Here is a 60,948-nt window from a genome sequence, read left to right as displayed (position 1 = left end):
ACTCACAGAATTTTTGTTTCTCCTGGCAACTTTGAGCTCTACTGGTTTGGAGGACTTAGTCTCCAAAAGGAGAATGCTTCTACCATTACACACAATGGTTCCATTGAATTAGAAGAGGAGACTGCCACCTGGTCATTTTGGGCTCTATACATCACTGAACCAAGAGGCAAAAAAAAAATGATTACTTGGCTGGCTGGTGTGATATATCCTGATGACCTAAGGGAAGCTGGGATGCTGCTACACAATGGGAGCAAGGAGAGCTACTTCTGGAACCCAGGAGATTCTCTGGGGCGCCACTTAGTACTTCCTTGCCTAAGAGTAAATGTTAACATAGCAACCAAAAAAAAAAAAAAAAAAAAAAGACAGGACAGACCTTGAGTCAGAAATGGAAGTTTGGATCACTCTACCAGGTAAAGAACCCTGACTATCTGAAGTTCTGGCTGAAGACATAGGAAATATGGAATGAGTAGTTGAAGCAGTTCATAGATATTAATTATGGCTTCTTGACCAATTACAGAAATGAGGACTGTGGTAACTTGGCATATTTTCTGTTTGCTTGTTTTAGATATGTATTTGTCTAAGTTAACCATTTTATTCATCTCTCCCTTTCTTCCCATTTTTATGTTAGTATACTAGTTGTTGGAAGTGAACTTCACAATTTAATCTTTAGGTAACAAAAAATTCAGTGGAACTCTGGGTTTAAGGAGTAGCTAATATAGCCAGAGATGGACATGATGACTGGTGGCCTGTTTGAGGAAATGTGAAAAGCTCTGTGTTGTAGTCTGACTTTACCTCCCTTCTCCAACTTCACTCCCACACATAAATATTTGTCCAATTTCTTAGATGTTTTAAGGCAGAGCAGCAAATTCATGTTAAGGGTGGTTGGGCAGGTAAGGAAATGAGAGTAGGGAGAATTCAGGCCCTATCTAGAGGAAAAAAACTATATTCAGTTCAAGATGATTGTTGCCCTGTGACGCTCAAATGTAGCCTTAATTTAAATAAACAAACACACTTCGTGTGGGACGAACAAAAGATGTCTTCCTGGTTATTTCAATCTCTACTTTAAAAAAGTCATGCAGAGCTTCCCTGGTGGCGCAGTGGTTGAGAGTCCGCCTGCCGGTGCAGGGGACACGGGATTGTGCCCCGGTCCGGGAGGATCCCAACATGCCGCGGAGCGGCTGGGCCCGTGAGCCGTGGCCGCTGAGCCTGCGCGTCCGGAGCCTGTGCTCCGCAACGGGAGAGGCCACAACAGTGAGAGGCCCGCGTACCGCAAAAAAAAAAAAAAAAAAGTCATGCAGTTTTCAAATACGTAGGAGAAAAACCATTAGCGTGTTTCAAGGAAGCCAAGAGATAAAGTGTTATCAGAAAGAGGAAGTGGCCATTAATGTTAAATGCTGCTGAAAGGGTGAGGAGGACTGAAAAATGACCATCGAATTTGGCGAAATGGCCATCATTAATGCCCTTGGACAGGAGCAGTTTCAGTAGAGTGATGGGGACAGTGTGTTGAAGGGAGAATGGGAGGTAGGAGATAGTGCCCTACACTTGTTCAAGAAGTTTTGCTATAGAGGGAAGCAGAGAAATGGGACAGTAGTTGAAGATGCGAATAAGGGAGATATTTAATTGTTATGTGTAGGAAGATATTTCATTTGTGTTGTGTTTTTCTCCACAATTACCAAGTGTCTTTTGGTTTCATTTGTAATATATTCTGCCATTAAAGAGGTTCAAGATTTTATGTACTTCCTTTAAGATTTCTGGACTTCCTGTCTTGTTTAAAGGCCTTTTCCATTTGAGGATTAAATGAATATGCTTATTTCCTTCAGATACTTGTATTTTATTTCTTAATATTTAGATTTTATTTTTATATATGGCATGAGATAAAGATCTTACCTTGTTTTCTTCTATACATATGTCAATTGCACCAATACCTTTTGTTAAATAATCCATTAATTTACCACTGAACTAGAATGTTATTTTTATAATAAAATATGTTCCCACACTTATTTGCATTTCTGGGCTCCGTATTCTGGTCTACTGATAAAGACTCTTTAGCTTAGATATTCCCAACTTCATTGAGTTGTGACTCAGTTTCCTCTCCCACCCTGAAAAAGCTATATAGACTCTATTAGCTTCTATTTTCCAATTTAAAAAAATGTGGTAAACTACAATTAACATAAAATTTACCTCTCAACCATTTTTAAATGTATAGTTCAGTGGTATTAAGTACATTCATAATGTTTTGCAACATCACCATTATCCATCTCCGTAACTCTTCATCTTGTAAAACTGAGACTCTGTCCCAATTAAACAATAACTGCCCATTCTCCCATTTCCCCAGTGGCTGGCAACCACCATTCTACATTCTGTCTCTATGATTGTGACTACTCTAAGTACCTCATATAAGTGGAATCAAAGTATTTGTCTTTTTATGCCTGGCTTATTTCACTTAGCGTAATGTTCTCAGTTCATTCATGTTGTAGCATATGTTACAATTTTCTTTCTTTTTACAGCTGAATAATACACCATTGTATGTATAGATATACCACATTTTCTTATCCAGTCATCAATTGTCCAGGGACCTTTGGGTTGCTTCCACATATCAGCTATTGTGAATAATGCTGCTATGAACATGAGTGTACTAATATATTTTCAAGACCCTGATTTTAATTTTTTTGGGATATATTCCCAGAAATGGAACTGCTGTATCATATGGTAATTTTGTATTTAATTTTTTTGAGGAACCTCCATATTTTCCACAGGGGCTGTACCATTTTACATTCCCACCAACAGTGCACAAGGGTTCCAACTTCTCCACACCCTTGTCAACACTTTGTTTTATTTTTGATAGTAGCTATCCTAATGAGTATGAGGTGGTATCTCATTGTAGTTTTCATTTGTATTTACCTAATGGAATCTATTAGCTTTTCTATTAACATGAATTTGGGTTAATTTTTCTTTTCAGAGAAGTGGAAGACAGCCCTTGAAATAAATGGAAGCACTCTGGGTTTTGGCAAAGCTGCTGTTAAAAATCTTATCTTTAATCTCTTAACAAGGTGAAGAATTGACTTGTGAGAATCTTGGGTTTTTTGCTATCAGTAACCGCCAAGGGAAAAAGATATATATGTTTTTCCATAATTATTTAAGGATTCCAGGACATTAATGGTGTACCATTAGCATACCAACAAACCAGCTAATGAGCTATTAATATTATACCTAAAATGCACCAACAAAACAAAGTTGTGTGTGCATGAGTTTGTACGGGTGAATGAGATTAGTGCTAGTTTGTGAAGTGTAATCCTTTAGGCAAGATTGAGAAACATCTTTAAAGGACTGATCCTCAATATCTTAGTTGTATATCAATTTATAGTTTACAAAGGTTTCCATACACAGGATGGAATCTTGTGATTCTTACAAGAATCCTGGGAATTCAGTAGGGCAGGTATCATTATCTCAGTTGTTTACAAATGCAGAAACGGGCTTACCTAAGCCAAGTGAGTAGCCCTGGGTCAGCTTGTGAGTGGCTGGGGTATTTTAAAAATATAGATCTTGGTGAAGAGGGAATCTGTTATAACCCATGTAAACGCAGAGCCTGACACACAGTTTAGCACATAGTACGAACGCTGTGTACTATAGTACAAACTCACTGAATATTTGTTGAATGTATGAATGTGTCTTATGAGCCTATTTCAGAGTTCTTTCCATAATACTATGTAACCCATGCCATGAAATCAAATTCTTAACAACTGAAACCGGTTGGGGAGAAGAAGGAGTTGGGGAGGAGAGGGTTTGGGGAAGGTGGGAGGTTGGGGATGGGATAAGGGGCAGGGATTATTCCCAGAAGAATGAGGAAATTGGAGATGGAGGCAACAGCTTCTGGAAATGTCAGTGTTTATTAAACATTTAAGGAGATTTGGGGGTATGAGAAGAAATATACAGAATGTAGAAAAATCCTAAGAATCCCCTGTGGCTAGGAATGCAGCCTCTTCCCTTTCCCCCCGTTTCCCATTTGTTTTTCCTGCTTTTTCTTTGGTTATTTAAAAGCTATTTCTTAAGGCTCATTTGTCCCCTCCTCAGCCCCCTCACCTATGAAGATCCTTTGTCTCTCCCTCTCCTTTCCTGTGACCTTGAGTCCCAGAACAGTGCTCCAAAGTGGTCAGGGGGCACCATGCCTGTAGCTGAGGTTTGAGGATCGGGGGCCCCTCTGCTTGGGCTGGCTCTCCATTAAGGATTTAATGGGGGGTGGGGAATTGCCAAAGCCACATGACGTCATTGGTACTCAGTCATGGGGGGAGGGTAGAGCATGGGCACAGATCAGATAAACAAACAAACAAGAATGGATTAAAAAATAAAAAATAACTAACAACCTAAATAAAACCTGAAGGAGAATCTGATCTGGGTGACCTGGGTGTTAGCTGGGAGGGCAGAGTCTGCAGCTGGGCCACCTGATGGAGGGGAGGGAGGGTCAGAGAGAAGAGGGTCAGAGGGACAGGCTAGGTGGTACAGGGGATGGGAATATCAGGTGGCCTGGAGTTGAGGCAGGGGGTAGCAAGGTCCCTTTCTTTTCAGCGCCAGAGGAACGGGCACCAAACACACAGTCCCTGGGGCGGGTGAAGTGTAGGATGGAGCCCTGGGCTTCCAGAAAGCCAGGGGGTGAAGGTGGGGGAGAATATGAAGTGCTTGGGGAATGAATTTTGGAATGAAACTTACATCTCAAAGGGAAGTGAGGGCAGGGCAAGGGCTGGGGAGCTAAGGAGGAAAGCACCTAGACGGGGGATAGAGGAGCCTAGGTCCCCCTTTTCTGGCAGGGCCTTGGTGGGGGGAGGGGGTGATCACTTTTCTGAGTCCAGGCCCATCATGTTCTTGAGGGCGTTCTTGAGGCTGGTTCTGCTGGGGGACTTGACAGCAGGCCGGAGCTCCGAGCTCTGCTCATCCTTTCGTAGCTCCATCTCTATGACCACCATCTGAGAGCCTTTGGTAGCCTCCGCCCCTGACCCCTTACCCCCCGCCCGGCCCGCTAACCGCTATTTTTTATCCTTGCGAGACTCCCCCAACCCTTTGGTCTTCTTCTCACTGGCGGCTTTGGTGCTTCTGCTGTGGTCCAGCATGGCATACAGCACTGGCGTCTGTGGGGAGGAGTGCACGCATCAGTCACTGGTCTGGTGGGGCTTGCCTGTTCCCATCCTGCCCCCGACTGCTGCCTGGAGGCACCCCAAGTCCCGCTAACCTGCCGGCCGCGCTTCGACGAGTCCTTCACAGACTTGTGCAATTTCCCCTTCTCCATGGCACTGCAGGGAAAGGGGGTGCTATGGATTTGGCCCTGTTGGAGCCCCTCACGGAGGGGTCAAGGCTTCCTTTTCCCTTTGGCCCTCCCACCCATTGGGTTAGTCTCCGCCCACATGGGGAGTAGTGGGTTGGGGAAGGGGAGTCGGCTCCGCGCCTTACCTGAGTCTCCTCTGCAGGGCCGCCTGCCTGCGTAGCCAGCAGTACCGAATCAGGTAGAAAAGCAGCAGCAGCAATAGAACACCCCCCAAAACACCCCCGATCACGGCTCCCAGAACCACCCCGTACCTAGTAGGCACTAAAAGGGGAAGGAAAAGAAGTGGCGGAATGAGCAGGGACAAGTATCTTTGGTTCCTAGCCCCACACTTACTCCCTGCGGTTTGGGTTGTAAGACATCCCAACCAAGGCTGTCTTCTGCCCACTCTCCCAGAGCCTGAGGGGCATTAGCCCCGGCATTTTGCCCCTTCCCCCAGCCCCTCAGGGAGGCCCGATCCCCTCTCTGAACTCCCTCCCATGCCCACGTCCCACCTCCTCTCACACCTTTTTCAAAGACATAGAGCGTGACCTGAGAGGTCTTGCCCACTATGTCTGGTGGGTTTTTGACGTCACAGGTGAAAGTGCCGTTGTCACTATAGTCCAGGTTGTGTATGACAATGGAGCCATCCTTCCAGAGAGGGTCCCCTACCCACTGAATGCGCTCTTTGAAGGTCCCCACCTCATCGATGTAGGGCTGTCCCTTGGCATAGTGGAAGATCTATGAGGAATGAGGGGAAGCATGTATTTCTAGCTTCAGGGTGAGGGATTCTGGGCTGGTGACGGTAATGCTGGGGAGGGGGTTCAGCCCTAGTCAGTGTGACAAAGATTGCCACTTACTCCCCTTCCTTAGCCCAAGTTCTCTTTTCTGTGGTTCTTTGAAACACCCTTTCTGTTATGCAAACTCAGGATTCCCCCCAGGCACTCACCGAAATGGCATCACGGCCTCCTTCTGGCTGGTAGCGCCAGGTGAAGGAGATGTCATCTGAGACCCACTCACTGGACCAGAAGGAGCAGTGCAGGGTCACCCGGGAGCCCACAGCACCGTGGACCTCCTTGTCCGTGTAAACCACAATGGCCTGGGCTGGGGAGAGCACTGCAAACATAGAGGGGGAATCAGATGCACATGTGGGCCCAAAAAGGGATATAGAGGGAGTGAGATCAATAGGAAGTCAAGCCTGAGTCAGAGGCCAAAGCGAAGACTGGGACAGAAATGACGAATTCTGCGGTCCAGGTCTCTCTCGCCTAATTGAATAGATGAGTGGAAATGCTGTGTTGGTTCAAGCTCTTCGGCATGTTCATAGAGGAAATGAAATCAGCAGTACCAGAATTCCCCTGAGGACTTCCAGAAGTTGAATTCTGTCTCCAAGTCTAACTTTCCCTTTGGATCAGTATCTAATTCTTAAGCTATCCCTTAGATGCAGGCTTTACAATTTTTAAAACTTATTATAAATTATACAGGTAACACATAGTGCATTCTTCTTATAACTATTCAAGCAATAGAGATAAAGAGAGCTAAAGTCTCTCTTGACCAATTCCTTTCCTGTAGTCCCCTCCCAGATATTACCAACGTTATCAGTTTAATGTGTAACCATTTTCTATGTGTCAGACTCAACATAAACTCAAGATACACATATACTTATAAGAAATAGTTTCTTTCTGTGGAGCTTTCTTTTCTTTTTTAACATACATTGCATTATAGTCTTTTTTTTTGGCTTAAGAATATATGTATAAAAAGAATATATGTATCTGTTGGGAGTGTTCCACTTTGATGCGTACAGATCAATATTATTTTTAACAGCTACATAGTATTTCACAGTACAACAAACTCAAATGTCTTGCAGAAGAATTGAAGATAACTAGAGAATGTAAGTCTTCTTCCCTGACCCAGCTGTCTTCAGTGCTGAATCCCTGATTGCCATACAGCTGCTCTTGACTGGGGGGGGGTCACAGAGGGAAGGCCCTCATATCCCTCTCAGGGGAAGCTTGATTCAGAGCAGCACCCCCAAGCCCAAAGCTCAGATGACTCTGCATTTGAGCCCCTTGTGGTTCTGCTTTGACCCTCCTCACCCTCCTCTTGGCCCTTTTGGCCCAGGGTCACTCCCAAGACTCACCCACACAAGGCCATTCCAGGGAGATTATGTGTGTGGGCTGGCCCTGGCTGGGGGCAACTGTAGACCCTTTTGTTCTATGGGAGAGGGAGGAAGCAATCAAATAAATAGAGACCCATTGTCTGACCACTGACCAGTGTTGGGGGCTCATGCCTCCCCTCCCCTCACTGCCCCCCGCACCCCTGCCCGTGGTCCATAGTCCCAAATCTCCCACCTCAGCATGCAATACCAATGACTCACCTCCTGGGACTGAGCCTTCGAGCCTTCTTGGGTATCCCAAATGTAACAAGGAAGGTTATTCATTGGATCTAACTTCTATTCCTCCTGTTCAAATATCAACCACTGCCCTTCAGCTCTGTTCAATGGTGCTATGAGTGGGACAGAACTTTCTCTCCCTCTTATACTCCAAGATCCCCTCTCCCCATTTCCCTCACCACGCCCTTCTCCAACTCCCTATCCTTAACATTTTCTCAGGATACCTCTGAATAGTCCAGTACAGTCCAGAAGAGTGTAGCTGCTAGGTTTAGGACTCAAGGAGCTGACCGCAGAGAATCTCAGACATTCTAACCAGCCCTCCCTCCTCTCCCCTCATTTGCCCTACTTCTCACCCACTGCACTAGGCTTCAGGGCAGTTTGGAGAAGGGAACAATCCATTCAGATAACCCTGCTTTGAACTTCTCTTCCTCACCCAACATCTGCCGTGGGGCAAGGAAGGGGCTGGTCAACTTATGTGGAAGATAGCTTTAGATGAGACAAGACCCTAGAATCTCACAGAACCTCCCTTCTACTCTGTTCACCCACATAATGGACAACAGATCCACAAAGAGAAACTGAGGTACCAAGAGACAAAGGATCGGAGGAGTTGGGGCCACAAACCTTGGGCTCCTTCCTTAGATCACATTCCCTGACTTCTCTCTTCAGGGAAACTAAGGTTAAGGTACCTTCTGCACGACTAGGGAATGAGTAGGGACCAGAACCCAGATGTCTGAACATGTTCCTTACCAAGCTCTAACACTGCTTCCTACTAGGCCTTCACCACTGCTTTGGGGGCATGTTACTGGTTTCCAACCCGGGTCCGGTCAGGTCCACCTCAGGGAAGCTCTCTACACTCTTTTCCCTTTTCCCTTCACAGAATACCTTTACCTTTACAGCCTCCCTCCAAACTATATATATATTTTTTCTCTGCATAGAATAGCACCTTCCTGCTGTTGCTGCCTCGTTCTTTGATTGCAGTGAGGAGCGCAGCGAAGGCAGGGGGAAGGTTGCTGAGAGACAACCTGAGCCCCGGGGCCCCCAGACTGGGGTGGCTCAACTTACCCAAAGAGGAGAAGAGTAGCGCAGCCAGGATAGGACTGGGGTTGGAAGAGGGAGCCCCAGGAGCCATAGCTGGGGCAGGGCTAGGGCCCGGAGCGTCTGCGGGGTTGGGAGAGTGGGGGACAAGGAACTGAGCGGGGGTTCCTGGAACCCGCTTAAAATCCCCCAGGGTCCCGGTATGAGGAGGCTGTCCTGAGCCAGTAGCCAATTGCAGCCTGGCATGTGCAGTTGAGAGGTGGTGAGGAGGGGGGCAGAGCACAGGGAGCAGAAGGGGCATTGTGTCCTCTGGGTAGAGGGGTGGGGGGGGACACATACCACCCCATACACTGAGGGCTTTGTGTCTGCTGGCCTCCCCCTGCCCCAGGCTGGAATGTCGGGGGGGGGGGGGTTGAGGGAGAGGGACAGAAAAAGGGACACAAACACATTTCTCTGAGGGACAGATGGGTGGAGGAACCTGAATCCTAAGGCTATGAAAAGGGATTCCTCCCTAGCCTCCATGCCTGAGAGTGGCTCCCCTAGGGCTCTAGGAGTTAGAGGTGGGTTTCCCCCAGAGAACTTTCAAAACAGGATATCCCTGTTATCTTCACCACTGTGGGCTACATTACAGGCTTCTTGAGATGACTAAGTCCTTTGGGTGTCTTTTTTTTTTTTTTTTCCTATCTCTTTGCATCTTGGGTGATTCTTTCCAGATAAAAAACTTTTTTTCCGTGGGAAAATATCCAGGGAAGAATCCCTTGATCTTTCCCTTTTTTTCAGGAAGTCCTTCACTGCCTCACGCTGCAGTTTAAGTCCATTTCAGTTAAAAGCAAGGCAATAAAATTATACTGAGTGCCAGCCAGTTACATATATGAGTATGTGAATATGTGGGTATGTGAGTAATAGAAAGAGGAATAAAAATTAAGATCCTCCTTCAAGGAGTTCAAAATTTAGTTTGGGGAGGCAGAGGGGAGAATCAGAGGACAAACCCGTTAACAATGAAATGTAATAAACCATGATGCAGCAGACTGATGAACAAAGTGCTGAGAGTATAAGTGAGGGCACATAGAGCTACATTAGGAAAATTAAGTTATGTAACAGAGATTAAACACAAAAATATCAATAACTTTCATTTAATAAATGAAGTTCAGAGGAAGAGGGAGTCATGTCTAGAAGGCAATATTAGATGTGGACCAACCTTTAAGGATGCATGCCATTTTGAAAAGGAGAAATTGGCAGTGAGGGTATCTAGGCAGATAGAACAACAAAAGCAAAGACAAAGAGATAAGAAAGTGTGTGTGTGTGTGTGTGTGTGTGTGTGTGTGTGTGTGTGTGTGGTGGGTAGGTTTGTGAAGTTTTGGGAATATTCAGGGCAGATCTGGTGTCCTCCATTTTTACTCGATTTGGGGGAACTTGAACAGGCATCAGAGGAAAGGAGTCTGTACAGGAAAGTTGAAGCCAGTTTGTGGATGGCCTTAAATGACAGAGCAAAGCGGGTGGATTTAATCCGGTACATCATAAGAATTTTGCTGATGGTTTTGGGATGGTATTTGGGGTTAGGAATGGGAGTGTCTACATGGTCAGAGCTGAGTTTTAAGACAAATACGTTACATGAAACATTTGAAGAACTAAGTGAAAGAGGCATTCATTGGATTTGTTAATGTGAAGCTTCCGAGGGCCAAAGCAAGATCAATGACTGGAAGATCAATCGCAGAAAACTGTATTTTAATGTAACAACTTCCTAATGACTAAATTATTTACTAAATGAAATTTGTTTTTTGAGGTACCCGTTATCGAATGTGTTAGAACACACTCTTGAAAATCAGCTGTCAGCAGCGCTACAGAGGAGATTCCTACACTGGAGAGAAAATCGGGCTGGAGAGTCTGTAAGGTCCCTTCCAGTCCAGAAGTTTATTAATAGTGCTTTCTTTGCCAGCATTATAGAAATGCAAAATAGTATATTCATTTGATGTAGAAATAAATGAATCTGTGCTATTTAAGTCCTGAAAGGAAAAGTACATAAGCGTTAAATATAAATAAGATCTGAATATTAATGTAACGAATATGTTTTTATTGCTGAACAGGAGTTGCTTTGGCTGTCTGCTTCACTTCTCCTCACCCTTCCTCCTCAAAAGAGGCTCAAGAACTTTTGCGCTTTTCCGTTCCTTTCCACTTGCTTGTTTTCTCCCTTATAAGTGCTCTGGAAGTGATTGCTGTGCTTGGGTTCCTCAAAACTGTTTTTATGCATATAAATCAAAGCAAGTTCTCCCCCACCCGTACCCCAGGTTCTTCTGGCAGTGGGTGTCACCCACATAGCCCTGAAACAAGGAACAAGGGAGCGTTGTCTTTGGTTAGTGGGCATCTAGCTCATGCAGCGGCTCAAGCCCAGGAATTGTGAGACATAAAGCTAATCGAGGTGGTTAGAGGACGCTCCCCATCCTCGGATGGTGCTCTGAGAGGTTCTCTCCCCCACGGATCTCAACTTGTGCACTGTCTCTGTATTGGTGAAGACGGTTCACATAAGAATGGGAAGGAGCCCAAAGTATCTTTACAAAAAAAATTTTTTTTAATTTAAGTATAGTTGATTTACGAAGTTGTGTTAATTTCTGGTGTACAGCAAAGTGATTCAGTCATATATATATTCTTTTTCATATTCTTTTCCATTATGGTTCATTACAGGATACTGACTATAGTTCCCCGTGCCATACAGTAGGACCTTGTTGGTTACCTATTTTATACATAGTAGTTTGTATCTGCTAATCCCAAACTCCTAATTTATCCCTCCTCCTTTCCCCTTTGGTAACTATGTTTGTTTGTTTTCTATGTCTGTTTCTGTTCTGTAAATAAATTCAGTTGTACCATATTTTAGAGTCCACATATATGTGATATGTTATTTGTCTTTTTCTTTCTGACTTACTTTAGTATGATAATCTTTTGGTTCATCCATGTTGCTGCAAGCCGAAAGTATCTTTTTCCCTGCATGTCTCAGTCACCCTATAATACTTTTTAGTCCCACCTGGGAGGAGGAAGGCGTGAAACTAGACTGAGAAGTCCTCAGTGAAGAATCTGGGCAAGCCCTCTGCTTTGTGGTGCTAAACAAAATGAGTGTTTTTAGAGGTGCTAAGCACCTCTAAAAACAAAAAGGTAAAACGTAGACTGCAGAATTTGAGCCAGCGGCAGTTCTGCGGAAAACTTACCACTTTTTAGAAGTCAGCTGAGAGAGGAGGGGTCAGAGACTAACTGCGCACAGAACATATGCGAAGAGTCGGAACTAGGGCTGATCCGGAGAGCCTCCCAATCCTCAGAAAGAGCTGGTGTCGTCACGTGACAGAAGCCCCGCCCCTCCCCTCGCCCAGAGGTGGTGGGGCCGTCGGCGTCACTTCCGTCCAGGCCGGAACCCAAGATGGCTGCGATCTGTTTGAGGTGACTTTAGTGTGGGGTGGGAGTCGGTGCCGGCGGCTCTCGGGAGAGCTGCACTGGCCCCTCACGTCTTGCTAACAGCTGTTTACCCCGTGCCTCGGCAGGGAAAGGACCTGTGGGTGGAGGCCACGCGCTTTGGAAACCTAGAGACCCTTCCCCTCCCCTAGCGTCTCCTGTGCACCATGTAGGGCTTCGGGGGTCCCTGGCCGATTATCTTTTCCTTACTCCTTGCGGATGGGTCGCGGGGCTCTCGCCGCTTCTGTTTTCCCACTTTTTTTTTTGCGGTACGCGGGCCTCTCACTGCTGTGGCCTCTCCCGTCGCGGAGCACAGGCTCAGCGGCCGTGGCTCACGGGCCCAGCCGCTCCGCGGCATGTGGGATCTTCCCGGACCGGGGCACGAACCTGTGTCCCCTGCATCGGCAGGTGGACGTTCAACCACTGCGTCACCAGGGAAGCCCAGCTTTCCCACTTTTAAATAGTTTTTCCCCACTTCTAAAATAGTTCTTCCCCAGATTGCTCTTGTGGCTGCAGCAAGAGCCGAGCTCCAAGAAAATAAGTAGGTCTAACTTCTCTTATTTAGGGCTTGGGCCTCGAGGAGAAGGATCTTGGTGTACTTTACCTTTGCGTTTTACTCCTGCAAACACCAGCTGCTGGCAATGAGTGGGCACTGTCCCAGTTCCTAACGGGCCCCTCGTAGAGAGTGCAGGAGGCCTAGACCCCTATCGGGGTGACGATTAGCAATAGCGCCCATAGTGGTTGCTCTGCTGCCTCAGAGCAGCCAGGAACTTCAGTTTGTTTATTTTTTACTTGGTGGGTGAGGGGAAAAGATGCCCCAGTTTTTCTCCGTAGTGTCAACTCCTTGTCCTGAGAAATACCCTAGACTGTCTTCCATTATGAACTGTCCATTGTCGACAAGGCCTCGTTCTCTGCTCAGAGCCTTTCTAGCCATAGCGATTTTTGACGCTGTTGGTACAAATCGCAGCATAGTTTCGTGCCAGCACTATTTTTGGAAACTATTTGTTATGGAAAGTTAGTTTTAATGCAGTTGAGATTTAATTCCTGATTTCCCCAAATGTCTTCTCATTTCTCTTTCCACTTCAATCACCCAGTGTAAAAATAGACGGACTTTATTTAGTTTTTCTCTGTGACAGAATGATTCCTCTTGGAGCTGAGATCAGGAATGGTTTATCTTAATCCTTCGTTTTTCTCCCTGACTCTTATTTACAATTGTGTCTTTTTTTCTAAAGCGTGTCAGGGCTAGTCTTGCCAGATTGCCTTCTTTATTACAAGTAGTTTGACCATAATTGAATGCTTTTGAATTCTTTGATATATCATATTTTAGAAGATGTCACAGGCTTTTTGGTGGAATTAACGTTTAGCTTGTAATGATCATATTGGATCTAAACAGTTCATTTTAGGAGTTTCATGATTAGTGCTTAGAAACCAAGGATCACTGTACACATTGAGTATGTCCAGTCTGTATCATTTTGAGCTGTGTAGGACTGTCATCACTAGGATTCATTAGTGGTAGTACAAAACTCTTATGGAAAGGGCACCTTAAATTCTAGGAGCTAGTTTCTCGTTCTAGTAGTGTCACTAATTCCATTTATTTGGGACAAGTCAAGGTCATTGATTGCATGATTGTGGTTTCTTCACTTGTGAATGAAAATAGTGATAACTTGAGCTCACTTAAGAGAAATATTGGCTAAACATTTTTAATGCTTGGTTAACTAAAAATTATTAGTTATCACAGTATTGTATGTCATGGCTTTTGAATAGTGCTCTATATTTTGTAGACTCCCTAAAGTTCATGGGCTAGCTAGGGAGGAATAACCAGCTAAGTAGCACAGACTCCATTGGCAGTCAGTCAGGGAATGACTTGCCAAAGCCAAGACTGAGATAGAGAACGAAGCTAAGAACAGCTACGCTTCTATCTAGTAATGTTCATGCAGTTTAAGCACAAAGCCACCAAGTCATTAACCCTCCGAATGTTGCTCATCATATTAAATGCTACATGTGAAGCACCTCCTAAAACAAGGTTTAATTTATTTAAAGTCTAAATTCTTAAGACTGCCTTTTAAAATAAGCATACTAATTCACAAATCATTTTTTTGAGCCTCTTCTGTCATATTGTTATAGGTGCTATAGATGCAAAGTATTCCAGTTCTATTCTTGAGGAGCTCAAAATTTAGCAAAGGAGATAAATGGATTAATTAATAAGCAACATAATGTTGATTTAGAGATATGAACAAGTGATGTGGGAGCATGACAGGTGCAGCAGGTAGGGCTAAAGGAGTGGTGAAGTTGCCATTTGGGAGTTGTTGGATCTTGAAGGATGAGTTTATCAGGCTGCTAGGGAGGTCCACTCAGAGAATAGCCTGAGCAAAGGCATGTGGTCAGAAGAAACTATGCTCTGTCTGGGGGTAATGTAACATTCAGTGTGGTAGAAGTATAGAGGGCTGAAGGGAGCTTGTGGGAGAATAGCTCTGGAGAATTGGGTCAGGTCATGTTGAGAAGGGCCTTGTTTGACTGCAGTGTGAACCTTATAAGTAGTGGGGAACTGTTGAAGACTTGCAGGCAGATGATTGATGAAGTCAGCTTTATTTTTCAGTAATTTAATGCTGCTAATATTGAATGATAGGGAAGAGATTGGTGCTAGGAGATCAATTCAGGAGCTCCTGTTACAGTCCTAGTGAGAAATGAAGAGAATACAGACTAAAACAATGGACTGAAGTTTTCTAGATAGTATTGGTAAGATTGGGTGATGTCTTGCATATATATGGGGGGATGTAAGAGAAAAGAAATCAAGAATGACTTAACATTGTATCTTTGGAGTTAGTTGGGTGCTCATACAATTAATCAGAAATTCTATATATAAATGATTGCTCTTCATTGTGTCCTTCAAGGTTATGTAAATACTTTAATGTTCCTGTTACCTCAGACATTTATGAAACTAAATTTTGACATGCCATCAGATCAAGTTTAGAGGGCATACAAGAGAAATTCATTATATTATAGTCACATCTTGTTTTGGACCAAAAGTGGATCTTATTCAATTTGATCACATAGACTTGGCTTTGAATAACTTTTGTTTTTTTCCAAAAGTCAAATCCATTTTCAGCAGATGAATATTTTTACACTGCAGAGTTTTAAAAAGAATGTGATATGAATTCTAAAGACCTTTGGGAGACCAGTGAAATATTACTAAATTACATGTATGGGGTATATTGCAGTTTAGAGAGTGCTTTCCTATACATTTTCTCTTGCAGTCCTCCCAACAACCAATAATGTAGGTATTATCAATCCTATTTTATAAATGAAAAAGCTGGAGCTCAGTGACTCACTAAGTTACACAACTTACGCAGATCTAGACCTCCAGTCTGGCTTTTTTACTTTGTCCAGTGTTCTTGTTACATTACTGTTGTTGTCTCAGTACAGAGAAGAGTTTCAAAAACAATTTAAGCCATGATTACATTTTGGGGGAGACATGTATAATGCATTTAGAAAGGGACAGGCCCTAACTAGAAATCAGTTCTGGCTTGTTAATTAAAAATAAAACAAAGTACTGTTACTTTCTAGCTATAACATACAAAGCACTCTTCCTGGGTGGAAAAAGAAATCTTTTCAGGTTCCTGGTTTCACATGAAAGGCAAGGATAGATTAGATATCTGCTCTTCTCATATTTCAAATAAGGTTATGCAGTTGTGCAACTAGTTTCTGTTAGGGCCTTGTGGAAAGTTTACATTGGTATTTGTCTGGGAGACAATAGCACTAGACAGAGAGTGCTGTAGATTCCAACCCACATCTGCAAACTCTTGCTGGGTAGCTGAGTGACTGGACGTAGCCTGGTGTGAGGAATGCATGCCCTGCAACTTCAGAGTCACAATTGATTTAAAGAGATTTGTTCCCACTTCTTTCTTTCTGGGAGCCTTGGGTACACAATGTCTGTATTCATCTCTTGCCTCCAAAGCTGGAAAGAGGGAAGAGCTGAAGGAAGTGTTGGTTGGATTATTTTTCCTTCAAATAGTGGGCCCTTCTAGTGTTCTAGTGTAGAGTGTAAGGTTCTTGAAATATTTATGCATCTAATATCAATGGTATGAGGGACATCATGAGCTTTTTTAGAAGATCATTGGATCTTAATGTGATCTTGTATCCCCACAGTGTCTTGCACATAGTGTATATACAATAAACTTTTGTAGAATCTCAATGTATTTGGTCCCAGAGCTTCACTCTGATAACTTTCTCAAATACCTTTGGAAAGATTCGATATAACGTGAGTTAAAGGGGTGTAGTGATCATGTGTTTTTCATAATACCATGTAAATGCTGGATCAGTTAAATTCTCTTTAGATAGAATGCCTGGGTACATTTTAGTCTCAGACTTGAAAAGCAGTTCCGGTATTGATATATACATTTCAAAAATAGCAACTTTTTAGTAGAAAACTTGTGTTACCTTCTTCAAGTACCTTTTCATGTGGGTAGTAAAGAAATCTACATTCTCATATTTTTTGCACTATTATATGACAGCCTTTTTCACTTAAAGTTCATCCAGGTTGTCTGGAACTTGTTGGTAGTTCCTAGAATGACAGCTTAATACTGAGGACCCTGCCTCCTCAAACCCCTTGTTCTTTAAACCTTTTAAATTCATCCATTTGCATCAGGTGTCTGCTTTGGCTAAGTTGTATATTACTTGGTGTTGCCACTGGCTTATTCTGTACCCACCCCCCTTTTAAAATTTTATTTTATTTTATTTTTTATTTTTGGCCATGCCTCATGGCATGCAGGATCTTAGTTCCCTGACCAGGGATTGAACGCTTGCCCCCTGCAGTGCAAGTGAGGAGTACTAACCGCTGGACCGCCAAGGAAGTCCCCCTCTCTTTTCTTTAAACCCCTGTCTTTTAAACATCACCTCGTTTAAGATCTAGCTTGAAAAAATTTGCTTTCTGTATTTCTTTGTTGAACATTACCAACTCTGGTTATTCTTTTACCTTGTATTATTTGTGTTCAGCTAAAACCTTATTTTGCATTTGTGAGTAATATTTGTGATTATTCTCAAGATATTTAAAGTTGCAGCTTTCCAACTAGAAAATATCTCAAAGATCCTGATACTGTTATTGTTTTTATCTTATTCCTAATTTTCCCCTCCACCCAGAGTCTAATACAGTACAAAAATAGAGAAGTTGATATACTGAAGTACATCTCTAAATGTGTATTGACTGTTGGTTCTCTTATCTTTCAGACGTGCTGGCCATCATTGCCTCCGTGCCCACCTTAGTCCTCTGCTCTGTATCAGAAAGTAAGTTTCTAAATATGGAGATTATTATTATTTAACCTTTTTTTCATCAGGGAAAAGCAGTAGGTTGTTGACTGATATTTTGGGGATATGTACGAAAGCAGGTAATTGTAGATGGTTGGCTGAAAATTTAGTGATTGTGGTCCTTATTTTTCTCATCTGGTAGTAGAAGAAGGAAGAATGAGAATATATCTTTGTTTTTTTCCTCAGTTTTCCTCACTTTAAGCTTTTCTGCTATATCTAACTTTATTGATTTGCATTTTGGGCAGCTCCCAGGCCTTAGTCTTTATATCTCTTTCTTTCTGCTATATTCATTTCTAGTCTACTGACTTCAACAATTGTCTCTTTGTGGTTCTTTTTTTTTTAACATTTAATTTTAGAAATATTTTGTACTTCCAGGGAGTTCCCTAGTGGTCCAATGGTTAGGATTCAGTGCTTTCACTGCCGCGGCCCGGGCTCAATCCCTGGTCGGGGAACTGAGGTCCCGCAAGCTGTGTGGTACTGCTGGAAAAAAAAAAAAAGAGAGATAGTAGAAATATTTTGATAATTTGTACTTTCAGAAAAGTTGGAAGAATAGTACAAGGAGGTTCTGTATACCTTTCACCTACATTCATCAGTTGTTAACATTTTGCTGTGTTAACCTATCACTCTATATATTTTAGGTTGTGCTATATGAAATTGCCATTTTTGTGGGTCAAAACTGGCCTAGTATTGACAATTTAGTGTGATTCAGCACAATTTAATTATTGTGATTATTTTCTCTGAATTCTTTGAGATTAAGTTGCAGACATCATGACCTTTTACTTCTAAAAACTTTTCCTAAGGGAATTCCCTGGCGATCCAGTGGTTGGGACTCCGAGCTTCTACTGCAGGGGCTACCAGTTCTATTCCTGGTTAGGGAACTAAGATCCTACATGCCGTGTGATGTGGCCAAAAAAAAAAACAACTTCTTCTAAGAACAAGAGCATTATGTTATAAAGCACAGTAAAATTATACAAATGCAATTATCAAATTTGGCAAATTTAACATTGATGTAATCTTATCTGATATACAGTTGTTTTCCAGATTTTCCATTTGTCCCAAATAATGTACTTTATAGAAATACAGTCCACCTGTCCCCCATCCGGGATCTAATTAGGCTCACATATTATATTTAGTTGTCATATTTCTGTAGTATCCTTTAACCTGGAACTATTTCTTAGCCTTCCTGTGTCTTTTATGACATTGACATTTTTGAAGAATACAGGTCAGTTATTTTGTAGAGTGTCTCTTAAGTTAGGTTTGTCTGATTGTTTTCTAATGACTAGATTCAGGTTATCCATTTTTGGCAAGTGTAATACATAAATGATGTTGTATCCTCAGTACATCACATCAGGAGCATATGATGTCATTTGTCCCATTAGTGATTTTAACTTTGATCATTTGAATACAGAAATGTCTGCTAAGTTTTTCCCCAGTATGGAGTTACTGTTTTTAACTTTTGCAATTAATAAGTAATCTATGGGGAAATATTTTCTTGAGGGGGATAGATCATGTTTAATATAGGCACCTAGAAAGTTAAATTGTTGAACACAGCTGTTTAACAATTGGCTTCAGGGACTTCCCTGGCGGTCCAGTGGTTAAGACTCTGCACTTCCACTGCAGGGGGCACAGGTTTGATCCTGATGGGGGAACTAAGATCCCATATGCCCCACAGTGCGGCCAAAAAAAAAAAAAAAAAAGTAAAAAGAAAAGAAAAAGAATAAAACAGTTGGCTTCAGCTAGCCCAGTGACAAGGAAAACCAAGAAGCTATTCAGAGGTACTGAGCTGAATCCAGTTCTTGATTTTTGAGAACCTAAAAAGGATTCTTGAAGAGCCAGATGAGAGCAGGTGGTAATGTATGAGATATCACTCATGGCCTGGGAAAAGGGTAATCCATTTATGTAAATGGTTTTGAAATATTATATTTGCCCTGCCGCCCAACAAGAAAGAAGTTTAGCCTCCGTTACTGGACCTGTGTGTTGGGGGATTGGAAAGAAGAGTTATCCTCTGATATGACCTCATTGGGTGATTGAGGTTATTAATAACTGAGTCAACCTTGGCAGAAAGATAAGGTGAGTGGACAAACATGTTTTCCTAATACATAGGTTTATCTAGCCAGCTTACCTTTTTATATTTTAACTTTTTGTTATGTGAAAATTTAAACCAAGTTTACTTTTAATCATTTTAAAACCTTTTGGTTTTATTTTAGTGCTGTTCCTTTGGGAACCACAGCCAAAGAAGAGATGGAGAGGTTCTGGAATAAGAACACTGGTTCAAACCGTCCTTTGTCTCCCCATGTCACTATCTACAGGTAAGGGCTCTGGAACCAGGGAATTTAGTAGTAGTGGATAAAAGTTCTGGAGGTTGGCCCATAGCCTCCCTGATTATTTCCCTTAGGCCTTTTTTATAACAAGATGACTAAATTCTCTCTTCTGGCCTTAGAAGGGTAATCTAGCCTGCAAAACTACTATTTGGAAAATTCTGGTAAGTCAAAATGTAATTCCTATTAATTAAAAAAATTTCTTTTGAAACAATTTCAAATTTACATAAATGTTGCAGAAGTAGTGCACTGTGTTCCTCTATACCTTTATGCAGATTCCCAATGTGTTATAACATGTCTGAATGATTTAAGAACAAGTGCAGTGATGATGATACCCCATTATTCCTGTATTAGTTTTCTATTGCTGCTGTCGCAAGTTAACTACAAACTTGGTAGCTTAAAACAGCACATTTATTATCTTACAGTCCTGTAGGTCAAACTCTGGCTCATGTCTTACAGGGCTAAAATTAAGGTGTTAGCAGGGCTGCATTCGTTTCTGGAGACTCTAGGGGAGAATCTGTTTCCTTGCCTTTTCCAGCTTCTGAAGGCTGTTCCAAATTCTTTGGTTTGTGGTCTTCCTCCATCTTCAAAACCAGCAATGGTGGGTCAAGTTCTCCCATCCTGTCACTTTGAACCTGCTTCATTGTCACATTTCTTCTCTAACTGCCTCCTTCTGCCAGACCCTTCCACTTTTAAGGACTTTAAAAGGATTATATTGGGCCCATCCAGCTAATCCAAGATAGTCTCCTTATCTTAAGGTGAGCTTATAGCAACCTTAATTTCACCTGCAACCTTAATTCCCCTTTGCCATTTAAGGTAAATACTCACAGGTTTCAGGGATTAGAATGTGGACATCTTTCTGCCTACCACAATCGCTTAATACTTGAGTGTGTATTTCCTAAATTCAAGGAAACTCTCCATACTACAACCATCACAGTCAAAATTAACATTGATCCAGTGTTACCAACTAATCCTCAGATCCCATTCAGATTTTGCCAGTTGTCCCAGTAATGTCCTTTATAGGTCCAAGAGCCAACTCAGGATCATGTATTACATTTAGTTGTCTCTTTAATCTCCTTCAGTATGGAACAGTTTTTTAGCCTTTCTGTATCTTTTATGATCTTGACATTTTTAGGATGTTTCCCAGTTTGGGGTATATCTGATGTTTTCTTGTGTTTATGCGTTTTTGGCAGGAATACCTCTGAAGTGATGCCATGTTCTTCTTAGTGCATCCTATCAGAGGGTGACAGAGGATGATGATTTATCCCATTGGTGGTGATGTAACTTTTTTTTAAAAGATTTATTTATTATTTATTTAATTTATTTATCTTTGGCTGCATCGGGTTTTAGTTGCATCACGTGGGATCTTCGTTGTGGTGCACGGCCTGCTCTCTAGTTGTGGCGTGCGAGTTTTCTCTTCTCTAGTTGTGGCGCACAGACTCCAGGGTGCGTGGGCTCTGCAGTTGTGATGCATGGCTTCCAAAGCACATGGGCTCTTTAGTTTGTGGCACACAGGCTCTAGTTGAGGCACTCGAGCTCAGTAGTTGTGGTGTGGGGGCTTAGTCACCCCACAGCATGTGGGATCTTAGTTCTCTGACCAGGGATCGAACCCACGTCCCCTGCATTGTAAGGTGGATTCTTTACCACTTGACCACCAGGGAAGTCCCTGGTTGGTGATGTAACTTTTTATCACTGGTTAAGGTGTGTCTGCTAGGTTTCTCCACTGTAAAGTTAATGAAAAATGATATTGTATTTATTAATTCTTATTTTGTGGGGAGGTGCTGGAGAGTATAATATTCTACTTCTCATCAGAAGTTTATCCATTAGCATCTTTCGATGGTAGTTGCCTGACTCAGTTATTACTGTGATGGTTGGCAAATTGTGATTTTTCTAATTCCATCATACCTTGTTTATTACTATAAGGTAAAGCTTGCTTTCTCTCTCTCTCTCTCTCTCTCTCTCCCTTTCTCTCTCTTTCTTTCTTTCTCCAGTATTTCTAACAGGAAAAACTCTTCTCCTCTACTCTTACGACACCAACTAAAGGAAAGACACTAATGTTTCCTCTCTACTCTCGATACTTCTGATACCAAATGTGTACGGGTTTTCCCACATCAACCAATTTTTCAACTCTCCAGCACCAACTGGGTGTCCAACAATTCAGTTATGACACTTACTACTTGGAGTTAGCACAGACCCCCCCAGGTTAGGGGCTCAGTCCCACAAGACTGCCTGCCACTTTGGATGCCAATCGCAAGTCCCAGGTTGTCACCTGTACTTCTGACTAATCAACTATAAATCAAGAGTTTTCATAACACCCTCTGTGGATTCAATAATTTGTTAGAATGGCTCAAAGAACTCAGAAACATTTTCTTAAATTTACTAGCTTATTATAAAGGATATTACAAATGATACAGATGGATAGCCAGGTGCCCTTTTAGTTAGTTCTATGTCTGGAAGGATCCTGAGCACAGGAGCTTCTGTCCCCATGGAGTTGGTGGTGCACTCCCTTTCCGTCATGGATGTATTTACCAGCCTGAAAACTTCCCAAACCCTGTACTTTGGGGATTTTTATGGAGGCTTCAACACGTAGGCATGATCAATTATTAACTTAATCTCTAGCCCTTCCCTTCCCGGAAGGAGGTGGGGGTGGGGCTGAAAGTTCCAAGCTTCTGGTCATGGTTTGGTCTTTCTGGGGACCAACCCCCATCCAGAGTCACCTCATTAGAACAAAGATCGCTCTTGCCACCCAGGAAATTCCAAGGGATTTAGGAACTGTGTGTCAGGAACCAGAGTCAAAGACTAAATAAAAAGATACTCCTAGCACCCCTATCACTCAGGAGATTAATAAGGGTTTTAGGAGCACTGTGTCAGAAACTAGGAACAGATATTTTTATATATATATATATATATATATTTATGTATATATGGGCTTCCCTGGTGGTGCCTGCCAATGCAGGGGATACAGGTTCGAGCCCTGGTCCGGCAAGATCCCACGTGCCGCGGAGCAACTAAGCCCATTAACCATGACTACTGAGCCTGCGCTCTAGAGCCCATGAGCCACAGCTACTGAAGCCCACGCTCCTAGAGCCCGTGCTCCGCAACAAGAGAAGCCACCACAATGAGAAGCCCGCGCACCACAATGAAGAGTAGCCCCCACTTGCCGCAACTGGAGAAAGCCCGTGAGCAGCACCGAGGACCCAACAAAACCAAAAATTAATTAATTAATTTAAAAAATATGTGTATATATATATTTTTCCTATTATTGCACAATTCCTATTTTGCCCAAAGAGTTACACTGTTACTCTGATTTATTTTGTTGTTCAGATTGTCCCAGCCTTAGCTAGTGGGAGTTCTTTCAAGATGGCTCCTGTGAAATCAAGATCTGGGTGCTAGATGTGCTCATTGCTACCAGGATATCATTGCTTCTAGGCTGTTTCAGTAGATAGATCTATGAGACATATGTATGAATACACACATATACATGTGTATATGTGAGTATATACATATGCATACGTACATCTATTTCTGTTAATTTGTTGTCTTCAGAAGTAGCATTGATGGCTGTTATGCTGGTGTCTTCCCCAAAAACCCCTATAGATCTGCTCCTTTCTAGCTAACTCAGCAAATCATCTTGAGCTGAGCTACCGTCTTTACTTGGGTTCCTGCCAGGGAGGCTGATCATATTTTAACCACCTCCACAAATACCACAACCCTTCAGATTTTTTCCAAGCCAGATTCCAGAAATAATTCTGATTGAACAGTAGAAATTGGACATTCTACTAAAACAGAAGATTAATAAGTGATCTCAATCCTTGCTACTTTATGGTAAAACTTATTTTTAAGAGCTGAAGGATGTGGGGGAGGATTATAATGATGAAGAACTTCTCAAATTATTTTGAGTCTATATTTAAAGCCCTGGCGTTTTTTCACAGCTCATATAACAAACAGTAATAAGCTGATGAGATGAGACTTAAACTACCTTGTTTGCTCTTTGGTTATGAAACTCTAGACAGGAAACATAGAGCTGTTTCCAAGGTGAAATGTCTGGGAAAGATTTCTGAGATATCTGGAATCATGTATTTTCTGTTGCTAACTTTCATAGATTTTTGGAGGTAGCACGGAAGTATATGGTTAAGTTAGCCCTTTCTGAAATACTCTTTTTTAAAAATTTTTTAAAAAATAAATTATTTATTATCTATTTTTGGCTGCGTTGGGGCTTCGTTGCTGCACACAGGCTTTCTCTAGTTGTGGTGAGCAGGGGCTACTCTTCATTGTGGAGCACGGGCTCTAGGCATGCGGGCTTCAGTAGTTGTGGCTCATGGGCTCTAAAGCGCAGGCTCAGTAGTTGTGGCGCACGGGCTTAGTTGCGCTGCGGCATGTGGGATCTTCCGGGACCAGGGCTCGAACCCATGTCCCCTGCATTGGCAGGCGGATTCTTAACCACTGTGCCACCAGGGAAGTCCCTGAAGTAGTCTTTATCTCTTAATAAATTAAGTCAGTTTATCAAAGCAAAAGTGTATATAGGGATTACATTATTGGGAAAACAAGTCATTCTAAAGGACGTTAGAAAATAGTTTAAAAACTTAGAGTTAGAAACGTTCTTAAATTTTAATTTATTCTTCAACCTCATTGGTTTTAAGACTGCTACTTGGGGCTTTGGATATTCCATTAAGCTTCTGCGGATAGTCGTGTGGGGCTGGCCAACATGCAGATTGCACTGTAGGCCCTTAGTCCTGGATAACCAAAGCAACGTGACTTTAAGGATTTTGCATTTGAAGAAAGAGTGCTGCTCAAAAAAATAATAATAATAAAAAAATAAAAATAAAAATGTTTAAAAGCCACTGTTGTACCTAATGAGTGAATTTCCTCTGCAGTATTTTCATAAATGGATGTCTACCTATGCTTGCACACCTCCAGAGAAAAGGAACTATCACCCTTTTCCAATTTGGGAATTTCTCTTATTATCAGAAAGACCCTCATTTTATTGAACTTACTACAACTTATATCTTCTGTACAGTGGTTCTAGTTCTACCTTGAACCATATAAAATAGATCTAAGTCCATTTTTTTTTTTGACAGGCTTTATTGACGTTGAGTATCTTTTTAATGTGTTTATTGGCCATTTGTATATCTTCTTTGGAGAAATGTATATTCAAGTCCTATGCTCTTTTTTTTTTTTTTTTTTTTGCGGTACGCAGGCCCCTCACTGCTGTGGCCTCTCCCGCCATGGAGCACAGGCTCCGGACGCGCAGGCCCAGCGGCCATGGCTCAGCGGCCATGGCCCAGCCGCTCCGTGGCACGTGCGATCCTCCCAGACCGGGGCACGAACCCGTATCCCCTGCATCGGCAGGTGGACTCCCAACCACTGCGCCACCAGGGAGGCCCATATGCTCATTTTTAAGTTGGGTTGTCTTTTTACTTTTTTTAAATTGTGGTAAAATGTATATAACATAAAATTTGCCAGTTTAGCCATTTTTAAGTGTATAGTTCAGTGGCATTAAGTACATTCACATTGTTTTACAACCATCACCACTGTTCATCTCCAGAATCCTCTCATCTTCCCAAACTGAAACTATACAATAATTACCATTCCCCTCTGCCCCCGGCACCTGGCAGCCACCATTCAAGTTTCTGTCTCTATAAATTTGACTACTCTAGGTACCTCATAAGGTAGAATCATATAATGTTTGTCCTTTTGTATCTGGCTTATTTCATCTGGCATAACGTCTTCAAGGTTCATCCATGTTGAAGAATGTGTCAGAATTTAATTCCTTTTTTTTTTGTTGTTGTTTTTTTTTGTTTTGTTTTTTGCAGTACGCGAGCCTCTCACTGTTGTGGCCTCTCCCGTTGCGGAGCACAGGCTCCGGACGCGCAGGCTCAGTGGCCATGGCTCACGGGCCCAGGCGCTCCGCGGCATGTGGGATCTTCCCAGACCGGGGCACGAACCCGTGTCCCCTGCATCGGCAGGCGGACTCTCAACCACTGCGCCACCAGGGAAGCCCTTAATTCCTTTTTAAAGCTGAATAATATCCCATTTTACATATGTACCACATTTTGCTTATCCATTAATTCGTCCATGGATTTTTGTGTTGTTTCTATCTTTTGGCTCTTGTGAATAATGCTGCTATGAACGTGGGTGTACGAATATCTCTTTGAATCTCTGATTTCAATTCTTTTGGGTATATCCTCGAAGTGGAATTGCCAGGTCATATGGTAATTCTATATTTAATTTTTTAATATAAATTTATTTTATTTCTTTATTTTTGGCTGTGTTGGGTCTTCTTTGCTGTGCGCGGGCTTTCTCTAGTTGAGGCGAGCGGGGGCTACTCTTCGTTGCGGTGCATAGCTTCTCATTGTGGTGGCTTCTCTTGTTGCAGAGCATGGGCTCTAGGTGCATGGGCTCAGTAGTTGTGGCTTGTGGGCTCTAGAGCACAGGCTCAGTAGATGTGGCACGTGGGCTTAGTTGCTCCGCAGCACGTGGGATCTTCCCAGACCAGGGCTCAAACCTGTGTCGCCTGCGTTGGCAGGCAGATTCTTAACCACTGCACCACCAGGGAAGTCCCTATATTTAATTTTTTGAGGAAGCAACGTACTGTTTTCCACAAGGGCTGCACTGTTTACATTTCCACCAGCAGTGCACAAGGGTTCCAGTTTCTCCACATCCTTGCCAACATTTGTGATTTGCTGTTTTTGTTGTTGTTGTTTTAATAGCCATCCTAATGGATGTGAAGAGGTATTTCATTACGGTTTTGATTTGCATTTCTCTAATGATTAGTGATGCTGAGCATCTTTTCATATACTTACTGGCCATTTATATATCTTCTTTGCTTTTTACTTTTTTGGTGGTATTGTTTGCAGCGTGATGTTAGGTCACTTGCTGAAAATCATATATCTTATGTCTCAGCTTTTCCTTGATTAACATTCTACTAACAGTCAAAAAGAAAAAAATTCAACACACTTTAAATCAGTAGATATTTGTTAATTGCTCACAGTGTGCTTGGTACTTTTTTAGGAGTTGGAAATACAAAGATGAATAACATATAATCTGTGTTCAAAAGGATCTCAGTATTTCCTGAAAAAAAATTTTCCAAAGGGAAATCATACTGGCTCCTAGTGATCATCTTTTCTGTAAGTGAATTTAAACAATCTTGATTTTCTGTGCTTGACTCTTATCTAATGTTTGAAAGGAAATAGTGGGGGTGATCTGTCTCTGCTCCATGATATCTGAGGCCTCAACTAGAGAACACAAGGCTGGAACTGAAATAATTTGAAGATCCGTTTACTCACATGTTTTGGGTTGATTCTGGCTCTTAGAGGGGACTTCGTTTTTCTCTCTGCATGGGTCTTGTTACATGATCTCTCTGCTGAGGCTATTTTGGGCTTCCGTATTGCATAAGAGAGGGATGGACGAAGGGATGGAGGGATAGAAGGAGGGCAAGTGATTTGGAACTCGTGCAGTGTCAGTTCTCCTGCATTCTATATCTTGAGGCAGTCAGTCATGAAGTCCTGCCCAGAGTCAAGGCGCTAAATATAAATAGTGCCTGATAAGGAGTGACAAGATTCTGGAAGATCATTTGAGACTGGAAATAATATCATGGTTGTTTGGAAAATAAAATCTCCCTTACCTACTCAGTACTAGGCTAACCAGGCTATGGTTTTAACCATTTTTTTTAATTAAAAAAACTTTTTTTAATTAATTAATTTATTTTTGGCTGCATTGGATCTTCATTGTTGCGTGCTGGCTTTCTCTAATTGCAGCGAGTGGGGGCTACTCTTCTTTGTGGTGCGCAGGCTGCTCATTGTGGTGGCTTCTCTTGTTGCGGAGCACGGGCTCTAGGCGCACGGGCTTCAGTAGTTGTGGCACACGGGCTTAGTTGCTCCACGGCATGTGGGATCTTCCCGGACCAGGGCTCGAACCCATGTCCCCTGCACTGGCAGGCGGATTCCTAACCACTGCGCCACCAGGGAAGCCTAACCATTTTTTTTTAATTAGGGTAACATTTGACTTTATCACTCGCATTTTCCATTTCAATATGTCTAAAAGATTACTAGAACAGTGCATATATTCCATGTGTTAGCTCTTGGGATTTAATTGATCTTGCCAGGAGCCCTAAGTGCACTTGGAATGCTAAGCAATGTCTTATAATTTCCCGACTTTTTTTTTTTTTTCTTTCAAATCAATATTTGTTCTGTCTTTTTGAGTCTGATAATCATTCTCTTTGACAAAATAGTTGAGCAATCTGCTTTGCACTCTGTCATCCATTAACATAAAATTGTCAACCCCAGTTAGGAGGCTGTCTTTCCCTGAATACAATTTTAAAAGCCCCTTGTTGTCCTTGACATTTTTGCAAGCCTCAGCTCATTCTGGGTTTTAGTCTCCTGATTCTTCTAATCAAATTATGCCATTGTTCTCCGCTTGTCCTTTGTTATGCGGCTCTTCTTCTGCCTTTTATATTTATCTTGTTAGTCTGAGTTAATGAGAGTGGTGTCTAGCCAGTTTTTTTGGTTTCTTTAGACATTACTCCTTTCTTACTGTGACCATTTTTAATACATAGAATTTCCTTTTGCGGTCCTTTCAACCTACTTGAGTTGCTTCCCTTTAGAGTATGGAGTACGTGGTCTGATTATGCTCAGCATTCTCTATCTAAGCTGACTTTCCAGGATGAATGTTAACTTTATCCAAAGATGCCTGTTCTTTCCATTTCACTAACCAGTTCCCTCTTGAGCATGAGCACTAGGTCCAGAATGTAGCAGTGTTGGTTGTCCTTCAGTGGAAATGCTTTGGCAGACAGACAAATCAGAACATGATTTATTTATTTATATTAATTAATTAATTTATTTATTTTTGACTGTGTTGGGTCCTCTTTGCTGCACGCGGGCTTTCTGTAGCTGCGGCGAGTGGGGGCTGCTCTTCGTTGTGGTGCGCGGGCTCCTCATTGTGGTGGCTTCTCTTGTTGTGGAGCACGGGCTTTGGGTGCACAGGTTCAGTAGCTGTGGCTCGCAGGCTCTAGAGCGCAGGCTCAGTAGCTGTGGCCCATGGGCTTAGTTGCTCCGCGGTATGTGGGAATCTTCCTGGACCAGGGATTGAACCCGTGTCCCCTGCATTGCAGGAGGATTCTTAACCACTGCGCCACCAGGGAAGTCCCAGAACATGCTTTAAAAAGTGGTTTGATGACAAAGTATTTTAAAACTACTGTGGATTAAGAACATATACTAAATCCAGCAAAATGGGATTTTAAATTTGGGATAGGTAATTTATTAGGGAATGACTGATATGCTCAATTTGGATATTTTGGGGTATATAATAAGAAAGATCACGGATGACTGTGTTATATGAAACAGTGGATAAATAAAACTCAGGTTTTCTTCTACTTCTGTCTTATGACTGGAGAAATGGAAGGACGCAGGTGGTTGTAATCTAGTGTTTATTTTCTAACTGTATGCAACTTTTATTGATGTTTTTGACCCATGTTCCTTCTTCTTATGAAAGGAGGAGTTTGAGTTTTAATTGATTCCTCCTCTCAGCTCTGTTAGTGATGCAGTCTGGAAAAGGGAGTAATGCATCTCTTTAAATAAATCATTGTTCTTATTTTCAAATTAGAGAGTGGAAACACAGGAATGTGAAAGCTGTTTGTTTTTATTTTGTGATAAATGGTTGCCTATTTCCGAAGTGGTTTATATTCTCTTTGCCAAGACGGACTCTCTACTATGGTGTCATCTATTCCTCTTTTTTTTTTTTTGCGGAACGCGGGCCTCTCACTGTTGTGGCCTCTCCTGTTGTGGAGCACAGGCTCTGGACGCGCAGGCTCAGCGGCCATGGCTCACGGGCGCAGCCGCTCCGCGGCATGTGGGATCTTCCCGGACCGGGGCACAAACCCGTGTCCCCTGCATCGGCAGGCGGACTCTCAACCACTGCGCCACCAGGGAAGTCCTATTCCTTCTTTTAAATTGCTTTTGTGTGTTTCTTTTCAGATGGTCTCTTCCCATGGTGATGTCCATTTGCCACCGTGGCACTGGTATTGCCTTGAGTGCAGGTATGTATGTATGTTTTTATGTGCACGTGAACACACAGACACACACACATACTGCTTTGAAAAACTTTGCTGTTTCTTTGGCTCTTGGCAATGCCTCCTCAGAAACTTGATTTAGAGAAAATGATAAGTCATTTAAGCTTATTGTTTGTTCATTTCTTTAACAATTAATTATGAGTTCACACAATGCTTAGGTTCTTTTCTTAGCCAATTTTTTTCTTTTTTTAATTCTTTTTCTTATCTTTTCTTAGCCAATTTTTAAATCATCCCTAGCATGTCCTGATAGTATGTTTATTGTCATTGCGGAGAACAGATATAGAAATATAATGGAGATAGATTGGCTGACTGACCAAACACAGTCCAAGATTAACCATCAACCTTATTTTTCAGAAACTCAGTTTTAGCACCCAGTTTTCATCACCTAGAATTGATCAGGTGCAAAAACATTAACTCATTCTCCAATCTCAAAAATTCTTGGTTACAAATCAGAATGTCTGTTTATTTATTTATATGATATGAAATACAGCTGCAGAATGAGTCATATGCTGGTCTTAGTGCATCCTTTTCAGGTAGTAAGGTTTATTACAGGTAAGATGTACAGATTATAGTCAGGTTTCTGGAGTCTGATGGATCTTTCCACAGTAGGGAGGTACTTTATAAGAGGATCAGCTGTATTTTAAAAGTTTTCTCTGGCTAGCGCTGGAGACGTGGACATATTTTTGTTTTTCATAATATCCTTTGGGGGCCCCTCCTAGGCTTCTGTAGAGTGTGTTTTCACTGAAGTGGTCATTAGCACAACTAGTGGCTCAAATATAGGGATCCTGTATTTAGGGAGCAGCTGCTGAGACATTGGAGAAATTATCCAGAACTAAGTCTCTGCTATTCACAATTAGATTAGTTTTGTTGGTAAGCAAGTAAAGATAGGAATTCCTATTTAAGATACGATGTTATCATTCCTATGTTACCATTCCTTAGGTTATTATATAACTTGTAATTATTTGCTTAGTTTTTATAAATCTGTCTCTTTTATTAGGCTGTAAACTCTTCATAGAGTAGGGACTGCATCTATCTTATTTACCTTTCATATCCTCTAGCACTCAGTAGGTGCTTAGTTAATCTTTATTTACTAAATGAGTACAACCATGTAAATCACTTTGCTCATAGTGGTCATTTCAGATATGTTCGTTCCTTCTAACTTCTAATTAATCTCCTGTTATGCATTAGAAATTGGTTAGTGATAATAATAGCCTCTACCCTCAAGGGTGAAAGAGTCTAAGGAGTAAGACAAATAAATATTTATAATGCACTGTGATAATTTTTTAATAGAGATATGAGATCCCAGAGGAGAGGACAACTCTTCAGGAATTGGAGAACTTGAAAGAAGGATGAGTAGGAGAACTCATGAAAAGGAGGTAGAGGAGGACTTTCCAATGGACAGACTACCTTATACAAAGGCACAGGGTTTGGAAAGCATCCAGAGCCCTGGATAATGATAACTAGATCTGCTTGTTTAAGAGTTGTGTTATGGGAGAAGCAGCAAAAGATAAGGCTGGAAAGTGCGCCAGACTGTAAAGGACTTTGACTGCTGTGCTGAGAAGTTGGAACTTGATCCCATTGACCATGGAAGTCATAAAGGTTCATGTTCTCATTTGTTTGGCCTAGACAAATCCATGATTAGGTATTTATTCAGACTGTAGAGATTTTGTGGCCACTATATAAATTCTGAAAAGCATGTTGAACTAGAAAAGCATGATGACACTAGTTTGACTTTATATAGAATTTATTGAGGAAGACCTTTACAAGCAGTCCTTTAAAAGATGGAGAGAGAAGGCTAGTAACACTCTTTCATTGCTTAGATTCTGTAGGGATTAAAATACTCGTGATTTTTCATAGTGACAGACAGTATAAAAATCTAGGTGAAATTAGGTAAATTGCTTGAGAATGACAGGTACCTGAAGCTGCAATGTGAATGAGCCTGGGAAAAGGTAATCAAGATGCAACATACAACAATAAAAAGAATGAGATTCAAAAAAGAAAATATGAGTGCCAAACATATTTTAGAGGAATACAACTATAAATAAATTGTACAATTAACTTGAATGGGTAGAAGAATGGTCCTGAGTGTTTTGGATAGTCTTTAAAAACAGGTTAGATTGGAGAATCAGAACTTCAATGAAAGGTCACTTGACTGTATAGGCAAACCTACTGCTCAGGCAGTCGTTTCTTTTCTAGAGAAGCCAAAGGACTTATAGATATATAAAGTAACTAATGGAACTCTGAAATGAGTTTTTTTCATCTGGACTTTTCATGAGATGGGACTGGCGTTATTGATTCTCCAATGTGATGTGTTATACCCTCGTCATTCCTGACTGAGGCAGTTTAGAGAAAGAGAAAAGAGCATAAACTTTGGAGTTAGATCTGAGTTCAATTCCAGCTCTGTCACTAACTAGCTACTGTATCATCACTTCCTTTTCTGGTTATAATAATACCTAGTTAGGACTGTGAGAATTAAATATATAAAATTCGAGCTGTAAATCAGGGTTCCCATGACCCCTTCCTCAGGTTTGATAATTTGCTAGAAGAGCTCACCATAACTCAGGAAGACACTTTATTTAGACATACTGTTTTGTTTCTTTTTTTTTTTTTTTTTTTGCCATGTGGCTTGTGGGACCTTAGTTCCGTGACCAGGGATTGAATCTGTGCCCGCTGCATTGGAAGTGTCGAGTCCTAACCACTGGACCACCAGTGAAGTCCCAAGACATACTGGTTTTTAAAATAAAGCATCAACTTCTTTATTTTATTATTTTTTTTAAACTTCAGAACTTTTTTTTTTGGCTGCATTGGGTCTTCGTTGCTGCACTCAGGCTTTCTCTAGTTGTGGCGAGCGGGGGCTGATCTTCGTTGCAGTGCACGTGCTTCTCATCGCAGTGGCTTTTCTTGTTGCGGAGCTCGGGCTCTAGGAGCGCAGGCTCAGTAGTTGTGGTGCACGGGCTTAGTTGCTCCGTGGCATGTGGGATCTTCCTGGACCAGGGCTTGAACCCGTGTCCCCTGCATCGGCAGGGGGATTCTTAACCACTGCGCCACCAGGGAAGTCCTCAACTCCTTTATTTAAAAAACTAAACGGGGCTTCCCTGGTGGCGCAGTGGTTGAGAGTCCGCCTGCCGATGCAGGGGACACGGGTTCGGGCCCCAGTCCGGGAAGATCCCACATGCTGCGGAGCGGCTAGGCCTGTGAGCCATGGCCGCTGAGCCTGCGCGTCTGGAGCCTGTGCTCCGCAACGGGAGAGGCCACAACAGTGAGAGGCCCGCGTACCGCAAAAAAAAACAAACGGAGGAGTTACACAGGGCAAGGTATGGGGGAGCAGAGAGGGGAGTATGTATGGAGCTTCCATGCCCTCTCTGGGCACACCACTCTCCCAGTACATCTTTGTGTTCAGTGACCTGGAAGCTGTCCAAGTCCTGTAGTTTAGGGGGTTTTATGGTGGCTTCATTACCTAGGCAAGGTTGATTAAATCATTGGCCATTGGTGATTAGCTCAATCACCAGCCACTCCCAGGTGTGGTGGGGTTGGGGGAGGGAGGTGGACAGGGAAGGGGAGGGAGGTATAGGACTAAAAGTCCCAATCCTCAAATCATGCCTTGGTCTTTCTGGCATCTAGACCCCATCTTGAAGCTGTCTAGCCTCCTGCCCCCCCTCCCCCCCAGCTACTAATTATCTCATTAGCATACAAAAAACCTTTCCTTTCACTCCAGGGATTACAAGGGTTTTAGGAGCTGTGTGCCAGGAATTGGGGGAAAAAGACCAAATACATATTTCTTATTGTATCACATCTTCAAACAAGGAATATCAGTATCAGTAAGTTAATCAGAAGCGATTTTGGCCAAAGCTTTCCTCTTTACAAATGAAAAGTATATGAGAAGAAATTAAATATGAAATTTCCTAAATCCTCCTCTGATGTCTAGTGTACTGGAAGGCAGGAAATAGCCTCTCCTCCTAGAACCTGAGTGCCTGAGAAGGGACTCCTCTAACAGCCAAACAATTTAAATTATGAAAACAAAGCCACTGAAGCTGTCCCATCTAATCACTAAGAAAAATTAAATGGTGCTTCCACTTGGCTGCCAAGACCAACTTCAGCCTGCTCCTCTGCAGTTAAGTGCTACATACAGAGCTGTGCGGATCGTCAGTAAGTCCTGTTGCCACTTCCAGAAGCCATCATAAGTTCTTTCAGACACTTCTTCCCAGCAAGCCTCTGCAGATGTCACTGCCAAAGAAAATGAAAACATCTAAAAGGGACTTGGTGGACCTGTCCAAATGATGATTAAAACTCAGGTTGGCAGTACCTGATTGCTGTCCTAACTAAAGTGTTGTCAAACTAATCTCATCATATATTCTGCCTGTCTGCTTCCCTGCAGCCTTGTGTGGGGGGGGGCACGAGGCGGGCAGGAGTATTCATGCATTGAGGGAAAACAAAGCATTTTTGAGAAGCATTTTCTCTTCTGGTGACAATCAGTTTTTCCAGGTCATCCCCTCTTGACAATTCAGGGACTAAGACATGGAGTAGGAAGGGCTGAGAATGAGATTTTTAGCTACAAATGATCAGACATTTTCTGAGAGGTAAAAGATTAAATATTCCAACTATTAATGTAAATAATAATCACTACCAGGCCTGTATTAGGAACTTTATATATATGTATTTAATTTAATTCTCACAGTCCTAACTAGGCATTATTATAAGCAGAGAAGGAAGTGATGATATAGTAGCTAGTTAGTGACAGAACTGAACTCAGATCTGTCTTAACCAAAGTTTGTGCACTTTTCACTCTCTCTACACTGCCTCTGTCTGGAATGACTGGGATTCCTAACATATGACATATCACATTTGAGAATCAATAATTCATGTCCCATCTCACAGAAAGCCCAAGAGAATAAAACAGTAATTTCAGAGTTCCGTTAATTACTTTATAAATCTGTAAGTCCTTTGGCTTTTCTAGAAACGAAGCTGACTGCCTGAGCACTAGGTTTGCCTGGTCTCTCACTGAAGGTCTGATTCTCTAATCCGACTTGTGTGAATGTCAGTGTGGAACAGGAAATGAGCATGGTAATGTCCAATTTAATTTCTGAGGTTTGAGATGTACAATATCCAACAACATATTAGCAAGTAACTCTGGTTATTTAAGAATAAAAGTTTTTTCTTTCCATTTACAAGGATAATTTTTTTCACATAGCTACTAAATTGTTAGGACACAAATATTTGAGTTGTTTGAATCTAACTACTTAATAAACAGAACTGTTAGGTTTTTTTTTTGGCTTGGGGGCATCATGAAAAAAATTCCTGAAAACACTGAGGTACCATGGAACTGAGATAGTTTGAGAAGGTTTGGGAGGAAGATATGACCCAAGAGCGTTCAAGGATCTTTGACAGCCTGGGTAGATAGGAAGCTAGACGATCACAGGAGCTCCCCACTATCCTCTGAATTTCAGTGCAAACCTGAAGTTCCGAAACCTCGACAGCCACACATATGCCTCAGATACCAGGCTCAGCTTTGATCTGTGCACCAAGTGTGACAGCAGTCTACTAACTGAGTCCTAGGAATAGCCGCTCAGCAACACTAACCTCTAGGAGACCAGACTCTGACGTGGCTGCCTCATCCTGGGGTGTGAACAGCATGTCTTCCTTCAGCCTTTGCTTCTCCTATGAATGGTATAAAATTCTGACGCATCTGAGGTTTCGTCAAAGAGCTGCAAGCCATGGTAGTTATTCTCAGCACCAGCATTCTTCCAGACTGATGGAGAAATGGACGGCACCCAAAAGTTTTTAATTTTGATGAAGTCCAATTTATTATTTTGTTGCTTCTGGTTTGCTGTCATATCTAAGAAACCACTGCTAATCCAAGGTCATAAAGATTTACTCCTGTGTTTTCTTGGTTTTATGGTTTTAGTTCTTACATTTAGGTCTCTGATCCATATTGAGTTAAATTTTTGTATGGTAGAGATGTAAATTTTTTTCTCATTCTTTTCCTTGGACTGAATGTACTGTTCTTATTTTTTCTTACTGAGATGATGATATAGATGTAGCCAGAGGTGCCTTCTAAAATGATGGGTGAAGTTTTTATAGAGAGATGTTGAAAGAAGTAGCAATATGGCAAATTTAAGAGATTAGGGTCAGATTCCAAGTAACGTATCTTCCACTGAGAATGTGAACATTAGTTTAAATCTTCCCCATTTTAAAATGGTTTAGAATTGTGTGAAGTCCTAGGGGCTGTCATAGAACCCAGTTTTATGTGTTACATTGGTTGTAGCTGGTGTGTAGCTGTAACGGGCTTACTTTGTTTCTCCGCAGGGGTCTCTCTTTTTGGCTTGTCAGCCCTCTTGGTCCCTGGGAGCTTTGAGTCTCATTTGGAACTTGTAAAGTCCCTGTATTTGGGGCCAGCGCTGATCCACACAGCCAAATTTGCACTCGTCTTCCCTCTCACGTATCACACCTGGAATGGGATACGACACTTGGTAAGTTAATTGTAGACTTGTACATTTTCTGGGTGAAAGGAATGGAGAGCCTGGAAGGATTTTCTCTTTCCTGGTCTGGGTTTAGTGCTGTTCTTAAAGTTAGTTGTGCTGGACCTTTGTTCAGGGGCCTCTTGGGGAAAGCTAAACTAGATGCCCTGTGCATTGCCAGGTAGCCCAGCTGGTGATGTAGCTGAGACTGGATGTAGGCCTGGCAGATACTTGCAGGGTCTCAGTGAACTCTTTTAGTTTCAAGAGGGATGTTACCAAAAGAGACCCATGAAGCCAGGCCATACATCTGGCATAGAAGGCATATTTATCAGACAAATACTAGTTACTGCTTTCAGTCTAAACTTCCTGTCAACACAGAGTGACAGATTTGGCTGGAGTCAAATATTCTGACGTTTATTATCTTGATGTTGGATTGTGTTAACTGCTTTTGTTTTTTGTTTGTTTTGAACTATTAGAGAGAATGGGGCCAACTTTAACAAGCAGCTGGGTGCTAGGATCCCAATATTGAGTTTAGGAATCTTTTGATAGCCTGAAATCTGACCATGTTGCCTCCTACATGACCTTGGGGTCAGTTCAAACTGGTGTCTCCTTCTCTTTATTAAGGAATTAAAGCTTAATCAAACCTGCCCCAGGTCAGAGATGAATCTCTCCTACAGCATCTTAAGATTTATATTTTGTGGTCTCCCTACCCCTAATCTTGCTTCCTTTCCCAGGAAGATAATTACAGCTTTATTCTTTCTGGTTTTCCATAATTTCTCAACCTAAGCCTCTGTCAGTTGGATGCTCTTGCCTTAATTTGACCTTTCATAACTTCCACATCAGAGCCTAGAGATAAGCACTTTCTGAATTGTATTCTGGTCCAATAGACAGTTTAATGGAATCAGAAGAGTGAGAGACTAAATGATCTATTAAATTAAGTGTATCTATCAACTGGTCCCTGGGGCAGTGTTCAGTTTGGTTCAAAATGACTTCACTTCCCTCAGGAGGAGGGGATGGAGAGGGACGGCATTTCCATTAATGACTTCTTATTCCACAGAACAAAGCTTTCCAATGGAATCAGCTGATCAGCTTCCTTTGTTGGCATCCTGGCTCAGGCAGGGACTTGCCATATATTTGCTTTTGTCTCAGTATGGGGGGAGGGAAGGGGAAGAGATTTTATAAAATGTCAGAACTAAGTCAAGGCTTTTCTTAATCCCTTAAATCTGCTTTTGTTTGTTCTTTTAGCAAGTCCTGGCTCTGAGTGTGGGACAGGATTTTTATCTGTTCTCTGTGACAGTCCATAGTTCTTGCACTCTCAGCTTGATAATTGCCTTGCCAGAAGATCTAGTGGGGGAGTGGAGGGTGGAATTGATATTAAGAGAGTAGGAAGTGACAAGGTCTCTGGTATGCTAGAGAATATTCCCCCATCACCACCACCCAGTAGGACTCGATTTTTTGGTAAAACACTGTGCCTTTATAAGCGAAACAGCTTTTTGTGGAATCTGTTTGACTCCTAATCTTATCTAGGTAGGAGCTCTTTGGCAGCTGAGGTGGGGCATCTTCTTATCTTGATTATTTTGGGGGCTCTCTAATTTTTCTCTGAAGCAATCCTAATTTATTCAGTTTTACATTCAGGGTATAGGTATATGTGTGTGTTGAGACAGTCATATGTGGAAAGTGTGAAACCTGAAGACTCTACTTTTGCCCTAGGGGATCTTTTAGAGTACAATATGTTAATGTCCCTAGGGCACAAGAGAGTCTAGATCAGTATTTTTTAAATTGTGTTTTTTTGACTCAATGGGTAGAAAATCAATACAGTGGGTTGCTACCAACAAAAAAGAGAAATTTAAATAGAATACAACATATAGAATATAACACACATGGTAATGATAAATATTGCTTATTGTTTCATGAACTTTTATATATTATATATTTTATACACACACACCACACACACACTGGATACTAATTAAAAGGTATTTCTTAGTTGGGGGTGTGGGTCACAGTCAAAACAAAATTGAGAAATAGTGTTGTAGACCCCAAAGAGTATTTTTAAAAATTATTAGTCCTGGACTTCCCTGGTGGCACAGTGGTTAAGAATCCGCCTGCCAATGCAGGAGACACAGGTTCGAACCCTGGTCTGGGAAGATCCCACGTGCCGCAGAGCACCTAAGCCCAAGCGCCACAACTACTGAGACTGCACTCTAGAGCCCATGAGCTACAACTACTGAGCCCTTGTGCCACAGCTACTGAAGCCTGCGTGCCTAGAGCCCATGCTCCACAACACTTGCTGCAACTAGAGAAAAGCCTGTGCGCAGCAATGAAGACCCAATGCAGCCAAAAATAAATAAATAAATTTATTTAAAAAAAAAAACTAGTCCTCTGATGGACAAATGTTCCTTCTCAAAGGGGATTCTGTGGTTGGCTATACCTAGGAAATCATGTATATTATATCATGTATATTATATCCCCATTTTGGAGATTAACAGTGTGTATTAATAAATTGTTTGAGAAGTCTTGTAGTTAAACTTTTACCAAATTAATTTGACTACAGAACTTTTTTCCCCCATGTAATGCCTTTTAACATCCTGAGGAACTAGATTTTGGAGAAACACACTTTGGGAAACATTGATCAGTTTTTTTGTCACGAGAGAAAGTTTTTATTCATTCTGGAAGATCTTATGGGCTGAGGATGGATCCCTTTACTATCATTGGGATAAGTAGGTGGTCGTTACTGTATTGTGAGTTTTGAGGAAAGTGAAGGTCAGGAATAAGGGGAGAAGAGCTTTTCTCTAGAATCATGCTGAGAGAAATTGCCTGTTCCTAGGTGGAGTTCCTTTCTGAGAAAGGAGCTGTGAGAGTGACCAGGACCCTGATTGCTGAAAAAAAATTTTTTTTTCTTATTTCCACAGATGTGGGACCTAGGAAAAGGCCTGACGATTTCCCAGCTATACCAGTCTGGAGTGATTGTCTTGGTTCTTACCGTGTTGTCCTCTGTAGGGCTGGCAGCCATGTGAAGAGCCGACGTTCCCAGCATCATCTTCCTACCCGTTATTGCATTGACCCATCTTCCTGTTTGTTACTCTTACCTTAAGCCAGGGCAAAGTTATCTTGATTTGTTTAGACCCTTTTGTGCTTGCAGATCCTCTTGGAGCTCAGCAGTAAGAGTACCTTATAGAACTAGAGTAGTGGAAAAGGATCCAGTTTTCCCCTTATTTCTAAAGATGGAATGACTATAAAAACTCCTTTTTCCTGCCCCCAGCTTGCAGCCTACTCTGGGCCTGGGAGCCCTCATTCTCTCTCCATATTAGGCCTCGATTTGTGCTGAGGGTCAGCTTTTGGCTTCTTCCTAAGACAGTGGAAACAATGCCACTCTGTGGCCTCTGCCATGGGGACTGGGAGTGGGGCTTGGGTTGCCACTGCCTGTGGGTTGCTGGCTTAAAGGACAATTCTGTTAATTGGTCAGAGCCCAGGGTCTTTAACACCCACACAGTGTGACTGAAAGAAGAGGGGTGGGGGTGGAGGGGAATTAGCCTGTCCTGGCTAGAGGGAGATGAAGAGAGTAAGTTGGCTCTTGGAGCACATGCTTTGGGGAGAAGAAGATATATAGCTTTTGATGCAAGAGGAAGATCCAGAAAACTATCACTGAACCTATTAAGGATTATTTCTCTTCCTTGCATTTCCAGAAAAACCAAACCTCTTATTGTCATGTTTTCTAATCCAAATTCATGTGACAGCTTTTTCTGAAACAGAATTAAAATTATTATTTTGTCTTTGACTCTCCTTGATATCTTGAGAAACCAAGACAGTGGTGGTTGGGGAGGAGCCAATTTCCTCCCCCTCCCTCTGGTCTCAGGCGATTACATCCCCCAATCTGACCTTTCTCAGGAGGGAAACAGTTTGTCCTACAAGTGACCACTGGAAAAATTTTCAGGGAATCAAATGCAAGTAGCCATGGATCTAACATCTTGCCGAAACCTCAGAGAAGGAAGGAGCAAAAGAGAGGAAGTTGAGCTTTTTGTTTATTACAGGGTCCAAAATCCCACTGAGAACTGATTATTATAAGCCTTAAGGTACAGTTCAGCAAATTATGATCCAGTGGAACAATGGAGGGGACAGCCAAGGGACTATGAATATGAACTAAGTATGTCCATTTGGGGAGAAAGGAGAGTAGAGGTAAGAAAGGAGAGATTGTTGGAAACCTGGCAAACATTTATAGTTTAATGAGAAAACTTGCTACTTTTTATAATCCATGTAGGCCAGGCTTTTGGGTCCCTAACTGCCTTGACAGGAGTGCTGTTTTGATAGTCTTTGGAAACTCTGGGGTGACAGGTCTATCTTGTCTGTCACTCTGAGTTTTTAGCCAACCAGTTAAAGCTGTGGGTTGGAGAGAAGTAACAGTGGCTGTAATTGGTGTCAGTTAGAGAGGAAGACCTTACTTAGTTGCCTCAACAGTCTTCATCCCAGCTCCCAAGTAGTCTTTGGCTTTAAGTGATGATCACTTCTCCCTTTTTGCTACACTGGCCCTGGGAAGTCTTTTTAGCCTTCCTCCAGCGTATACATATGTCCTCTGTACTTGTCCTTGGAGTTAGGCATACGTGTTCATGAGGGAACAATTGGGCAATGGAACTGGGAAAGGTTTGGCAAGGGCATTAAATTTAACAGCCAGTGCCAGGAAGATGCAGAATGGGGATAATGATAAACAGAAATTGGAGGCTGGGAAATAGATAAGGGACTTTTTTGGTGGCTTCTTATCATTCAGGTGATTGGGGTGAGGGGAGTGGCAGTGTGGTCATCATGTATGTTATTCTGTCCTAAATTTCTACTTGTTGTCTCCCTTTATTTCTCTTCTCTGTCTTCTAATCACTTCTTTATCTTCAGTTTTCAAATTATATTTGTATTTTTGCTTGAGTTTTGCTTTTATAACTCTTTCTAATTTGTTTTCCCTGTGTGTTCTGTCATCAGATAATGAAGTGTTAGACAAGGATTGTGTCTTCTACTCTGGCTTCCTGTACCTTTTCTTCCCCACCTTCTCCAAATGCACATACACACACTCTACTCTAAATGATTGTACTTCTGACTTTGAAGTTGTAGTTCATGCTCAGGATGAAAAGTGAGCGAGTAGGGGTGACAGACTGGTTATTTGAGGTTTCTTTTGCTGTGATTCAGACCAACTTCCTCCTGGTCATTTCTGGAAATGACTCAATCCTTGTAAAAATGTGTTCTACCCCCAAGCCACTGTCATGTTCTTTTCCCTGCTCTATTTCCTCCAACCCTTCTCCTAGTTATGGGTTAAAAGAGGCAGACATAGCAGGAGGGAAAAATCCAAATCAGTAAAAGATTCAACAAACAATGTTTATTTTCCAAATTTGCCTTTATTCCCATCCATAATTTCCCTGACTGGGAGGTCTTACTTACATCACTCAATCTCTAGACAGGTTTTCTCAGTGTGGTCCCTTAGTCCCTTATGGAGTTCCAGGTTTGCATTTCTGGACCTCAGCTAAATTAGGACCTGCACAGTGTTCTAGCATACATGGGCTTCCAGGTGGACTCTTTGGAGAGTTGGGTGGGCTTTGGGGACCTGGAGTGTGACCTTCAGAGGGGTGTGACCTTTGGAGCTGATCTGGGGAATTGAGATTTGATGCTGGGGAGCTTGGGATTATGGTTGCACTTGGTGCTGGTTGCCGTACAGTCTTTGTGATAGACTCCCCAAGTTTCTTCTGACTGTCTGGATCATGGGGCTGTCAGGGGTGGAATAGAAGAGACAGTTATGTTTCAGGTTAGGCCTAGATCATTCCCAATCCATCTCAGAATTCTAGATCCCTTTCTCCCCATTCCATGAACAAAAGGTCAGGTTTCAAATAAGAAGAGTTAAATTTGATACTGTTAACTTCCCCTTGAGATCAGCTCATGCTGTACTGTGTGGACGGGGTGTGAATGGGAGGGTGTGGATAAGATGCCCTTAGCTTATCACTTCAGGCCTCAGAGGTTGTTTTAAGGACTGGATAGGGTAAGACAGAATTGGTTAGAGGTTCCCCCTGCTGGGATTGTGGTAGTATAACATTAGGCATTTTTGAGGTTGAAAAGAAGTGAAGACAACAGGACTGAGGTTAGATGGGAGGAACAGATACCTTGCCTAAGATTTCAGGATGTAGCCCATTGGAGGCCTTGAGTAAATCAGGATATTTCTGTATCCATTTGGTAAGGGAGGCAGCACCAGCAGCTGTACGGGAGGTCAGGGTCACCCGAGCAGGGGGTATCTTCAGAGGCATTTGCCAGGTGCCCATGAAGGAACCCCAAGGACTTGCCTAAAAGGAAAAATGGGATTCCTCAACAGGGCTTCTCACTCCCAGTAACTGACCTATTGGTGGGCCGTTTGTCTTATTTCCATCCTTTACCTTTGGGAATGCATCGTCATGAAACAAGAATGAAAGCATAATTTCCCCACTCTTCCTTTTCCCCCTCTCTCATTTAGGCTACCCTAATTTTTTCATCCGCTTGTCTCTGCTGGCTTAAATTCCACATCCTTAGGTTAAGTTTGGCAGCGTACCCACTGCATAAATGTTATCACCTGAAGGTGTTCATTTTATACAGATGATTCATCCGCTTAAGGAATTCTGGGTGTTAAACACGACCCTGTTCTGTTGGATAAGCTGGCTGGAAGTTTGGGGGCACTCGTGTTACAATGTGAATTAGATTGCACCTTAATTTTCCAAATAGTAGCTGCAGGAGATTGCAAGTCTCCCTGCCCCCTTACTCCAGTTCTGTGCCTCAGTTCTTTACCTTTCAAGATGAGAATGGAGATGAGTATCTCACCTTGGAACGGGGCACTGAAGGCAACAGATGGCCACGATCATTGGCGATAATCTGAGTGTAGCCTTCATGGGAAGAAATCCTCTGGGGTAGAGGTGGGGACAGAAGTGCTTGTGAACATGGAGTGGAAAAGTGGAAGAAAGTATCTGAAGGGCTTTAATTAAGGATTGAGGGAGAGGAGGATATGGGAATTCCAAGAAGGCTGAAAGAAGTTAGGTACCAGTGAATTACATAGAGTGTGACATAAAGAACCAGAAACTGGCATTGTGGTGTGCTGAATGTGGAATACCTCTTTTGTTGGCTTGGCGAGAGACCAGTTCTGCAGATACTTGGGTGAGAAAGCTTTTTCATACTGTGGAGAAAAAGATGAGAATCCCTATGAGACTCAAAGGCCCCAAGCCCAGGAAATGATTGCTAGGCACAGTTCTTCAGATTTGAAGACCAAAGGCATGAACAACCATGCTAAGTAAGCTTTAACTTACTTTAGAGAGGATGTGATTTGTTTCATCTGTGTGCTGTCCAACATGGAGCCACTAGCCACATGTGGCTGTTGAGCATTGGAAATGTGACTAGTCCAAATTGAGGTGCTTTGTAAGTACAGTTGACCCTTGAACAACATGGGTTTGAACTGTGCACGTTAACTTACAATAAATAAATATGTACTTTTCAATAAATATGTTTTACAGTACTACATGATCAATAGTTGGTTGAATCTGTGGATGTGGAACCCTGGTTATGGAGGGCCGAATCTAAAGTTATATGTAGATTTTCAACTGTGTGGGAATCTGTACCCTAATCCCTGCCTTGTTCAAGGGTCAACTATATAAAATACAATGGATTTTGAAGACTTAGTACAAAAACGAATGAAACATCTGATTATAACTTAAAATATTGATTAAGTGTTGGAAATAATATTTGGGGCTAAATTATTAAAATTTACTTTATTTCTTTTTAATTTTTTTCACATAGCTACTAGAAAATTTAAAGTTACATTTGTGACTCACATTATCTTTTTATTGTAGTGCTGGTCTAGACCAGCGGTCAGCAAACTCTGGCCTGGGCCAAATCCATCCTCCTGTCTGTTTTGGGATGGCCTGAGAAAGCTAAGAATTGTTTTTATAGATGAACATTTGCACTTGATTTGATAAAGGGGAACACTAACTTTGTACCCCAATTAACCGAAATATTTTCTCATCCTATAAGAATTTCATGCTTTTCATTAACATTAGAAAAAATTGCACTCAGTTATTGTATTTTGAATTTTGTCAAAATTTTATGGAAAAGTGTTTTCTCTCATACCTATATAATATCTCTGATTTTGTCACTCGACTCACAAAGCCTAAAATATTTACTCTCTGGCCCTTTTCAGAAAAAGTTTGCTGACCTCTGGGTTAGGGCCTACAGACTTAACCCAGAGATACCTATTTCTTGTCCTTGGGCCCTCCCTCCCCTGAGGAGCTGAGGAGGTAAAAAAATATTGTCTCACCCCACTCTCAGCTATATATTCAGTCATCAGAATCCTACGGGAGGGGTCAGACCAAAGGTGGAATCTGGAAGGCAAAATTTAACGTTAAAGAAATGGAAAAGAGTACTTACTTGGTTGGCGCTGTAGTTAGTGGCCATGATCCTGCCACTTCCTCTGTTTACCTGTGTTGCCTGGCAACTGCAAGAAGGCAGACCTTCTCGACTACCTCCCAATTAGCAGGGGCTGCCTTTTCCTTCTTGTTAAGCACTTTCTTGGCTGACACTGCCCTCAATCTTTCCCCTTGAAACTTAGGTTCATTTTCATTTTAGAGATGTGAGGGACAGAGTAAATAAATGTGAGAAAATTGGTTGAATAGTGGCCCAGACTTTTTTCTAGCATAACTTCCCCTGCTTAAGAACTTCCAGGTTGTCTTTGACTGGGGTCTTTAACCACCATAACAAACCATGGAGCCCCAAGAGCTGTGTTCATTGGGCAGTGTGGTGTAATGTATCATAGACTTTAGAGCCAGACACTGGGGTTTGAGTCCTTACTAAACACAGGAACATAGCTGTATGGCATTAAATAACTGATGTCCCTTCACTGAATTTCTATAGTCATTTGTATTGTGGAAATAATAGAACAACTACAGGGTAAATGAGGTGAGGTGAATAAAGTATCTAGATAATGTCATACCATGGTAGGTACTCAGTACTGCCAAGACCCTGTTTACGGGGTCCACTACTTCATTTTCTCAGAATAACAAAGGAATGATGTTTTTATTTATTTATTTAAAAAATAAATTTATTTATTTATTTTTGGCTGCGTTGGGTCTTTGTTGCTGTGTGCGGGCTTTCTCTAGTTGCGGCGAGCGGGGGCTACTCTTCGTTGTGGTGTGCGGGCTTCTCACTGTGATGGCTTCTCTTGTTGCAGAGCATGGGCTCTAGGCGTGTGGGATTTAGTAGTTGTGGCTCACGGGCTCTCTTAGAGCACAGGCTCAGTAGTTGTGGCGCACGGGCTTAGTTGCTCTGCGGCCTGTGGGATCTTCCCAGAACCAGGGCTCGAACCCGTGTCCCCTGCATTGGCAGGCGGATTCTTAACCACTGCGCCACTAGGGAAATCCAGGAATGATGTTTTTAAAAGCAGCTGATTCAGATTTGTCCCCAGAAAGAAAAACATATCCTTAGTCCTTAAATGACTCCTGTCTCTTCCATCACTCTCTAGAATCACAGAGCCTAAACACAAAGGTGCTTGATGTTGGCTGGGATGAGGTGGAATCAGGAGCTGGCGCCAGGAGATTGAGCAGGGATGATGAAAGAAAGCTGTAGTGTGGAAAACAGCAGATTTAGAAAATTAAGTGGTGGTGCTACGACACAAACCTAATATTTGTTGGACTAGGAAACCTCTCTGAGACTAATCTAAAATGGTATTATCAGAACCATCTACTGGGTTGTTAGGGAGAAAGTGGAATTGTGTTTTCTGAATTATAAAGTTTATACATAAGGCATTAAAATGAAAGGAAAAAACTAAGAAATAAGTTGTCCAAAGAAATAGATCATTGAGAACCAGGAGAGCATTTTAATGGATGATTGTCAATCCCTTCTCCCTTCCTTCTTCCAAAGTCCTCATCCCAGCCAACACACCAAGTACAAGAACACTCCTACACTTCTAGAGATGGAGGTAAAAACCAGCTCTTGTTTTACAGACTCTGGCAGTTAACAGATGTGCTTATGTGAGGTCTGGAAAGGGGACTCATGTGCCTAGTCCCTGTGGTTCTCATTAGTCTCTAGAGTGATAACATTTTGGTTCCTAAAGCCACAGTGATATTTAAGCAACCATCATATCTCTTGGAACTTCTGCCTTTAGCTGGTATGCTTTTCTGATAGAGATGTAATGTTATATGATGGCTTCAATTTTATTTTTTTTAATTAGTTTTTGTTTAATTGAAAAAAGTATACACGGGAAAAAAATTTCACGTTTACGGAAAGGTATTTACTGAAAAGCAAATCTCCATTTGACTTCAACTCCCAGTCTTGCTCCTCAGAGGCAACTACTCTTATTATTTTCTTGTGTCTCCTTCCAGAAATACTCTATACATTCTAAGATTAATGGGAGCAAGCCGTTCACACTGTTTTGTGATTTGCTTTTTTGACTGTCTTGGGGATTTTTTTTTTCATGATAGTATATTATTTCATTTTAGGGTGTACCATCATGTATTTATTTAGTCTCATTTGGATGACCATTGAGGTTATTTCCAGACTTTTGCTGTTACATACATTGCTGCAATGAAAATCTGTATCTACATATATATCTTTATGAATATAAAGATATATATAGAGAAATATGTGTATATATCTTTAGGAACATATGTGATTAGTAGGATAAATTTCTAAAAGTGAAGTGTAAAGTCAAAGGGTTTATGAATTTAGAACATTAGTAGACAATGTCAAATTGCCACTCAAAGACATTGTACCAGTTTATACATCTGCCAACGGTGTATGAGAGTGCTTAGTTCTCCACTCCCTTACCAATGTTTTTCCTGTTTTTGTCAATCTAATAATAAAAACTAATGTAGTTACTATATGCCAGGCGCAGTCCTAATTGCTTTTTATTATATTTTCTCATTTGATTCTCACAAGAACCCCAGCCTAGGAAACTGGGGCATGCACAGTAAGGAGTAGAACCAGGATTTAATCCCAAGTATTCTGACTCTAGAGTGATCAGTTTTTTTTTTTTTTTTGAGTGATCAGTTTTAACCATTACACTGTATTGCTTCTTAAGCTGTAGGTGAAACATGGTGTATCCTTGTTTTAAACTTTCTTTAATTACAAGGTTTTTTCTTTATGTTTTCTTTCTTTTTTTTCCCCCTGAAAATAGCCTTTCGTGTTTTTTGCCATTTGTTATTGAGCTGTTGATCACTTTTATTAATCTATTTGAACTTTATGTATTAAGGAAATCAGCCCTTTTGTCAGTTATGTTGCAAACATTTTCCCCCAGTTTGTCATTTAAATTTATGTCGTCAAACTTATCACCCTTTTTTTCTGTACTTCTGGATCTTATACTTTGAAGGCTTTTTGTAAATTCCAATATTTAAAAAATAATTCACCCCTGGTTTCAGTTTTTATATATAAATTTTTATTCTGTTGGAATTTATTTTGGTGACTAAACTGAAGTCAATCTCCAGATACCTAACTAGTTGTCTTGGCATCATTTATTGAATAAGCCATCTTTTCCCTACTGATTTGAATTGCCACCTTTATTGTATTCCCTAATATATTTGGGTCTGTTTCTGGATCCTCTAACCCATTGTTCTGCAGGGAGAGGTGACCATTTTAGGTTATTTGTGTCTTTAAAATCCATGGTTCAATCCTGGCTGGGTCCTGTGTGAATTCTCCAATTAGAATTTCACAGACACTAGGAAATTGTAATATAAATAGTAACAGGCAATTTCGAGCTTCTAACAAAATTGTATTGAATATTAGCCTTTCTTCAGATTGACTGGTTGACTTTAGGTACAGCTGTTGTTCTTTCATCGAACCAGATTTAACTCTTTCAAAGTTGGAAGGGCTCATAAAGGTCCCACTCAAAAAATATGCCTCACGATATTTTCATCATTTGATTCAGTTCTCTGATGCCTGAAATTAGACCATTAGGAAATCTTTTATTTGGGTTGAGATCATCTGCCATTGGACTACAAGTTTACTTTGTGTCTATAGGAAGTGTATAAACTACCTAATTGAGGGCAACTACCAACCTGAGCACTGGAGTCAGATTGCCTGGATTAAATTCTGGTTCTGCCTAAATGTGTGACCTTGGACAAGTTACTTGGTCTTTCTGGGTCTGAGAACCCTTATGGTGTGAAACGAGGATAATCTGAGTTTTGAGAGTTAAACATATGTAACATGCCTAGTAGGGTACGTGATGCATAGTGAGTGTTCAATAATTTTAGCATTAGTATTAGCTCGAGACTGCCCAGTAAAAAGAAGTACCTATTCAGGTTACCTGAAACAGAAAAGGGGGGAATTTATTATAAAGTTTGGGATATTTATAACAGATTCCAAAAGTAGGAAGTATAGTTTGGGCCTTAAAGGGTACTAGAATCTGGAAGATAGAACATGATCAAGAAGAGGGATTTTTTTTTTTCTCCATCTCATTGTTCTCTGCAATGCCTTGTTCTTATTTCTCTGCAAGTCAGCCAGTATGATTGCTTCCTCATTGACAGCCACCATCCTGAGATTACTTGGACTTGTACCTTTCTTGCAACCTAGTAAGAGTCTTACTAATACAATAGGAGGGAATGGGAAGAACAAAAAGAATGCTGGTCAGTTTAAGTGGAAAGAGACCATAGAAGGTAAAGCTTTTGCTTTGAACCAGTGGATCTTCTTTTAAAAAATAGGTAATAACTTTCCCACATTCAGTTATCAGTTTTTTCTGTAGTTTTCCAAGGTTTTGTGCATATTCAAGAATAGATATAATAAATAGAAATATGTATTTTATTCATCACCATTACATTTTACACAAATTGTAGCATAACATACTACTTTCATTTTAAGATTAAAAAATATATTTTGAATATCATTAAATATTAGTGCATAAAGAGCTTCCTTGCTTTTTTTATAGCTGCATAGTATACATTAATGGTGTATTATAATCAGTTCCCTATTGTTGAACATTTAGTTTGTTTTTAAACTTTTGCTATCACAGTGCAGCAATGGATAACCTTCTGCATGTGTTGTTTTGCATTGTGTGAGTATATTTGTAAGACAAATTTATAGAAATGAAATTGTGAAGTCAAAGGATATGTGCAGTTTGATAGATACTGCCATATTGCCTTCTAGAGGTTATATCCCCTCCAGCCACGTATCAAGAGTTCTCTGGCAGAACTTGAAGCCTTGATAGATTGATGAGATCTCCAAGTTTGCTTTTATCCCACATCTCTTCCCAGACATTAAAGAGATTCACAGCAACTTCTCCCTCAAAAATCTGCGTTGTTAGGTAAACTACCTCATTTAGTGATTTCTAATTTATAATAGCCAAAAGTTAGCAACCTGAACTTTCAATGTATTTTTCTTCCCATTGCAATTTTTTTTTCTTTTTCACCATGCAGCTTACAGGATCTTAGTTCCCCAACCAGGGAATGAACCCAGGCCCTCGGCAGTGAAAGCTCAGAGTCCTAACCCCTTGACCGCCAGAGAATTCCCCCCCCCATGGCAATTTTAAAACCAGAAAAATCATTAGTAACCTCATTAGTAAAAACTTGAGCATCTCATCTATTACATAGTTTGACCAACAGCTCTCCACGTTTTCTTCCAGATAGTTCCAAAGTACCCTGCATGCTAGTTCACTGGGGCAGGTGGTAGTGGGTCTTGGATTGGAGACCTGGCTTTTGCCTGTTTTCCTGAGTTAACAGGATCTTATCCAACCAAGCAACTGGACCAACTTTGAACTATTTACACCCCCCTGTTTTCTATATTCCTTTATAGGAACTGAAGACAGTTCTGTACACAGTAAGCACTGAAGAAATGGATGGCTGCATATATAGACACTATTTCAAAATTTCTCTATATATTACAAATTTTTTATCCTATTTTCTTTCCTTGGAGGAACCTAAGGCTCCCTCTATTGGAGACTGCTATTATGTCTCCCCTCCCATACCCCATAAAAGAAGAATATTGTTGATAAGAACACTTCCTGAGGAATCTAGAGAACAAGCTGTAGACGACCACAGTGACTGAGGAGACATCAGTGTCTCTCACTAGTGGAGAGAATTAAATTTATGTTTACTTGAATAACCAAGAATAAACGATGGTTCTAATGGAAAGAGTGTAGTTATGTGATAGCTATGTGCTTTGACGATATACACAGTGGCCATAAAGTCTGGGAAAAGATACTATTTTGTTCTGTATTGAAATATAATACCAACAAACCATTAATATGTATTCATTTATGTTTCCAGATTTCTTGGCAACCCTGTAAATATAGTACAGATAACAATGAGAGATTAGATATGTGAGGTAGATTAGGTAGTATGTGAGAAGTATCAATAGAATAAGCCCTGATTATCATATACAGATATTAAATAAAGGATTTGCCTCAAGTTAGGTGCTAGGGGAAAGCAATAGGGGCTGATGGGAGGAGTGACTGATTAAGAGATTCCTAGATAGTTTCAGTGTTGCTTTATATTAGGAAAAACTCCAGTCCTCCTGTGTTTCTCCTTTACTCTCACACTACTATCTCATTAACAACACTTCTGACACCAGACAAGGGGTTTTTCCCTACATCAGGTAATTCCATGACACCAGCTGGGTGTTCTATAATTTAGCTCAATTCTAATGCTATCTACCTGGAGATAGGATCAGATCCCACAGGTTAAGGGCTCAGTCCCACAAGACTGCCTGCCCCCCTACCCTTCAGATGCCAATTGCATGTCCAGGTTGTTACTTGTGCTTTTGATCAATCAGCTGTAAGTCAGAGGTTCCCATGACCCCCTCCTTGAGTTTAATTAATTTGCTAGAATGGCTCACAGAACTCAACAAAATACTTGAGGATATCTGTGAGGATATGATAAAGAATACTGATGAACATACAGATAGAAGAGATATTTAGGGAAGGTATGTGGGAAGGGGCGTGGAGCTCCCATGTCCTCTCTGGGTCTGCCACTCTCCCTGGACACTCTCCAAACCCTATCTTATTGGGATTTTTCTGGAGGCTTCATCACATAGGCCTGATCAATCGTTAATTCCATTTCTAGCCCCTCTCCCCTCTCCAGAGAATGGGGGATGGAGTTGAAGTCTAAGCTTCTAATCATGACTTGGTCTTTCTGGTGACTAGCTTCCATCCAGGAGCCCACCAATAATCACCTCATTAGAACAAAAGACACACCCACCCCTATTACCCAGGAAATTCCAAGCACTGTGTCAGTAACCGGGGTCAAAGACCAAATGTTAGCACAAAAGATGTTCCTAGTGCTTTTATCACTTAGGTATTTACAAGGGTTTCAGGAGCTCTGTGCCATGAACAAGGGGCAGAGACCAATATATGTATTTTCTATCATCTCACGTGCTCATATAGACAATAGCAAAAGAGACAGACTTATGTATTGTATAAAAGTATTAGGATAAAGTTAACCATTAGAACAAAAATACAAACTCTTTTAAATACCAGAAGGTATGTTAAAAAAAAAGTTGGGGTGGGGAGAGGAGGAAGCATATGAAATAGATCACATGGTGAGAGACCTACATATATAAAAAAAATATGTAACTTAAATCAGTAAGGCAGCTGTAAGTCCAGAAATATTGATTGAATCAACAAATATATAAATGGGCTTACCACATCTGTTAAAATGATTTTCACATTGACTACAAAAGCAAATTCCAACACTATGCTGTATAAAAGAAATATATCTAAATTGAAGAGATTCAGGAAGCCTAAAAATAAATGACTAAAAAAGTACCAGAATTATTTTCTTAAATTAAAGCAGGGGTTGCAATTGTAATTATCCAAGAAAGTAGAATTCTGACTAAAATGGTTTAAAAGAGATAAAGAATTTTTAAAATTAATTTATTTATACAGAAAGTTCTTATTAGTTATCCATTTTAAACATTAGTGTATATATGTCAATCCCGATCTCCCAATTCATTCCACCAACCCCTCCCCCTGGCCTCTTGCCCCCTTGGTGTCCATATGTTTGTTCTCTACGTCTGTGTCTCAATTTCTGCCCGGCAAACGCATTCATCTGTACGATTTTTCTAGGTTGCACATATATGCGTTAATATATATTTGTTTTTCTCTTTCTGACTTACTTCACTCTGTATGACAGTCTCTAGATTCATCCACGTCTCTACACATGACCCAATTTTGTTCCTTTTTATGAGTGAGTAGTACTCCGTTGTACCACATCTTCTTTATCCATTCGTCTGTCAATGGGCATTTAGGTTGCTTCCGTGTCCTAGCTTTGTAAATAGTGCTGCAATGAACATTGGGGTGCATGTGTCTTTTTGAATTATGGTTTTCTCTGGGTATATGCCCAGTAGTGGGATTGCTGGATCATATGGTAATTCTATTTTTAGTTTTTTAAGGAAACTCCATACTATTCTCCATAGTGGCTGTATCAATTTACATTCCCACCAACAGTGCAAGAGGGTTCCCTTTTCTCCACACCCTCTCCAGCATTTGTTGTTTATGGATTTTCTGATGAAGCCCATTCTAACCGGTGTGAGGTGATACCTCATTGTAGTTTTGATTTGCATTTCTGTAATAATTAGTGATGTTGAGCAGCTTTTCATGTACTTCTTGGCCATCTATATGTCTTCTTTGGAGAAATGTCTATTTAGGTCTTCTGCCCATTTTTGGATTCGGTTGTTTGTTTTTTAATATTGAGCTGCATGAGCTGTTTATATATTTTGGAGATTAATCCTTTGTCCGTTGATTCATTTGCAAATATTTTCTCCCATTCTGAGGGTTGTCTTTGCATCTTGTTTATAGTTTCTTTTGCTGTGCAAAAGCTTTTAAGTTTCATTAGGTCCCACTTGTTTATTTTTATTTTTTCACTTATTTATTTTTGTTTTTACTCTAGGAGGCTGGTCAAAAAAGATCTTGCTGTGATTTATGTCAGAGTGTTCTTCCTATATTTTCCTCCAAGAGTTTTATAGTGTCCAGTCTTACATTTAGGTCTCTAATCCATTTTGAGTTTATTTTTGTGTATGGTGTTAGGGAATGTTCTAATTTCATTCTTTTACATGTAGCTGTCCAGTGTTCCCAGCACCACTTATTGAAGAGATGGTCTTTTCTCCATTGTATATCCTTGCCTCCTTTGTCATAGATTAGTTGACCATAAGTGCGTGGGTTTATCTCTGGGCTCTCTATCCTGTTCCATTGATCTATATTTCTGTTTTTGTGCCAGTACCATATTGTCTTGATTACTATAGATTTGTAGTATAGTCTGAAGTCAGGGAGTCTGATTTCTCCAGCTCCATTTATTTTCCCTCAAAACTGCTTTGGCTATTCGGGGTCTTTTGTGTTTCCATACAAATTTTAAGACTTTTTGTTCTAGTTCTGTAAAAAATGCCGTTGGTAATTTGATAGGGATTGCACTGAATCTGTAGATTGCTTTGGGTAGTATAGTCATTTTCACAATATTGATTCTTCCAATCCAAGAACATGGTATATCTCTCCATCTGTTTGTATCATCTTTAATGTCTTTCATCAGTGTCTTACAGTATTCTGCATACAGGTCTTTTGTCTCCCTAGGTAGGTTTATCCCTAGGTATTTTATTCTTTTTGTTGCAGTGGTAAATGGGAGTGTTTCCTTAATTTTTCTTTCAGATTTTTCATCATTAGTGTATAGGAATGCAAGAGATTTCTGTGCATTAATTTTGTATCCTGCAACTTTACCAGATTCACTGATTAGCTCTAGTGGTTTTCTGGTGGCATCTTTAGGATTCTCTATGTATAGTATCATGTCATCTGCAAAGAGTGACAGTTTTACTTCTTCTTTTCCAATTTGTAATCCTTTTATTTCTTTTTCTTCTCTGACTGCCGTGGCTAGGACTTGCAAAACTACGTTGAATAATAGTGGTGAGAGTGGACATCCTTGTCTTGTTCCTGATCTTAGAGGAAATGCTTTCAGTTTTCACCCTTGAGAGTGATGTTTGCTGTGGGTTTGTCATATATGGCCTTTATTATGTTGAGGTAGGTTTCCTCAATGCCCACTTTCTGGAGAGTTTTTATCATAAACACATGTTGAATTTTGTCAAAAGCTTTTTATGCATCTATTGAGATGATCATATGTTTTTTTCCTTCAATTTGTTAATAATAATAACATATTATGGAACCATATTATATTATATTATAATATTATATATTATGGTTACTAAATAACCATAATAAACATATGTTAATACCATAACTAAATAACCAAGAGATCACTGAAGAAATCAGAGGAAATTAAAAAATACCTAGAGACAAATGACAATGAAAACATGACGATCCAAAACCTATGGGATGCAGCAAAAGCAGTTCCAAGAGGGAAGTTTATAGCAATACAAGCCTACCTCAAGAAACAAGAAAAGTCTCAAATAAACAATCTAACCTTACACCTAAAGGGACTAGAGAAAGAAGAACAAACAAAACCCAAAGTTAGCAGAAGGAAAGAAATCATAAGGATCAGAGCGAAGGGCTTCACTGGTGGCGCAGTGGTTGGGAGTCCGCCTGCCAGTGCAGGGGATGTAGGTTCGAGCCTTGGTCCGGGAGGATCACACATGCTGCGGAGCAACAAGGACTGTGCACCATGGCTGCTGGACCTGCACTCTGGAGCCTGCAGTCCACAACTACTGAGCCTGCATGCCACAACTGCTGAAGTCTGGGAGCCTGGAGCCCGTGCTCTGCAGTTGGAGGAGCCACTACAGTGAGAAGCCCGTGCACCACCACAAAGAGTGGCCCCTGCTCAGCGCAGCTAGAGAGGGCCCGCCTGCAGCAATGAAGACCTAACACAGCCATAAATAAATTAATTAATTAATTTAAAAAAAAAAAAGGTCAGAGCAGAAATAAATGAAATAGAAATAGCATTGTGGTGAGAAAAGATGCTTGATATGATTTCAGTTTTCTTAAATTTACTGAGACTTGATTTGTGACCCAAGATATGATCCATCCTGGAGAATGTTCCGTGCGCACTTGAGAAGAAAGTGTAATCTGCTGTTTTTGGATGGAATGTCCTATAAGTATCAATTAACTCTATCTGGTCTATTGTGTCATTTAAAGCTTGTGTTTCCTTTATAATTTTCTGTTTGGATGATTTGCCCATTAGTGTAAGTGAGGTGTTAAAGTCTCCCACTATTATTGTGTTATTGTCGATTTCCTCTTTTATAGCTGTTAGCAGTTGCCTTATGTTTTGCGGTGCTCCTATGTTGGGTGCATATATATTTATAATTGTTATATCTTCTTCTTGGATTGATCCCTTGATCATTATGTAGTGTCCTTTCTTGTCTCTTGTAACATTCTTTATTTTAAAGCCTATTTTATCTGCTGTGAGTATTGCTACTCCAGCTTTCTTTTGATTTCCATTTGCATGGAATATCTTTTTCCATCCCCTCACTTTCAGTCTGTGTGTGTCCCTAAGTCTGAAGTGGGTCTCTTGTAGACAGCATATATATGGGTCTTGTTTTTGTATGCATTCAGCGAGCCTGTGTCTTTTGGTTGGAGCATTTAATCCATTCATGTTTAAGGTAATTATCGATATGTATGTTACTATTACCATTTTCTTAATTGTTATGGGTTTGTTTTTGTAGGCCCTTTTCTTCTCTTGTGTTTCCCACTTAGAAGAGTTCCTTTAGCATTTGTTGTACAGCTGATTTGGTGGTGCTGAATTCTCTGAGTTTTTGCTTGTCTGTAAAGCTTTTGATTTCTCCATCGAATCTGAATGAGATCCTTGCTGGGCAGAGTAATCTTGGTTGTAGGTTCTTCCCTTTCATCACTTTAAATATATCATGCCACTCCCTTCTGGCTTGTAGAGTTTCTGCTGAGAAATCAGCTGTTAACCTTATGGGAGTTCACTTGTATGTTATTTGTCGTTTTTTCCTCACTGCATTCAATATTTTTTCTTTGTCTTTAATTTTTGCCATTTTGATTACTATGTGTCTCAGCATGTTTCTCCTTTGGTTTAGCCTGTATGGGACTCTCTGTGCTTCCTGAACTTGGGTGGCTATTTCCTTTCTCATGTTAGGGAAGTTTTTGACTATAATCTCTTCAAATATTTTCTCGGGTACTTTTTCTCTCTCTTCTCCTTCTGGGAGCCCATAATGTGAATGTTGTTGTGTTTAATGTTGTCCCAGAGGTCTCTTAGGCTGTCTTCATTTCTTTTCATTCTTTTTTCTTTATTCTGTTCCACAGCAGTGAATTCCACCGTTCTGTCTTCCAGGTCACTTATCCGTTCTTCTGCCTCAGTTATTGTGCTATTGATTACTTCTAGTGTATTTTTCATTTCAGTTATTGTATTGTTCATTTTTGTCTGTTTGTTCTTTAATTCTTCTAGGTCTTTGTTAAACATTTCTTGCATCTTCTCTATCTTTGCCTCCATTCTTTTTCCAAGGTCCTGGATCATCCTCACTATCATTATTCTGAATTCTTTTTCTTGAAGGTTGCCTATCTCCACTTCATTTAGTTGTTTTTCTGGGGTTTTATCTTGTTCCTTCATCTGGTACACAGCCCTCTCTGCTTTTTCATCTTGTTTATCTTTCTGTGAATGTGGTTTTTGTTCCACAGGCTGCAGGATTCGAGATAAAGAAATTTTTACCACGATTAAAAAAAGAGAAAGAATTACACTTAATATGGAAGAAATAGAAGCACATTAATAATAGGAGACTTTAACAAATCAGATCTAGAGAGATAAAGTGAACAAGAAATTAGTACAGATACAGACAACCTAAACAACATAATAAATAAGATAGATTTAATATATATTAAACTCTGAACCTTGATAATAGAGAATATGGCTTTCCTCCCCCTCAAATGCATAGGATTCACAAATATCACAAAAATGTGGCACATTCACAACTTAGGCCACAGAAAAAATCTCAATAAATTCCAATTTGAATTTCCAAATGGGAAATTTAAAAACTTGCTGTTAACCACTTCTGGGTCAAAGGAGAAATGCAAAACCAATCGAAAATGTTAATAATGAAAATAAGAATCTATGGGAAATAGTTAAAACAGCTATCAGAGATTTAATATTAAATGAATAGAAGTTAAAAAGCAAATATAAATGAACATTATGACTCAAAAAACTAGGGAGAAAAAAGAACAAGGCAAACTAACACACCATTGTAAAGCAATTATCCTTCAATAAAGATGTAAAAAAAAAAAAAAAGAGACATCAGTCATATCAAACTGAACATGGCCAAAGGAAGGAACTAGAAAATAACAGAGAAATGATTGTATCTTCAGCAAGACAATGACATGGGGAAAAAAAGGAGGACTGTTTTTAATTAAAAGAGATATAAGAACTAACCACAGTATGAATATTGCTGGATCCTGATTCTAATTAAATGTATAAAGACATTTAGAGAAATCTGAATATGGAGTGGCTATTGGATGGCACTGATGGATAATGATGGATGATACAGGTGGATAATGATCTTATTTTTAGAGATACACCGTGAAGAGTTTAGGATTGTGATGTCTGAGGTTTGCTTTAAAGTACTTCAGGAAAATTTTTTTTAAAAGGATAGATGAAGCAACTGTGGCAATATATTGATAAATATTCAATCTGGACAGGGATATATACAAATTCATTTACACTATTCAACTTTTATGTATGTTTGAAAATTTTCATAATAAAGTGTTTTTTTTAAATAAAAAAAAAGGCAAACGATGTCAGGAAAGGAAAGAAATTAGTAAAAGAAAGGCAGTGTTAATGGGTTTGAAAACTACAACAACAAAAAGTAGAACTTTTAAAACTGGAAATTAAAATTCTCTTTTAAAATAAATAAATCCAAAACTGTTTCTTTGAAAAAATTAAATTGATAACTTCTTAACTAAACTACTCAAAATAAAGGGGGGTGGGGAAGACAGCACAAATAGATAATGTTAGAAAGAAAGAGACACAGAAAAGAAAAATTTTTATCTATTCTATGTAAATATGTTTGAAAATCTACATTAAATGTATAATGTTGTATAAAACCCCAATTTAACAGAATTGACCCCTGTGGAGACAGAGTAAAAACATATCATTTAATATAAAAGAATTAGAGAAAATGGTTAGAGTTACCCCACAAAACAAAACAGATCCAGATAGTTTCATAGAATATATTATCAAATTTTAAAAAATAAATCCTTAACTTTCTAAGCTATTTTAGAGCATGGCAAAAGAAGGAAAATTCGCAAATTCACTTTATGAAGTGGGTGTAACGTTGATTCCCAAACTTGAATTTTGGAACCATGACAAAGACTAAACAAAAAGCACTCTAGATCAACTTCACTTATTAATATTGATACAAAAATCTTATATAAAATATTAGTAAGCAGAATCCAATAGTATGTTAAGAAAATTGTATCATGACCAAGTGGATAATACTCTATGGATGCAAAGATGGAGAGTCAAAGGAAGTACATTAATATAGTTTATCATATTAATTGATCCAAGGTAAAAAAATGCTCATCTCCACAGATGCATTGATAAATTTTAATACATAACACCACCACCAAAAAGTAAAAAGACAACTGGGGGAAAAAGTTATACCACAGGCAAAGAGTTAGCATCCTTGATAAAAACAACAGGGACTTCCCTGGTGGTCCAGTAGGTAAGACTCCACGCTCCCAATGCAGGGGGCCCAGGTTCGATCCCTGGTCAGGCAACTAGATCCCACATGCCACAACTAAGAGTCCACATGCCAGAACTAAGAAGCCCAAACACTGCAACGAAGATCCTGCGTGCCACAACTAAGACCCGGCACAGCCAAAATAAAGAAAGAAAGAAAGAAAGAAATGTTAAAACAAACAACAACAAAACTTCTAAAAATACAGAAGAAAAAGACTAATAACCCTATAGAAAACTGGTTATAATGGGGCATGTCACAGAGAAAGACATACAAATTGCTGTTAACCATATGAAAATTGTTCAGTATTGCTCATAATTTTAGAAATATTGAAATTAAAACTGCATGGAGATACCACATTTTACCCACGAGACTGCATAAATCTAAAAGTTTGATAACGTACTCTGTTGGTCAGTCTATGAGGAAACAGGCATTCTAATATGTTGAGTATAGAAATGTAAAATGGTACAACCTCCACGATGGAGACTTTGGCAGTATCTAGCTAGCACAGTTATCAATGCCTTTTGATTAAGCAATTCCATTTTTAGAAATCTATCCCAAAGATACTCTAGCAAAAATATGAAAAGTGTCAACTATTATATGCAGCATTATTTGTAATAGCTACAGACTGGAAACAACTCAACTGTCAGTAATATGGTATCTCCACACAGTGGAGTACTACACAGCTGTGAAAAGCAGTGAGGAAGATGCTGCTGTGGAATGATCTCCAGGAAATACTTTAAAGTGAATAAAGCAAGGTGTAGGACATGTGAATAGTGTGCTATTGTTTATATTAAAAAGGAGATATAAATTATATGTGTTTCTAATAGAAAAATGATGGAAAAATAAGTGGTATGATTAGTGATTACCTTTAGGTAGAGAGGAGAAATAATGCAGAAAAGATAGGGGTAGAAGATAAACTTCTTTGAATATACCTTGTTTTGCAGAGTTGATTTTAGAACCATGTAAATATAATTATAATATTATAATTATATTTATAATTATAAATATAATTATAAAATTATAATTATAATATAATTATAAAATTAAGATTAAAAAAAGGTAATTCCTAAAATAAAAAACAAATGAATTCTCATTATTTTCACAACAGTTTTCTTTTTACAGAGATAATTGGCTAAATACAACAGCTATATAAATGAGTTAATACCTAAACAGCTATACTAAACAGCTATATAAATGAGTTAATACCTCTACTACTAAACGTCACAAATTTCATAACCAGTTTTCTTTCTTAAGACTAAGTCTCCCTCTAGTGGAGATTAGTTTTACAACCAGTCCCCTACCCCCTACACTACAAAGGAAGAAATCTTTTGCCCATTGTCTCCTGCCACCAAATCCTTAAATTACATAAGTGTTAGAGTCATGAGGAGGAGGATGTGGTGGAAGATATTGAGCAATGGGATAGCAAAGAGTCAGGGACAGAGTCAAGTTTTAAAAAGAAGTGGGGGGGAGGAGAGACTCTAAGAGCCAAGAAAATTTGGTTGTTCAACCCAGAATGGGGAAGGAACTCCAACTTCCTGTTGTTGGAGGATTGCCACCACCTCTGCGCAGAAAGATTTGATTAATATGTCAGTGTCGCTGTGTACTCAGGGAAATAGCTCCCCCTAAGGCATTGCTTTAGGGAGAAACCTGGGTGAGAAATAGTGGTGAGTAGATAAAGAGTGATGGGAGTCAATTCCAGGCATCTCTCCCATCCCTCAGGACTCTCCCAGAGTCCCACTGACCCTTGAGGTCAGATGCATGAAAGCTTTGCTTCCTTGGAAACTGATCATGGGGAAAGGTACTGGCACGGTCTCTTCAGTTCCTGGTAGGGAGAGGAGAGTCAGAGACTGGCCCACATTAGTGGTTGCATAAGGCTGAGGAGGGACCTGAGGGTGATGGCAACTTGCTACAGGATTTCTTTCAGGGACGAGGAAAATTTTCTAAGGTTGTGGTGATATTTGCACAGCTCTGTGAATATACTAAAAGTCAATGAAGTGTGCCCTTGAAATGAGTGAATTGTATGGTCTATAAATTATATCTCAATAAATCTGTTACCAAATAAATAAATAAATAAG

General features: G+C 40.6%; 3 protein-coding genes across 3 annotated transcripts; 1 reads left to right on the top strand and 2 right to left on the bottom strand.

Moving 5' to 3' along the window:
- Positions 1-4,826: 4,826 nt before the first annotated feature.
- On the bottom strand, positions 4,827-8,805 carry MPZ (myelin protein zero; the record flags this gene model as incomplete). Its single annotated transcript, XM_082834636.1, is given in 7 exon segments — positions 4,827-5,018; positions 5,022-5,120; positions 5,222-5,282; positions 5,440-5,575; positions 5,818-6,031; positions 6,240-6,406; positions 8,739-8,805. Coding segments are annotated over 7 exon segments (936 nt in total).
- A 3,201-nt stretch (positions 8,806-12,006) lies between these two features.
- SDHC (succinate dehydrogenase complex subunit C) lies at positions 12,007-41,736 on the top strand. The gene is made up of 5 exons (XM_082834420.1): positions 12,007-12,134; positions 19,655-19,756; positions 29,737-29,798; positions 36,135-36,298; positions 39,199-41,736. The coding sequence occupies exons 1-5, from the start codon at positions 12,115-12,117 to the stop codon at positions 39,301-39,303; spliced, it is 453 nt and encodes a 150-aa protein (XP_082690546.1). The 5' UTR covers positions 12,007-12,114; the 3' UTR covers positions 39,304-41,736.
- On the bottom strand, positions 41,731-44,722 carry CFAP126 (cilia and flagella associated protein 126; the record flags this gene model as incomplete). Its single annotated transcript, XM_082858525.1, is given in 6 exon segments — positions 41,731-41,751; positions 41,755-42,027; positions 42,418-42,594; positions 43,103-43,183; positions 43,389-43,451; positions 44,696-44,722. Coding segments are annotated over 6 exon segments (642 nt in total).
- Positions 44,723-60,948: the final 16,226 nt, after the last annotated feature.

The sequence above is a fragment of the Leucopleurus acutus genome (genome assembly GCF_964270905.1).
Source record: "Leucopleurus acutus genome assembly, chromosome: 2".
NCBI classification, from domain to species: Eukaryota; Metazoa; Chordata; class Mammalia; order Artiodactyla; family Delphinidae; genus Leucopleurus; species Leucopleurus acutus.
This window is presented reverse-complemented; position numbering and strand designations above follow the sequence as displayed.

Excerpts from the sequence above, each read along its gene's own strand:
- SDHC (XM_082834420.1), top strand. The coding sequence starts at position 12,115 with ATGGCTGCGATCTGTTTGAG. Across the intron at positions 29,799-36,134 it reads TGGTATTGCCTTGAGTGCAG|GGGTCTCTCTTTTTGGCTTG; the intron begins GTATGTATGTAT and ends GTTTCTCCGCAG. Across the intron at positions 36,299-39,198 it reads GGAATGGGATACGACACTTG|ATGTGGGACCTAGGAAAAGG; the intron begins GTAAGTTAATTG and ends TTATTTCCACAG.